The sequence below is a fragment of the Oratosquilla oratoria genome, chromosome 4 (assembly GCF_046742065.1).
Source record: "Oratosquilla oratoria isolate Oo_2021 chromosome 4, ASM4674206v1, whole genome shotgun sequence".
Classification (NCBI taxonomy): domain Eukaryota; kingdom Metazoa; phylum Arthropoda; class Malacostraca; order Stomatopoda; family Squillidae; genus Oratosquilla; species Oratosquilla oratoria.
This window is the reverse complement of record NC_134780.1, coordinates 12,694,019-12,749,018: the sequence shown is the minus strand read 5'-3', so window position 1 is coordinate 12,749,018 and position 55,000 is coordinate 12,694,019. Positions and strand designations below refer to the sequence as shown.

The window sequence follows — 55,000 nt, the reverse complement described above, 5'->3', positions numbered from 1 at the left end:
ATGTTAGGTTAGGTTGAGGTTAGGTCAGGTTAGGCTAGGATGAGGTTAGGTTAGGTTAGGTTTTGGGTAGGTTCAGGTTAGGTTCAGGTTAGGTTAGGTTTGGTTAGGTTTGGTTAGGTTAGGTTACGATAGGTTAGGTTTGGTTCGGTTTGGTTAGGTTAGGTTTGGTTTCATTAGGTTAGGTTGAGCTTAGGTTAGGTTATGCTAGGTTTGGTTAGGTTAGGTTGAGATTTGGTTAGGTTAAGATTAGGTTAGGTTGAGGTTAGGTTAGGTTGGGTTGAGGTTAGGTTAAGGGTAGGTTAGGTTGAAGTTAGATTAGGTAGATGTTAGGTTAGGTTATGTTGAGGTTAGGTTAGGTTTGGTTAGGTTGAGGTTAGGTTTGATTAGGCAAAGCCCACAGGTACGTTAGGTTAGGTTAGGTTGAGGTTTGGCTAGATTGAGGTTAGGTTAGGTTGAGGTTAGGTTAGGTTGAGGTTAGGTTAGGTTCAGGTTAGGTTATGTTACGCTAGGTTACGTTAGGTTTGGTTATGTTGAGGTTAGGTTAGGGCAGGTTTGGTTAGGTTAGGTTTGGTTAGGTTCGGATAGGTTAGGTTGATGTTAGGTTACGTTAGATTAAGTTAGTTGTACACAAAATTGCAACCCTCGGTCCTCTCGAAGCTTCATGAATTTATTTCCAAATTTACGGTTAGCAACTCCGGCGCGGGCTAAGTTGCCTTCGCTAAATGTAACGGAGTAATGCGCGTTGCAAAGCAGGTCTGCAATCAACAAGAACACATAAAAATACATGAAAATACATAAAGGTTAGGTTGAGGTAAGGTTACGTAAGGTTAGGTTTAGGTTAGGTTTGGTTAGGTTAGGCAAAGCCCCCAGCTACGTTAGGTTAGGTTAGATTAGGTTAGGTTGAGGTTAGGTTAGGCTAGGTTGAGGATAGGTTAGGTTAGGTTGAAGTTAGGTAAGGTTTGATTAAGTTTGGTTAGGTTAGGATAGGTTGAGGTTAAGTTAGTTTGGGTTGAGGTTAGGTTAGGTTGAGGGTAGGTTAGTTTGAGGTTAGGTTAGGTTAGGATGAGGTTAGGTTAAGTTAGGTTTGGTTAGGTTTAGATCAGGTTTGGTTAGGCAAATCCCCCAGCTACATTTGGATAGGTTAGGTTGAGGTTAGGTTAGGTTGAGGTTAGGTTGAGGTTAGGTTAGGTTGAGGTTAGGTTAGGTTAAGTTACGTTAGGTTTGGTTATGTTGAAGTTGGGTTAGGTTAGGTTAGGTTAGGTTTGGTTAGATTAGGTTGATGTTAGGTTAGTTGTACACAAAATCGCAACCCTCGGTCCTCTCGAAGCTTCATGAATATATTCCCTAATTTACGGTTAGGAACTCTTGCGCGGGCAAAAGGGCCTTCGGTAAATGTAGCCATTGGATCAAGGATTTATAAGCTCCAAGACCTTCTCTTTCCTATGACTGCATCGAGGACCTACAGACTCCTGTCCATCTTTTGTACTCACACCTTTCTAGGTGTTATAAAAAAGATATTCATCTTCCTGTAAGGACAGGAATTTTGAAGGGATATTATTTTTGGAATTTCGTTTTATTTATCTATTTATTTATTTGAGAGACTGGGTATTATGGACGTCGTGACGGTTTTACTCAACCAAGAAGCAAAGTAGAAAATAGAGCCTTAATAGACCATGAATTTATTCTATTCTATGTCTGCCTATCAAGATGTGTTGGCAAAGAGCCTTACTATAATCATTGAGAAAAACATACAATAGGAGATAGCTACAAATATATTTCAGCTGATTTGGGTTCAACTAAAGCTTCGAGACGACATTAGAATGTTCTCGAACATAGCGGGCGCACCGTAGCTCCGCCCACCCGTGACGTCACTAAACACGTTCGGACAGAGGCGTAAACTAAGGCCATTAATTTTAAGAGTAATAGGAAAAATTCCCAACTTTCAGTTCAGGATTCCACTAGAGAAATAGTTTAGGGAGAGATTGTAGCAGCTAGGGGCTCTGTTGAGAAGCGAAATGAAGTTTTACGAAATAATACAACAGGGAGGTTAGTAGTCTACCCATAGATACGAACACATAGCCGTCTCGTTCTTTTTGTGCGCAGCTAAAATTTTAATCTGATGCCAAAAATGATTCCGATAACAGGTATGAACACGTTCTGTAAGATTAATGAAAACAAATGTCAATATGTGAGTTAAATGATATAGTGCAGATATAGTAGGTAGATAGTTATTATTATCATTAAGTTTTGAATCTGATGCCAAAAATGATTCCGATAACAGATATGGAAAAAGGGGTTTAAGGGAGTGTACTTCACAAACACTTTGCGTATATACATTAGCTATGAGGGTGTAATCCTTAGAGTACAATTCTGTCTGTGATCGTTCTCTAATAAGAATACGGGGTTGAAGGTAGACACAGTGCTTGAAGGTAGACACAATATTGTAAGTAGACTTATACAGTGACCGGAAGGTTGGAGCGTAAATAACTACGTTTTTCCACGTGCCTGTGACCTTACTTATGATGCCCATAAGCAAAAAAAAAACTGTTATTAAATATCTCGCATACCTATATATTTTTCATATTGTAAGGATCAATAGATTGTCTAGTTGGAGAAAACCACAATATACTTTTGTATTTCCTTACTATATTTTTGCTTCAGTGTAATAATTAACACATAGCAGACCTTCGCTTATTTTCTTTTACTACCCCCACTTGGGCATAGGCCTTTTCGCTACCCAGAACCAACCCCGAACGACCTGAGGAAAGGGGACGGAGTCAGACGTGAATAACAAGGAGCAGTTTCCATTTATGGTCAGATATATCCATATAGACGATTGGGTGGTGGCAGCGTATACCTTGATTTTTTTTATTTCCCAAATCGTTCTTATGTGGGTATCTCTGATCACTCCCATTGGAGGTGCTCTTGGTTAAACACTAAATCAATCGACGGCACCACATTCCCGAGCAAGGTTGCTCATCCTAGAACACAATACGACCTCCAAATCTATCTAAACAAAGATGGCATCTCAAGCAGTCATCGTGGCTTGTTAGTTAGTGCATCGTTTTTAGCAACTTATTTCTGTTATTGATTTCCTCCAAGAAAAAGGTACATCATGATGTATATATACAAAATTCATTGGTGTGCACTTCTAAAAACTTAACGTCCTATGTTCCAGTAGTTGGGGCGCTTGGGTACTTCAAACCACGTAATAAGCGGCCTTCGCATAGCTAGAGTTTACTTTTAGTCCCCCCCCCTCCCATTTGTTCTTTTATTACCTCAGTACAGAGGTTGAGAAACCTATTAACCCATTCAACTCCGATGACAAGATGTCTTGTCATTTGGTCAAATAAAACAAAAATTCATAAAACACCAAAATGTTTGATCAAGCACCAGAAAAATATGACGTCAGTCCTCGCTTCGCTCACAGAGAAGCGAGGACTGACGTCATACTTTTCTGGTGTTTGATCAAACATTTTGGTGTTTTATGATTTTTTTTTTTTTTATTTGACCAAATGACAAGACATCTTGTCATAGGAGTTGAATGGGTTAAGTGTACGCTGGTACATGGCAGAATTTTTCCCCAGCATTTAATCAAATACGCCTGTGAGAATAACTGGAAGAATATTCAGCACATTATTGAGGGTAAATCTTTAAAAATGTAAGATAAAGTATTACTTTTGCCCCAACATTTTGAAAGAAACTAAATCAAATAAGAACATATACTTCAAATTATATTCAAAATCATCATATTCGTGGTGCAGAGTACATCGGTTTAAGAGTCATCTATATATATATATATACAGTATACAAAATTCAGGATTGCAACTTCACCCCACCAAGCGTTATCTAAGTGAAAAATGTGGGAATAAAAGCCCAATTTGGAGGGGTGCTATTGCCACACCCTTGGGCCCAGGCTCCTCACGTCTAACTCACTGTGCACTGGAACCAAGTTTTTCCCTGTGGGGTAAGTCTGGGCCAAATCAGTGACCTTACGATTTTTGGCAAAATCCAATGTTGGGGCATTCTAGTCCCTTGCTCCGATTTACCCACCACCTCACCCACAGGTCAAGGGCGGTCAGGGCTGCTGTGGAGTCCACTTGGACAGCGCTTAGGCCAACAGTACAGCCGCCAGAGGCGGAAAAGTGAAAAGTGGGGAGAAAAGGCCCAACTTTAGAGGGACGCCACCTCCACATCCTTGGGCCCATGCTCCTTGTGTCTACCTTGCCATGCACTGAGACAGACTCTCTCCCTGTTTGGGCTAAATCAGTGACACTGGTGCCCAAGGCATAAATCAGAAAAAGAAAACTAAATTTTGGCTGGTTATCATGCACACGCCCTTGGGCCTAGGTTCCTTATGTCTACCTCACTGTGCTCTGTGCCTGGCTCTCTCCCTCTGGGGTGAGTTTGGGCCATATTGGTGACCTGACGATTTTGGGCGAAAGCTGTGCCCCCCTCTTTTTTTTCATGGTCATTTGCCCCAGTTGAGTCACCACCTCTCCCACAGGTGGGTCACCAGTCCTCCTGTGGATTTTAGTTAGACACCATTCTGGCCAAAGGCATGGGCACCAGAGGTGGAAACAAGGAAAAGAAAACTCAACTTTGGCTGGTTGTCATGCACACGCCATTGTGTCCAGGTTCCTCCTGTCTACCTCGCCTTGTTCCATACATGGGTCTTTCCACCTGGGGTAAGTTTGGACCAAATAGGTGGCCTGACAATATTGGGCCAAAAACCTTAAGTCCCTTTGAGTGTTTTGGGGGTCATTTTGGTCACTTGCCCCAATTGGGTCACCACCTTACCCACAGGTCAAGTGTGACCAGGCCTCCATGAGGTAGGATTTAGGGGGAGGAAAATGCTCAAACTAGAGAAGGTAGGAGTAAAAAAACATTTTTTTTTTTTCAGAAAATATATTTCTATATCAATACAAAGCACAAGAAAATATGAAAATCTACTGTATACCTCTTGTTTCAGCCCGCTTGTAAAGGATTTGCTTGTCACCCTAATGTGTTAAGGACCTAAGTACAGAAAAATAACTGAGTGAAAACAAATGCCTGTATGAATAAATAGAAGTCATTTAATTCATCTAATCAAGTTATTTGGCCAACTGTAATACATCTAGTCATGTCAAAACTGGAGCCGCTTTGGCAGAGTTCCTGAAAAAGAAAGAGTTAAATTAGCAACTCTCTATTAATAGTATTTAAACTGGAACACAATCTCTTCATGAACCTTGACATAAAAAATAGTAATAACTACTACAGTGTAATATTCAGTTTGGGAGTGTAGTTGGGAGGGTGTCAGGAGTGAAGAGAGGATGAGGGAGAGAAGGGATGGTTATACTAGTAAGTGAAGAGATAGGTAAACATGTGGTAGAGTGGAAGGTTTATTCAAGGTTAATGTGTTTGAAGGTGAAACTGGGAAGGGAGACGTGGGTTTTTGTAAGTGCATATGGGCATGGTAGTGAGAAGAGTGTAAAGGAAACGGAGACTTTCTGGACAGATTTAAACAAGTGCATGGAGCATTTAGGGAGAAATGTCAATGTAGTGGTATTGGGAACCTTAATCATTGTGGAGAGTTGATGGTGGAGATGTGTCTAGAAAGAAAGCTGATGATAGCAAATACAATGTTTAGGAAGAAAATCAAACATAAGTACACATGGGAGAGGGTGGTAGACAGGGCATTAATGGAATAAGATAGGGAGGTGCTGAAAATGAACTGCTTAAATGAGAAAGAAAAGGAGTAATACAAGAAGCTGGGAGAGGATTGGGATGGAGTGAAGGATAGATAAGAACTAGGAGTTGGAGGAGGAATGGGAATGGTTCAAGAAGGGAGTCACAAGGTGTGCAAAAATGGTGTGTGGAACAAGAAGGACTGGAGGAAATTGAAGGAAGGGTAGTGAGTGGTGAGATGAGGAAGCAAAGAAGATTGTAGAAGAGAAGCAAACATTCATAAATTGGTTACAAAATAGGACAATAGAATCATATGAGAGGTACATACATACATATGCTAAAGGCTTTTTCCTCCTTACAAGGTAGTTGGAAAACAAAGGCACCACTCCCACCCATTCCATCCCTCATATCTTGGCACCTCCTGGATGACGGGTCATCCCTGCATCTTGTCCACCGCCCTGGGTCAGAAGCAGTGTTGCAAGACAGCACATCGACAGCAAGGCCGCTTCATTAAATCTGCGACTCCCACTCTCCATTCCCTCATGCAGAAAAGGAGAAAGCCCTTTGGGCTGCATCACATTTTTCTCACACATACTCCCTCACCCATTCCACCTCATAGATCACATCACCCATATATAACCATTCTCCATTCACCCCTGTCTTCTGTCCTCTCCTGTCCTACTCAACATACATTCCTCTCTTCCCCAAAGCCCCTTTCACCCCATCCATCCATCTCATCCTAGGTTGCCCCCTCATGTTCACTCCTTCCACACCTCTTTTACTAGTCTTTCTTCACTCATTCTTTCCACCCCATCCATGTATAAATTGAACAGCCAGGGTGACATAACACATCCCTGACAAAGTCCCACCTTTACCTCAGACCACTAACTCTCTCCATTTCTAATCCTGGCACACGCTCTACTACTCTTGTAAAAACTCTTGACAGCTCCTAAAAGCTTTCCTCCTATCCCATATATCTGTAATACCTCCCACAATGCCTTCTTGTCTACCCAGTCACAAGCCTTTTCCAAATCCATAAAAGCCCAAAAAAACATCCTTACCTTTTCCTACAGCTTTCTGATCTACACAACCTCTACTTGTCCTAAACCCACACTGTTCTTCACCAATTATTCCCTCTGTTCCTCTCCTGATCCTCTCAATCAAGACCCTACCATAAGCCTTCCCAACTACATTTAACAAGCTAATCCCTCTGAAACTACTACACTCACACTTGTCCCCTTTTCCCTTGTAAAGTGGAACTATACAGGCACTCCTCCAGTCCTCCGGCACTCTACCCTCTCTTAAACAAACATTAAATAACCTCACCAGCCAGTCCACCATCACTGTACTTCATTTTTCTAGACATTCTGCATGACACCCATCCAACCCAGGGAATAATTTATGTAGCATTCCTCTTGCTTCACTCCCCTAGGAATAACTTACCTCCTGATATTCCTGATTCCTCAAGTATCTTTCGCTTGAGGTTGGGCTTTTCTGGCTCGCTATTTTTCTTCTTCCTGATGGATGGTGGCAAGGGTAGCTGTGGTCCTGGAGTAGGTGGTGGTGCTTTGCTGCATGAAAAGGATAATTAAAAGTGACAAATAATTGTTCTTAACACAAATGTTAATACCTATGTATTTTAACCCTACAAGGAAGACCAGGGACAACTGTATAAAAGAGACAATGTAAAGATATAAATAGGAGGGAGGTGTCAGATAGTACAGAGGTAGTTTAGGCATATTTAAGAGAAAGAGTTTGGACTAGAAAAAGTGTGCAAAGTACAAGAGAATGAAGTGAATTTGAGAGGAGACCAAGAATGAGCTCAATGGATGGGGCATATGGGACTTTGGATGCATGTGGAATATAACGTCGGTACAAAGGGAAGATGGTACAAAAAATACAATTGAATGGATGAGGGGATGACAAGGCCTGAAAGAATTGTCTTCACATTATTTTGAGTAGGTGAAGGGTGGGTGCTATATGATAAAGGAGTAGAGGTAAACCAGGTCAAGTTGTTGAGCCTTGCAGTGGAAATCATGTGCCTACACAGCCTTTGACCCAAGCACTGTGACTGGAGACAGAGTAAACCTTTCATCACTGAGGTGCTGTGATAGGAGAGTTTTAACTATTGATGATGTGAGTGTACACTTTTACTTGGCCATCCTCTTAAATAAGGGTGTACTTACTAATTTGTCAAATACCTAATAATTTACCTAATACAGGAACGGAGCAACACTTTTACTCTTCAATTCATCATACCTACCTTCAAATTCATGTATGGTTTCAACTTGGGCTATATCTTTATTTTCTAATAATCATACTTAGATTTTAATTCATGTATTGCTTCAGCTTGGGCTACGTCATCTAAGTTATACCAAGTATTTATGCATATGTATAGAAAACTGTACTCCTTCACATCCTTTAGATATTCAGTCTTTCTCAATTTATTCTCATAACCTCTTAAAGCCTTCCCATCCATAATCAAAAGATTTCTTCTGTCAATGTAGTCTATCCCTTTAGTCACCTGAATACTGTCATGAAGTCACCTCTTTCTCTTTCAATGTTGGTAGATCCAGAGCTTTTAGTCTTTCCTCAATAATTATCTACCATGCTGGTAACCAGTTTGGTTGTTGAACTTTGTATTCTCTCAATCTTGCTCCTTCACTATGTGTGGGACCATACCACTTACACCTGGGATGGATCAGGGTTTCAAGTTTTTTCATCATCTCTTCATCTACATAATGAAAACTCACTTTAATGTTCTGCAGCAGTCCATATGTTTATCCAACAATTTTGCTAATATATGTCAGGTGGCTGTCTTTTATACTTTTAAACTTTCTCTTTTTCCTTTTGTAATGGATTCACTTCACAAGGAATAGTTCAAAGATGGTCTTTTGGAAATATTGCCCATTTCCAATATTTTGCATTTTTTTTACATCGAAATTAATTTTTCATTCTCGTTCCGTCTTACATCTAGATCTTTTTGTAACAGTCTATAGTCCTCATTTTTCATTCTTCTCACATTTTCTGCAGCAGGTGTTGTTCCTTCCATCATGTCACTAACATAGATGAGAAACATTGAACCTTGTGGAACTCTGCTAGTCATTGCTCTCCATCTTGGCTTTTTCACCCTTATAAGGGAGTTACCCAAGTCAAAAGGCTTGCACCCACTCCGACCCATTCTGCTCCCATCCACCACTCTTTCCTCCCTCCCGTCTCCTGCCCACTGCCCTGGATCAGAAACAATGCAGCAAGACACAGTACATCCACAGGAAGGCTGCTTCACTTAATCCACAACCCCCCTCCCCCCCAGCCACTCATACAGAAAATAGAGAGAATGGGGAGAAATCCCTTTGGGTTGGGTAAAAGTATTATTCACACACAACCATTCCCTAATCCCCCCATCCTCCACCCCCTGCCTTCCTTGCATCAAAGCATCATCTACATACAGTGAGTCCTCCTTATATGGTAATTCTTTATACAGTAAATTCACAGTTATGGTATTTGGTAATTACTACCCTCAATTCTATTTACGGTAAGAAAAATTTACAGATACGGTATCCGCTAGATATTCTGAAGAGGAAAGAGCAGGGAGAAGGTACATCTGCCATATCCTATTATTACATGTTATAATGGGTTCGCTATACGGTAATTTCAATTTGCGGTAAGGTTTTCAGGAACACATAAGTGCCGTATAACGAGGACTTACTGTATAGCCATTTTTCACTCACCCCTATCTCCTGCCTTCTCCCTTTCTTGCTCAATAAACATTACCCTCTTGCTCAAATTCAATTCTAATACAAAATCTAAATAAAACTAAAATCTAAAAATGATAATTGGAAATCAAGGATATAGACAAGTTGGAACCCCATGAATTTGAGGCTACGTATGATAAAATGGGAGAGTAGGTGACAGGATCCAATGAGTGTTGCTCATTTCCTATATAATGCAATCACACTGGGACGTCACCCTGCCTTCAGGCCCAGTAGGGATCCCACAAATGGGGCTGAGTGGTCATTGACTCTAAGAGTTCATCTGCCCTTTTAATGCTTTTTGTTTTCCTTTATTTGGATGTCGAAGGTCCTTACTGGTGGGTGTCCAGTGGGAGATCCAATATAGTTGCCAACAATCTGACTAATGAAGTAAAGGTTCAAGTACAGTAGATCAGTTGATTTGCTAACCACAAGGGGGCACCTCAATGTAACCACACAGAGCGATAACTACATGGAACAAATTAGACAACAAAACAGTATGTGCTAACACTATACAAGATTTTAAGAAAAAAATTGATGCGGAGAGATACAAAGACGGGTCACCACGAGCATAGCTCCCCTCCTGTATATTACAACTAGGTAAATACAGTATTGGGGCATTGCTCAGTCTCTAGGATTTCCATCTCTGGGCCCTGGAGTGATGTCATGCATTGCAAAAACCTGTGTTGGTGACCCATAACAGGGTTGAAGAGCCATTGACTTATAAGGAGTTTGCCTATGCTTTGTGTCAGGCAAGGCACACTTGTTCTACAGATACATGTAACCCAGTACTACCTGTCACATGGTTGGGTTGTCAGAAATTGCATGGATGCCTACCACTGAGGAAGGTGTATTGGGGGAATAGGAAAAAGAGAAAGTGAGAGAGATTAAAAGGGTAGATAAACCTCAAGTAGAACATTATTTCAGTATTTCAACATCCCTCTCCAAGCATTATTTGTTCTCATCTTATTTATAGAAACTAATATCATTACATAGTGAAAATCCAATGAATTAACAAGGAATGACATCTTACATAATAATACAAAGATCCTACCTAAAGTATGGCATTTGCAAGGCTTGTGTGCAGTTATTTCTCTTCAATGGATTGATGGCAAGCAGGGTACCAAGAAGTTGTAACATGCTTTCATTGGCAGCTGGAAAGAGGTCTCGTAGAGGAGAGCCTTCTAAATGCTTGAATGATACATAATCTGGCAGTTTGCATCTCTCCTATTCAAATATACATTAAAACTAAATCAGGTGAAAGTTTCATAGCACACAAAAATATATGCACATATTCTAATAAAATGTTAAAGTTTTTTTTTCTTAATCTTATTTCAGTTCCTATCTAGAATGGTACAAATTACATGAATCCATATAGAGATATCTGAAGTTTATGGATATGATGAGAATACCTCTGCAGTATTTATGACTAGTAATGTTCACTATTACTAAACATCCTTGACACCACTTTATACACATAAACTGAAAAATATGTACCGGCCATGTTTCATCTGTGGGAGTGCCTAAGGCTGTGAAGATTTTGGTGAGCTGGTCCAGATCTGAATCTCCCGGAAAGTATGGGCAACGTACCAACATTTCAGCTAAGATACATCCCACAGCCCACATGTCCACACCTACACCGTAAGAACGACTCCCAAACAATAATTCAGGAGCTCTGTCAAATAAAAGAGAAAATAAATAAACAAATTAATCAATCTATTCCCTAAGCCTCTATTGCAGAAGACGCACAGCTCCCAGATAACCAGCAAGAGCCATCAGGCAGGCTCACTGGTCACTTTGGGATGAAATATTGTGTTGTTACCTTGGGATTGTTAGAGTAGGGCAGTGTAGGATGAAAGAAGGAAGAATTCTGGACATTCACATTTTTAGGGGAGAAAATGGGGATATGTTGGATAATTTTTAGGTAGTGGGGAAATTGACAGTGGAGGAAAAGTGGAAAAAGATAAAAAGGGTAGAAGGTAGACAGGTGCCAAGATTAAACAAATTGAACAAGAATGAAAAGGAGAATGAATACCAGAAGGTGAGAGAAGAGTAGGGATGGTGAGGGATAAAGGGTAAGTAGGAGTAGAAAAGGAATAGTATGTTTCAAGGGGGAAGTGACAAAGTGTGCAAAGATGATATATGGGATAAGGAGTATGGGAAGGAATAGAAGGAAAGTGAGTAAATGATGGGATGAAGAGATAAAGCCTGCAGAAATAGAGAAGAAGTGAGCATATGTGGATTGGTTGCAAGATAGGACTAGGAGAGCATATGAGAGGTACAAGAAGAAAGAAGTAAAATATTGGTTGAGGAAGGCAAAGAGGAGAACACGTATAAAATGGAGAAGTATGACAAGATTTTCTATCCATCTCTATACCAAGGGTCTTTTCCTCCCTATATGAGAGGTAGCCAAGTCAAAGGCACACACCCACTTCCACCCATTCCACTCTCATCCAACACCCTTGTTTCCCTATCTTAGCTCTTCATGGGTGAACGGTCATTCCTGTCTTCTGCTCACTGCCTGGGTCAGAAGCAATGCAGCAAGACACAGTACATCCACAGCAAGGCCACTTCATTTACAGTGACCCCTCTCTCAATCCCTTATTGCAGAAATTAGAGAAGATGGGGAAATATCCCTTTGGCCCATGTCAAATTATCCATACACAACCATCCTCCACTTACCTCTACCCCTTGCCTTCTCCCTTCCTTGCTCATCAGACATTCCCCTCTTGCTCAAAACCCCTTTCAACCTGTCTATCCCTCTCATACTCAGTCATGCCCTCAAGTTCAATTCATCCACCTTTGTTTTCCACACCTCTTTTACTAATTTTTCTTCGCTCATTCTTTCCTGTGTCCAAACTATCCCAATAATCTTTTATCAGCCCTATTTGTCAGCTTCATTTCCACCCCTCATCTCCTCTTCCCTTCCTTATTTTCTTACTCTATAATCTCCTCTTTGTATCCATTCCCAGATGCCTATTTCTCATGACTTTTCATTCAATCCCCAAGACATTTATTTGCTTCTCTCAATCTATAGATTACCTCCATCCCAATTCCTATTGTGCCACATGGGACCTCAAATACTTAAAACTGTCATCTTCCTCCACCCTCTCTCATTAAAAACTTACTTCCAACTCACTGCCATCTTCTCCTCTTGTAAATCTCATTACCTTACTTTTACCCATATTCACCTTCAACTTTCTTCTATCACATACCTTCCCAACTGCCATCATTAACTGCTTTAATCCTTCCAGTTCTCTCACTGCCTCCTCTTCCATTATCATCTCTCCATCTGCAACTTTTACCTTTTCTTCTCTACTTGATTCGCCTCCTCTTCCTCTTTTAATTTCTTTCCAAAACATATTTTTATTACTTTCAAAATTTTCTGTCATACTCTTACCCCATTTCACATCTGCTCTCCTCTTTGCTTCCTTTATCTTATGCTTAACTTCCCTTCTCTTTACTTTGTACCTCTCATATGATTCCCTCATCCTAATTTGTAGCCAATCTATGAAAGCCTGCTTCTTCTCTTCTACACCCTTCTTTGCTTCCTCATCCCACCACTCACTACCCTTCCTTCTATTTCCTCCTGCCCTCCTTGTTCCACACACCATCTTTGCACACCTTATGACTCCCTTCTTGAACCATCCCCATTCCTCCTCCACTCCTAGTTCTACTCTATCCTTCACTCCCTCCCACTCCTCTCTCAGCTTCTTTTTATACTCCTTCTCCTTTTCTTTCTCATTTAAGCAGTTCACTCTAAGTACCTCCCTACCTTCTGCCCTTTTCCTCTTTCTCCACCTATTCTCCACTCTCAATTTACCTTCCACCAGAAAATTATCTGATATTCCCCCACTCTCTCCCCTTAGAACATTTACATCCTTAACTCTTCCTACCATACTCCTGGTCACCACTATATAGTCCATTAATGCTCTTTCAGCCACCCTTCCATCCACCACCCTCTCTCATGTGTACTTATGCTTGACTTTCTTCCTAAACACTGTATTTGCTATCATCAACTCTCTTGGAACAATACATGAATTTAAATCTGATAATTGAAAACCAAGGATATAGACTACATTGGAACTGCACATGAATTTGAGGATAGGAGTATGAGTTGGGACCCAATGAGCATTGCTTCTTTACTGTATACTACAGTTAGGTAAATACATGGGAAATATGATGACAGAATATCCCCCTCCACCACCATAAGGAGATCCAGAGGAGGTAGTCACAGAAATAGTGAAGGACAAATTCAAGGGAACAGTGTCAAGGAGAGGCAACTATAGTACAAAACTATTATGATTCCTTTTATGTGTGGAGATTTTTAAACACAGACAAATTATGTGTGGCTTAGGTCTGTAGAGGAACCTCAAAACTGTTCCTAAAATACTGGCTGTATGTTACCATGCAGCCAATACCCTAGTGTATATATATACCATAAGGCCCATTCTGCCTTATGAAGAGGGATAGATCAAAGAATGTACCCATTCTTCTTCCATATTATACCCATCTAAAACCCATCTGTTGTGCCTTTTATCTTGGCTCCTTGTGGATAAAGGGTCATTCATGTCTCCTGACTACTGTTTAGGTCAAGAGGCAATTCAGCAAGGCACTGCACTTCCACAGCTGACTCAAAAACCAAAGCTGGCTTATCCCCACCCCTTCTTTCATGGTCACACTTCCCTACCATTGGATCAAGAATATACAGAACAAACAAGATTGATTCTTATGGGAAAAACATGACAGAAATGTAAAATTTTGTCACACATAATCTCTTCAGGCATTTAACCCTCATGTAACTCAAAAATAAACTAGGCTTTCTGGTTGGAGTCCTCCTCCCAGACCCTCTTATGCTTTAACTTTTCTGAGATAAAACTGCAGTCTCCTCACTCCACCCACTTTAATCACCTTCTATAATATGTATGGTAACATGGCAACATTCTTTTCCCCCACCACAGAGGTAGTATGTCTATATATATAAAAAACTTACTAACATTTCTAAAAGGGCATTACTTGAGCATGTATTTTTGAATGACTAACTCATGCATATAGATGTCCAACTATATGTTAAAAGGTAAAAGAATTATGCAATAACTAACCAGAACAGTAATTAATAGAGGGAAGAACTTACCGATACCACCTGGTAACTACTTGGTGTGAATATGCTCTATTAGGGGAACCAAAGAATCTAGCCAATCCAAAGTCTCCGATCTTCAAAATCCCATCACTGTTCACCAAGAGGTTGTTGGGTTTCAAGTCCTGTTACGAGAAAAGAAATTACGAGCTAAGTAACTCTACAACATCCAAAGTTTACCATGGAGTCGTAGTAAACCACTTCAGTACATCTCAAATTCTCACTTGCAGCATTGACTACATGTAATTTGCATCTCATTACTTGCATTATGAAATATAAAGTCACAATTGTATTACTCGTTCTCTTTTACTCTGAGTAATAATAAATGGTTGGGAATGGTTTTATGCCTTTTTCTTTTTGGCTACCTCCCTTGTAAGGGGAAAAAAGCCTTGGTGTATATATATATATATATATATACATATATATATATATATATATATATATATATACATATGTAATAATAAACACAGAAAACATTATCAAACCAGGTCACAGAATCTGGGGGTAACTCACATACAACTACAAAATATATATATATATATATATAAAATCAAGATGCCGATTCTGGCATCCTTGTGTACCCACTTGCACCTCATGATGCCTACATAGGTGTTATCGTACTCAAGTGGTTAACACTAGACATTTCCTACAAAACAGCATTGGAAGAAGTAAGAACCAAATGTGAAAAACCAAATACCACTAAATTTGAATATGAACTAATAACCGTCTGGGGAGGGTCTGAAGAAAGTTGCCTTTGGGCAGAGAACCTGCACCATCAAAAAGATATTCCAGGAAAGCAAAGCAATGTAGAAGAGACACTCATCTACAACCTAACACCAACCTTACTCCCACCTGGAAATGTAGCCTCATAAGACTGCTACCTGGTGCCTGGATCAAACCCAAGCTCCAAAGATGGATTAACAGATACAATACACTGACATTATCAATGAAGGTTAGGAACACAAGATACCATTTAATACCTGAAATTATAAATTCAAAATTTTCTGGGCAAATACCCTCATCTTTTTATTTTGTATACTTTTTCTTTATCCATTTATCCACATTATATATAATTTATTTAAATTGTTGCTATGAAATAACTTAGTTTGGCTCACCTCCTATTTCCCTACACTATCTCTATCTCCAGTCCCCTGTCCATTATCCTCTCATTTACCTCCTGCACCACTCCATGTACACATTAAACAACAATGATAACATAACACATCCCTGACACAGCCCTACCTTCACCTCAAATCACTCTCTCCATTCCCAATCCTAACACAGGCTATAATACTCTCATAAAAACTCCTGTTATTAACAGCTTTCCCCCAATTCCATATCTATGCAATTCCTCCCACAGTGCCTTCCTGTCTACCTTGTCAGCTTTCTCCAAATCCATAAAAGTCTAAAAAAACATCCTTACATCTTGACAAAAAATCTCACAAATCTGCTTTACCACAAAAACTTATCCATGCACGCTCTACTATTCTTAAACCCACACTACTCCTCTCCAGTTATTCCTTCAGTTCCTCTCTTAATCCTCTCAAATAACACTCCCATAAGCCTTTCTAACTATGCTAAAAAAAAAAAAAAAAAAAAATCCTTCTAAAACTACTACATTCACATGTCCCCTTTCCCTTTGTTAACTGGAACTATACATGCACTCCTCAAGCACCTTTACCTTCCTTAGAGACACATTAAACGACTCCACTAGCTAATCCACTATAACCATATCTACTTTTTTCAGACAATCCACATGATATCCACGACACCCTAACCCCTATATATCAAGGGATTTTCTCCCCCTTACAAGGGAGGTAGCCAATTCAAAATGCACATACCCACATACCAAAGAATAATACATCAAAATAATTATGAGTAAACAGAGGAAGAATAAGGAACACAAGTGAAACCATTATACAGTATAGGTACATATCAGAGAAAATGGGGTGCCATTGGGAAAGCATTACCTCAGCAATGTTAACACATGCAAATGAAGGTGCAAGCAAATTGGAGAAAGGAAAAAAGTCATCAAGTCTTCATTTATATAAAGTTTGTGTAGATTGTAAGTGGTATACATGGCGAATGAAGTCCTGATATTCATGTAGCAACAGAAAGGAAGAATGAAGGCTACAGGAAGCAGATTAAAGGATCTTACTGGTACTGTTAAGGTAGCTGAATGTTCAAAAACACTATTTGTGAATATTATGACCCCCTGTTCTTTGAGTAAAATTTTTTCCATAAAAACTCACACTAAACACAAGTATATATGGTATATACCAAAGGATTCTTCCAACACACTACTGCATGCCAGACCCCGACATACATTCATCTGAATCTTCTCTCCTTCGAGAGGACAGAGTCCACCTGGCCAGGCTGTGGTGTGGTTACCATCCAGCCATTACTTGAAGTGGATGAATGAACACATTGCTGATATCCATCCATTATGTAATACTTCACTCCATACTATTCAACACATTATGAAAGTCTGCATTGTACCCAATCACACACACCAACAGCACAACATTTACTCTATTAGGGATTTATAGGAAAATCCCATTCCAGCCATGGCAGTCTAAGGAATGTCATCATCATCATCACCCCTATAAGGAAAGTAGCCAAGTCAAAGGCACACATCCACTCCCACCCATTCCACTCCCTTCCATCACCTCTACTTCATAATTCTGGAAACAAAATTAGGACAATATATTCAAATACATGTTAGGATTTCACCCATGCATCTATAGTTTTGAATCACCCTGAATACTTGAGTTCAGTTCTGCCATCAGCATTTTCACCACAAAGTTCTAATCAACATTTTGTTTACTGGTAGATGATCTTACTTCACTGAAAGGCTCACTATACTTTTTTTTTTCTTTTTTCTTTTTTTTTTTAGCAATTTTATCAAATTCCTTTGAGAAATAGCCCATGGGCTGAAGAAATCAAGATATCAAGCCATGAATTTCACTAATTCAACAGCACTTGAGTGGTCCTTACCCTGTGTAATATCCAATGGAGATGCAAATATTCAAGGCCTCTGAGTGTCTGGATCATGTAAGCTTTGATATTGGCTGGCGTTAAAATTATGTTGTCCGTGTCTCGAATGATTACCTGAAACAGTGGGAAAACTGAAATAAGGGTATGAAAATCATAGGGGCACATTTTTATTTTTACAAGAAAAATAAAATACTCACCATAATTTAATTTCAAAGGGTAGTGATGGCATTTTTCATCTGTAAAAGTAATGCTTACATTAACTTTTAATTTTTTCATTATAACCTCTATTCCATTTCCTAAAAAGTGAGAGTTCCATCTGACACACCATAATTTGCAGGTTTCACATTTGTAGTTTAATTTTTTTTATATGTTATTTGGTGTTGAATATATATATTTCTTTTTACCATTATGGCTGTTCATCATCATGTGATTTGTTTTCCACATACACACTCACGCACTCTCAAGTGCATCACCATGGTCAAGCTGGTCAGCCATCTTGTCTATTACATAATTACCAGTGAATCCAAACCACATTTGTAAATTACAACTCACACCAGTCAGATGAAAGAAAGAGTTGAGTAAGCAAAACTATATATCTTGATTGTTAACTGCAATCCTCTTCAGTAGTACTACTGAAGAGAATTGCAGTTAGCAATTGAAATATATAGTTTCGTTTACTCAACTTTTTCGTCTGACTGTGGTGTTAGTTGTGATATATATACATATATATATATATAATAAATATATATATATATACAGTATACATATGGGTCCCAGTGATCAGATTTACATTTATCAACCACAATTCACTTTAAGGGGGGGCCACCCCTGAAAACTCCTTGGGCTCATATCTCACTTCTGGTTCATTCAATTGCTTTGAAATTTAAATATCTTGTTCACTGGTATGAAGGAATGCTATTCTATAAATTTCATCAAATTTGGGTGAAGGGTAGTGGCTACAAAAACAATTTTTTTTTTTTTTTTTTTACCTCAAAATTAATTTTTCACTTAGTTGCTTTGAAAATTTTATCATAGAAACTGTTCATATATTTACATTTTGAAGGAATTAGGTTTTCAATATTTTTGTTTTATCTTCGAAGGAAAAAAAAATAAATAAATAGTCTTCTTTAGGGCTCCTGAATCTTTTTTTTTTTTTTTTTTTTTTACAAATTAAAAAATTTAATTCCTACAAAAGATTCTATTTTGTTGAAGTATATAATGATACCTAACTTAAGTTAATCAGAGTTTTTACCAATTTTGTGAGATTATTTGAAGTCCAAAAAACAACATTTCGAGATATCGTCTTCTTTTTCAATTTTTTCCTTGTCTTGCCATGTGTATGCATCTGATTGGCATGGAATTTTCACATATGATTGTGTATACATTGTTGACCTAGTGGACAATGATGAGGCATTTGGTCCCCCTTTCTAAATAAAGTATTAATCATTCATAGGTGATAAGCCAGGCAGCGGTAACACACACTCCCCTTCATCTCTGCTAGTTTCTCCTTGGTTAGAAGCATCTTGATGCCTTTTCTTTCTCTCTTTACCCTTCTTGAGGTTGGATATCTTCACTATTGCAAGCTTACATTTGCAGGTCATCTTGTAAGACAAATATAAGAGAAATATTGTAGGAACACAGCGTAACAACCTCTCTGATGTCTACGTAGTTACTGAAGAGGCCTAGCTAGGAAGACCACACTCTGCGGGGAAGGGATGCCTTTTGTCGAAATTTATATAAAGAAAAAATTATTTTAATGATAGTCCTATGTAGTTATAAGCATTGAATGATACCTCATTTTCTAGTGCACACATCATGCTATGATGTCCGGGTCATTTAAATTGGCATCTGGGGGCGAATTATTTATATATTTATATATATTTATATATATCTATATATCACTATATCTATATATATAAATATTCAAGTGATACTTTCAGGTAGCAATGACGGGGGGAGCGAATAAAACTGAAAAATTATATCTAAAAAATATTTGTGGAAAATTCACTGGGGTAGGCCCCCCCCCCAATTCTAAGCCATCAACATCGAGGAACTCAAAGGAAGCATACATACAGAAATTGATATGTGGTCAAACGAAGGACTCGAAACCCCACTCACACGTAACAAGTGACCACTGACTTCGAGTTCCTTGACTTTGATGGCTTAGAATTGAAGTGAATTGTGGTTAATAAATATATATATACAGTGATCCCTCACTACTTCGTGGTTCAACTATCGCGGATTCACAACTTCGCGAATTTTCAAAATATATATGTGGAAAATATATCACAGTTTCTGGAAAATTCTAGAAAACTCACGATATATGAACACCTAAAATTTGTCATTAAATCCATGAAAATATTAATAATATTTCCTAGTCTAGGAACAACAAAACAAGCATAAGCAAAAAAACATATACAGGGGTATTTGAACTTGTAACTCGCATGACAAAAAAAATGAACCATCTAGAATGCAATGTGCATACAGTACCCACGTATCCTGTTGTTGAGAAAACTCAAAGCGTACCATCTCGGTGACAAAGTGCGTTGTAAAACAGGCTGTGACTGGTGCAATGGAGAGAGACGATGAATCACAGCTTTCTATTTCCTAATCTGGCCTGTGATCAGTGCTTTGACTGATGCTCAGATCCGGAGCATCTTCCCTTGTCTCTCTCTCGTGACCATTTCGCTTCAAGCTTTCTCGCCGAGCGGTTTACTGTACTACTTTATGCTGTGCTGTGATATATATATATTTTTTTTATTTTTTTGCATTGAACTTTACGTCTTCATCCCCTGCAATTGCTCCCAAGCATGCTGCTTCTTCCAAGGCTGGTACTGAGCCTAAACGCAAATGAAGAATGATGACAATCGCTGAGAAGGTGAAACTTCTGGATATGTTGAAGGAAGGGAGAACTTTCACTGCCGTAGCCCACCATTTTAGTGTGAATGAATCCACCATTCGCCACATCAAGAAGGACGAGGCTACCATTAGGAAGATGGCTCCCATCACCTTTAATAAGTCGGCGGAGAGAGTGGTTATAGCCCGTAATAAAACTATCATCCGTATGGAAGCTGCTTTGGCCGTATGGATAGCCGACTGCTGAAAGAAGAACATAGCCTTGGATATGAACATCATCCAAACAAAGGCTAGGAGCCTGTACGAGACTTTCGCCGCTAAGGAACCTGAGGATGAAAGTGGCGACCACGAACAGGAAGAAGACGAAGACGACGTAGAAGATTCGCAACCAGGGATGTCCAGTGATTCACAACCTAAAAAATGTCATTTTTCTGCTAGCAAAGGGTGTTTTGCTAAGTTTCAGAAATGCTTCAGCCTAAAAAGCATTTCCCTACATGGCGAGGCTGCTTCTGCTGACACAAGCGCTGCTGAAACATACACGAATGAAACTTTCAAGAAGATTATCTCCAGAGGTGGATATAAGCCCTAACAAGTTTTTAATAAGGACAAGACAAGCTTTTTTGGAAAAGAATGCCGTTGCGAACTTTCCTGTCCAAAGAGGAAGCAAAAGCCTCTGGCTTTAAAGCATACAAGGATTGTGTGACCCTCGTGATGTATGGCCATGCTGCGGGATTTTTGTTAAAGCCAGGACTTATTTACAAGTCTAAAATCTAAAAACCCAAGGGCTTTCAAAAACAAAAACAAGAATCTGCTACCCATACATTGGATGCACAATCCAAAGATGTGGATAACAAAGATGCTGACCTTCAACTGGTTCCACCAGTGTTTTATCCCAAAAGTCAAGGTGTATCTATTAGAGAAGGGCTTGTAAGTCCTTTGTAAGGGCACCATCCTACCCACACAATAGGTGGGAGTTTGAGATGTTAAACCATACTGTATCATCATCATAAGTATATAAATATATATACATATATATATATACAAATACATACATATATACATATACAGACGCTCCTCTACTTATGTTCATTCGTTTTACGTTTTTTCTATTTTATGTTTGAACTAAAAAAAAATTGTAATTTTTTTTTTTAGTTTAGCGCGCTCTCCGTAGTTCAAACGATACTTACGCATGACGCTGCGTCCATTGTTTACATGGCACAAACGACAGACTGAACGTGCCTTGCCTCCTCCTCCTCCTCCACCATCTCAATTTATGTTGCTTGAATTTATTTGAAATTAATGTTATTATTTTACAATGTTATGTTTATAATTAATGATTTAGGGGTGTTTTATAAGATACGGTAATAGAATTTATGGATGTATAGTACAGTAACAACTTACGTTCATTTTCACGTTACGTTCGGCCGTTCGGAACCTAACTAAAACGTAAGTTGAGGAGCATCTGTATATATATATATATATACACAGTACTACCTCTCATTAATGGACTAAAAGGGGGGGTAACGGTTTCCGTTGATGTGAATAATCCGTTGATTTGGAGTAGTTTTTGGGCGGCATAGTGATTGCACAGCACTAAACAACAGCACCAAAAACACCGAAAACACAGTAAAAACACCGCAAACAGCTAATCAATGTCCATTAATGAGAGGTAGTACTGTATATATATACAGTAGAAGCCTGATTTAATGAACTAATTCAGCTAAGGTCAAGTCCGCTAAATTGAATTTTCTGTTAAATTGAGCGAGTGCCCATTGGTGTAACAGTGTTACCAGAGCGGATTGTAAAAATGATACGTACCTAAATATTCCCTAGTGTACACACACACACACACACAGTATATGTATTATTGTAAGTGAATTATAGGCAGCACAATCGTGAATTGCAAACGAACAACAATGTGCAGTAATTTGTTGCAACCTGTGTGTGTGTGTGTGTGTGTTGTGTAACAATGATATGGGCTGTCTGTGACTTTCGGGGAATATTAGTCATAGCTTCGTGTTTGGTTCAATGTACATAATTCTAGCGATTAATAGGACTGGGCAGTTGGTTTTTGGATATTGAGCGTTATTGTTGTGTTGTTGCAGAAAACGTAGTTTGTTGTTATAGAAGTGTTTTTCGTGGTGATTACTCTCGTGTACTGATTTTGAATTTTCCCATCAACTTACTGTTTCATTATTTTGTTTTCCTATTATACCATCTATTTCTACTTGAATATATTTCTGCTACAATTATACTTTATACATATACTGAATTATATATTATTGTATATTATAGTACGTATATATATATTTATATACCTCCAAAATACTAAATTATAAATTTTTCCTTGACTCCACCACCACAATCTGTAACATTGGACTCTGAGACACACATGTGGCCAGTTGACGGAAAATGCTCAACTTAGCGGACCGTTCCCGCTAAGTTGAGCTATTTCTGTAGACACACGTCTGGCCTAGGCTAGTGGAAAATGGTCAACTTAGCGGACCATTTCCGCTAAGTTGAGCATTTTCGTTATTGCTATTTGCAGTTCGCTAATTTGAGCTTCCGCTAAATTGATATCCGTTAAATCAGGCTTCTACTGTATATATATACATATTTTAGGGGTGTGCCAATTAATCGGCATCGGGATTAGCAAGAACCGGGACTTTTTTGGTGAATCAGCATCAGCGAGAATTGGCATTTTTTAATAGGATTCGGCATCGGAAATATTTTGCCAATACCAATGCTAATAACGGCACAAGCAGGAGTAAATGTTTGAGCAAATTATATTTATAATTTTTTGTATTTCTTATAAAGTCAACTCTCAATCAACATGAGGGTTATGTTCCTGGAAACATCATGTTAATCAAAATTGCGTTAGTTAAACATATTTTTCCCATAGGAAAAAATGGTAATGGGGTGTTAGGTTCCTGGACACTGGGAAAGTCTTGTCTATTTTGGGATTTTATTACTCTGAACTTGAGCACATTATTAATACATTTGTAGGTTACAGAAACACCAAAAACACACATTCTTTGTATTCATTTGTAATACACAGTTATTTTTTCTGTGTGTGCACTTGTCACCAGCCACTCTCGTCACCAGCAACTCTCTGCCTCTCTCCTCTTCCTCCGACTCCCGGGCACTCTTCGTTAAAAATCAGTTTATCATTAATTGTGGGTTGGTGACAGTTTTCTTTTTTGTTTTGGTGTAGAACAGAAAACGAGTTTACAATCTCTAACTAAATTATTCATTTCTCTGTAACAATTTTTCAAGCTTTAATGACTTATAATCACAGTCCATACATTTAAAAATTAGTTTACCATAAATTGTGGGTTGGTAGCACCATTTTCTTTTTTGTTTTGGTGTAGAACAGAAAACGAGTTTACAATCTCTGACTAAATTATTCATTTCTCTGTAAAAAAATTTCAAGCTTTTATGACTTATAATCACGGTCCATACATTTAAAAATTAGTTTACCATTAATTGTGGGTTGGTGACACCGTTTTCTTTTTTGTTTTGGTGTAGAACAGAAAACGAGAGTTTACAATCTCTAACTAAATTATTCATTTCTCTGTAACAATTTTTCAAGCTTTTATGACTTATTATCACGGTCCTTATCTTTAACACAGACACTTCCACTCACAGTGCGGGCTAGCTTCAGACTGAGATCAAAACAGAGCGCGGGAGACTGACCATGTGGAGGCCCTCTCTCTCAGTGCTCTTACCGCCAAATTCAAATTGTGTTAAATCAAAATTGTCATGTTATTTAAAAAAATTTCCTTAAAAATTAACTCGTGTTAAATCGAAAACACATTAGTTAAACTCGTGTTAATTGCGAGTTGACTGTGCAGTATAAAATTAAACTAAAAATAATATACATATCTTTGAAACAGCAAAGTTTCTACAACAGAAATTAAGCAAGAGTAATATGGGAGTAAATCATCTGGGCACCCATGGACTCAATTGATTTTACCCGCTTATAAGTGCAAAAAATGAGTGGACGGATTTACTCCCACTTACTCTGCAGCAATTTATAGCCAAATGAATCATTTATAACGAATTTTTTATGTATTTTGATAAGTAAATATATAACAGTACATCTTTATGCATTTTGGCTTAATAGTTCGCTGTAACTCAAAAATAAAATTTTTGTAAGTAGAACTTGGAGGCTTAAAAATCGCTGAATTAAAAACATCTGGCATCTATAAGTAATATCTCATGTATTTTATTAGTGTTTCTAAAGTTTATACTAAGATTTGTTTTGTCTAATAAGACGTTATTATAGTTCAACAACGTAATAAAAAGTATTACCTAAATTTTTTGTTTTATGCATTTATGCATTGTTTTAGTGATTATGTACTACTGGCTTATAGAATAAAATCACTAATTAAATATGCTTAGTGATGCTGGTTTAAAAATATTTGTAAACAAGAATTTTTGATGGAAAGTACATAATATCCCCGTCTGGGGTATTGGCTGCTTGTTATTGTGGCAAAGTAGCATGCAGTCGATACTTTAGGGACTATATGGAGCGCTCCTACGATCAGAGCCTCACATCATTTTGTCTATGATAGAAGAAATTCTGTTCATAGAGAAATGATGACACTTTTATACTACGACTGTCCCTCCGTTATGCTGTCCCCCAACCCCTTGTTGCTGTCCTGTACCATTTCTCTGAGTATTCTCTTTCTGATTGGGGGATTTCCCTGTGGTGGGGGAAAAGAATACTGCCACCAAGTTTTCCCACTTGGATCGTAAGAGGCGAGAAGAAAGGGACGGGGAGAGGGACTAGGCATCCTTCTCCCTGTAGCCCCAAGGGGCAATTACCTAAAATGAAAAGAAAAGGCATAAGGGGTGCTGGCGGGCCTCGGGCCAGCACCCTAAGGTTTGGGTATTTTAATGTGCATGGATGTGGTACAGATGAGAGTAAAAGGGAAGAGATAGGTAGTATGTTTGTGAGAAGAAAGTTGGATGTGTTGGCTTTGAGTGAAACTAAGTTGAAAGGGAAGGGTGAGTGTATGTTTGGGAGTGTAAGTGGGAGGTTATCAGGAGTGAAGAGAGGGCGAGGGAGGGAAGGGGTGGCTATTCTAGTAAGTGAGGAGATAGGTAAAGGGGTAGTGGAGTGGAAGGAGGTTTCCTCAAGGATAATGTGGATGAAGGTGAAACTGGGAAAGGAGATGTGGGTCTTTGTAAGTGCATATGGGCCGGGCAGTGAGAAGAGCATGGAAGAAAGGGAGGCCTTTTGGATAGATTTAAATGAGTGCATAGAGGGTTTAGGAAGAAATGTCAATGTAATAGTACTGGGAGACCTTAATGCTAGAGTGGGAAACGGTCCAATCGATGGAGTGGTTGGGAAGTGTGGAGTTCCAGGAAAGAATCGTAGTGGAGAGTTGATGGTGGACATGTGTCTAGAAAGAGAGTTGATGATAGCAAATACAGTGTTTCGGAAGAAAGTCAAGCATAAGTACACATGGGAGAGGGTGGTGGAGGGAAGGGTGGTAGATAGAGCGCTAATGGATTATGTAGTGGTAAATAGGATTATGATAGGAAGAGTTAAGGATGTACATGTGCTAAGGGGAGAGGGTGGGGGAATATCAGATCATTTTTTGGTGGAAGGTAAGTTGAGAGTGGAGGGTAGATGGAGAAGGAGGAAAGGGACAAAAGGTAGGGAGTTTCTTAGAGTGAACTCCTTGAATGAAAAGGAAAAGGAGAAGGAGTACGAAAAGAAGCTGAAGGAGGAGTGGGAGGGAGTTAAGGATAGAGCAGAGATGGGTGTGGAGGAGGAATGGGGATGGTTCAAGGAGGGAGTCTTAAAGTGTGCAAGGATGGTGTGTGGAACAAGAAGGACAGGGGGAAATAGAAGAAAGGGTAGTGAATGGTGGGATGAGGAAACAAAGAAGGTTGTAGAAGAGAAGAAGCGAGCATTCACAGATTGGTTACAAAAGAGGACAGGGGAGTCATATGAGACGTACAAAGAAAAGAAAAGAGAAGTAAAGCAAAAGGTAAAGGAGGCAAAGAGGAGAGCAGATGTGAAATGGGGTAGGAGTATGACAGAAAATTTTGAAAGTAATAAAAAGATGTTTTGGAAAGAAATTAAGAGAGGAAGAGGAGGCGAATCAAGTAGGGAAGAAAAGGTAAAAGGTACAGATGGAGAGTTGATAATGGAAGAGATGACAGTGAGGGGAAGATGGGCAGAATATTTTAGGGAGTTGCTGAATGTGAAGGAGGATAGGGAGGGAAAGATAGCTGCAGTGGGAAATACGAAGAAAATGAGAGTGATGAGTGAGGAGAATGGAGGAGAAATAAGGAAGGATGAGGTGAAGGCAGTTGTAAAGATGATGAAAGCAGGTAAGGCACCTGATCTGGATGGATGTCATGCAGAATGTCTGAAAAAGGGAGGTTCAGTGATGGTGGACTGGTTGGTGAGATTATTTAATGTTTGCTGGAGAGAGGGTAGAGTACCGGAGGACTGGAGTAGTGCCTGTATAGTTCCTCTGTACAAGGGAAAAGGGGACAAGTGTGAATGTAGTAATTTCAGAGGGATTAGCCTGTTGAGTGTAGTAGGGAAGGCTTATGGGAGAATCTTAATTGAGAGGATTAGGAGAGGAACAGAAGGAGTAATTGGTGAGGAACAGTGTGGATTTAGGAAGGGTAGAGGTTGTGTAGATCAGATCTTTGTGGTAAGACAGATATGTGAGAAAGCTATAGGAAAGGGGAAGGATGTTTTTTGGGCTTTTATGGATCTGGAAAAGGCTTATGATAGGGTAGACAGAAAGGCACTGTGGGAGGTTATGCAGATTTATGGGATAGGAGGAAAGCTTTTGGGAGCTGTCAAGAGTTTTTATGTGAGTAGTAGAGCATGTGTTAGGATTGGAAATGGAGAGAGTGAGTGGTTTGAAGTAAAGGTGGGACTTCGTCAGGGATGCGTTATGTCGCCCTGGCTGTTCAACTTATACATGGATGGGGTGGTGCGAGAGGTGAATGCTAGGGTAGTGAGTCAGGGATTGGAGATGGTTAAAGAAAATGGAGAAAAGTGGGAGGTGAGCCAGCTGTTGTTTGCAGACGACACTGCGCTTGTGGCAGGGTCAGAGGAGGGATTGAGGAAGCTGGTGGCAGAGTTTGGGAGAGTATGTGATAGAAGAAAGCTAAAGATAAATGTGGGTAAAAGTAAGGTGATGAGATGTACAAGGGGTGAAAGTGGCAGTAGACTGGAAGTGAACATTAAGGGAGAGCGACTGGAGGAAGTGGATAGTTTTAGATACTTGGGTGCAAGTGTAGCAGGAAAAGGTGGAGTGAAGGTGGAGGTAGAATGTAGATTGAGAGAAGCGAGTAAATGCCTTGGTGGTTTGAAGAGTGTAATGAGGAATAGACATTTGGGAATGGATGCGAAGAGGAGACTGTATGAAGGAGTGATTGTGCCAACAGCACTGTATGGGGCAGAAACGTGGAACATAAGAGAAGAAGAGAGAAGGAGTTTGAATGTGTTTGAGATGAGGTGTCTGAGAAGTATGGTGGGGGTTACTAGGCTAGATAGAGTGAGAAATGAGGAAGTGAGGAGGAGAACAGGGGTGAAAAAGGATTTGGGAGATAGGGTTGATGAAAGAATATTAGGATGGTTTGGACACATGGAAAGAATGAGTGAAGAAAGACTAGTAAAAGAGGTATGGAAGGCAGATGTGGAGGGAGTGAACATGAGGGGACGTCCTAGGATGAGGTGGATGGATGGGGTGAAGGGGGCTTTGGGGAAGAGGGGAATGTCTGTTGAGGAAGGAAGGGAGAGGACGGAAGACAGAGGTGAGTGGAGAATGGTTGTATATGGATGATGTTGTGACTGCATGAGGAGGAATGGGCGGGGGGGGGGGGGGGGTGAGGTAGTATGTGTGAGTAAATTTTGACGCAGCCCGAAGGGATTTCTCCCCGTCCTCTCCTTATATGCAAAGGTCGCCGATTAAATGAAGCGGCCTTGCTGTGGATGTACTGTGTCTTGCGACACTGCTTCTGACCCAGGGCGGTGGGCAGGGTACAGGGATGACCCGTCATCCAGGAGGTGCTCAGATGAGAGGAAGGGTGGGAGGGGTGTGGAGTGTATTTAGGGATGAAATGGGTGGGAGTGTTTTTATGCCTTTCCCTTTTTGGCTACCTCCCTTGTAAGGGGGAAAAAGCCTTGGTATATGTATGTATGTACATAATAAAAAGTAGATACACAATTAAATAGTCAAAAAGTAGCCCAATCTGGCATGTATAAACCTACATAGATTATTATAAAGCAAGTAAAAATCATACTTCAATTACTTTACATTAAAACTGATATACCGCAATTATATAAAGTAGAGTCAGCATTAGCAACTAAGAGTGAATAGGAATTGGCATCAGTATTAGCAATTAAGGGTAAATAGGAATTGGCATTGGCATAAAAAATAAAAGCACACCCCTAATATATATATACATATACACAAACACATATACATACAGTGGTTGCAGAAAGTTTGAGTGCAAAATTACAAGCACCCAAACTTTTTGCTAAACTCATAACACAAAAAACACCCCATTTCCAATCAAATTTCCCCCCTATTTTTCAATGCTGCTGTCTGTACCGTTATTTAGACAAGATAACATGCACCACTTGGCAACTCTGTTTAGTCGCTCCTGGGACCATGCGGTGTTAGTTCATACACATCTCTCATGTAGACTAGTCGATTTCTTGTGGTGGTCTCTGTTTTTGTGCCTTGATATATCCATAATGGGAAGTGGTAAAGAGCTGGGAGGACACAACTGTTGCTATCATAACCCTCTATAAGGAGGGTTGTAAGTGTAAAGATATAGCCACTCATGTGAGAATTGGAGTGTGGCAAGTGCAAAAGTGGACCAAGAAATTTTAAGACAGAGGAGGCGACACCATTTCTACCCCCAAGCCTCGCTCTGGTTGGCCAAAGATATCTAATCGTACTTCTAAGGTTATTAGGAGGCAGTTGGATAAAGATCCAACAGTCACAGCTCAAAAACTGAAGGAAAATAACCCTGCACTGCTGCAGGGCATGTCTGTCAGATATATTTCTGATCATTTAGCCTCCATCTTGAAATTTCTTGGTCCACTTTTGCATTTGCCATTTATGAACTTATACAACAGTTTTGGTTCATCTTTGCATTTATCACCTCTTTCAAAATTGCTTTCTTCCTGTAATTTCTTGTATAGTCATTCCTAGCTTGTAAGCTTCTTTTGTTTTATTGCTTCTCTTTCTCCATTTTCCCTAAGCCACATCCCTGGCCTTCTTTGCAACCTCAAACTTTTTGTTAAACCAGTCTTGTTTCTGTTTCTTCCTTCAACTAGTCTTTGGCACATGTTTGTTCACTCCCAAGTTGTAAATGCCCAGAAAGATTTCCCATTTCCTCCTTATTCATGTGGTATTCAACAATTCCTCCGAGTTTGCTTCTTCAAAGACTTTTTTCTACCCTAAGTAATCTGCTTTCCTAAAACTGAGTCTCCCTTACCTATGTGATTCATTCCTTGGTTTTATTTATTCATCCCCCAGCTGAAATTCAATTGTTACATGGTCACTTTTCCCCATGAGCTGATAATGTCTGTCTCCTTGGTTAGTTACAGATCTAATCTTGTGAGAATGTCATCTCCTCTTACTCAGGTTACTTCCTCTACCCATTGGGTCATTGTGTTCTCCATTACTATAACAGGGTATTTCCCCTGGAATCTGCTTTGCCACTTGCTTTCCATTCCTCCCAGCTGACCTCACTGCAATTAAAATTTCCAATATGAACTATATTACTTTGTTCACTATTTTTCTTTAGGAAAAGAGCTTTATCCAATAACATTTCTTGATATTCAGCTTTATTTCAAGCCCTTGCCTTTAGGGGGACACATGCCACCATGAAGTCTTTTATTGTACCCTTTAGTACTAATCTTTAGGAGAATTGCTTCATCCTTGCTTTCACTTAGATTTCCTTCTTCCACTTTTATGTCACTTCTCCCCACAAACATTATCCCTCCACCCAATTTATCTCGGTCTCTTCTGCAGGTGAACCTATTATTCCTTAACTGTAGGGCAACATTTTTTGTGAGTTTTGACTCTACTAGACATAATATGTCAGGCTTGTTTATCCTAGTCATTTATCTCCAAACTAGCAAACAGTAAACCATCTACATTAACATATGCTACTCTTAAGTTTCCTTGTAATGTTGCCTTTGCAGTACTGCCTTCCTGCATTTTAGAAACCATCTCCTCACCTTCTGATTGACACCTTGCAAAAAAAACCTCCTTCCTCCTATCATTTTTGGCTTTGGTTTTCTCCAACAGCTTTCTTATCTTTATTCATTCCTCTTCGTTAGCATCTTTCCTAATCCAAATATTTTCCAACTTTTCTTCTCGTGCTAACTTCCAAGACTTGCTGGTTACTTCTTTTGCCATGGCTTGTGACTTGAACTTTATTTTCATTGGACATGTGCTATTTTTCTTATACTTACCTAACCTCCATGTGCTATCAATCTGGTCTATCCAAGTCCTTCCCTAGAGCTGCCAAGGTAACTTCCCTATTCATTTCCATTTCTTGTTCATGGCATAATTTCCATGAGGTGATGTGTTCTGGGCAACCAAAGAATAATATGCATCTAGACTTGTCAACTACATCTCTGACAAGAGATTTTTTTTTTTTTTTTTTATAAACTTGACTGTTCCTTCTTCCAAGCTATCTCTTCCCTGCTGCTCCATGATCTTTTTAAAGGTTACTCTATCTCTCCTATCCTTTTTTACCTCCATTGTTTTCGAGGAGATTTTTTCCTCTCATTTGTCATTCATTCTCCCTTCTCAACTTATCAATCTCTGCTTTCTGAGTCAGGTTTGTTCCCTTTTCTTGCTCAAGTTTTTGCTCCAGATCATGCAATCTAGCCTCACGGGATTTAATTAAATATCTAAGTCTTTTCAACTTACCTCTATGGTAGAGTACCTAACTTGTAACTTATCTTTTTTTCTCTAATTCATTTCATGCACTACATTGATCAAGTTTTTCAATTGACTTATTTTTTTGGAAAAAAAAAAAAAAAAAACATCAGTGATGTAAAGAAACTAGAATTAATTTTTATCTTTTATTTCCTATCATGCATGGCTTCTGAATCTCTCCAAAGTTGGAATCAGCAATGTTTTGGCTCTACTATGACCCTGAAAAGCTTTGCTTCCTTCCTAATCCATTCAATTTATAAGTAATTTCATCTGGCTTTGCCTGTTAAAGGCAAATCTAGGATCGTTACTTCACGTCACTGTCATCTACACTGTTGCGACACAGTGAAAATCACCATTTTTCCTTCTAGACTCTCTCACAAAGTTAAAACCAGCAATATTTGCATCTACTGTGACCTTGAAATAGCGTTGCTTCCTCTCATCTACTCAACAGGCAATCATTTCCATATAGCTTTGCCTACTAATGACAAATCTAGAAGCATCACTTCAAGTCGCCACTGCCGCTAAGTGTGTACTTATGCATGTAGATTCGAGTACCCTTAAAATCATGTTGAATAATTACTTAAGAACATTTCGAGTTACAAATGGCCATTCGGAACATAACTTGCTCCTAACTCAAGGAGTACATGTATATCTATGTATATACACTTTATCATCTTTCACCCTCTGGACATTGGAACTACATGTCATGTCAGCAAGTAATCATGAACCTTTGACAGTGTTTTCTTTAACTTTCTTTGATTTTCCTCAACAAGAGCTACCACAAGAGTCGGTAAAGGGGGTCTGTTTCTGTCACTAAGAGGAGAGCTGGTTCCAGTTGTCAGTTCTCTTTAAGTGAAAAAGTATGTGTATGTGTGTGTGAGGGGGGGATAGTGTTAAGATGACAGTTTTTGGTCCCAGTTGACTGGGGATTCCGTGCCAGCCCTTCAAGGATGAACTTCCATACAGAGGAGAGGGTATCAGTAGGTTTGAAATGGGTAACAGAAAACTTATTTTTTCCAACATCCATCTTACTTGACCATTATCAGCAGGTACCTATCATTGGTCCTGGCTTAAAAATACTGTATAAAAAAGAATGGTAGTGATGGCAGTGTTAAAGTAAATAAAAATATTCTAGAACTGGGCAGAGAAAAGCACATAAGCAGCATGTATTGCTGAATATAGAAGGATCTAACTTTCAAACTACAGCCTGTTTTGGGGAATAAATGCTATATTACATGCCACAGAATATAATAGTTTAAGCAATTATAAATCACTCAAATAATAAAATATGATTCCTGTACCTACCTCTAAATCAGTGTCCATGAAGTCAAAAACAAGTGACACATTAGATTTGTACCCAAACACATCCAACAACCCAATGAGATTCTCATGGTGAACCTCCTGCAACAACTTGATCTCTCTCAGAGCTGTTCGATTGATGCCATCTCGTGCCTCCTCTCTACTTCCTAATTTTATCTGTTGAAACAATTTTAATAAATGAGCCACACACAAAATCCTGCACTAATTGTATTTTTTCTAACACTAATAAAGTAACTTGAATATTCAATAAATTACAAAGATTAAATGTGTTATCTTCACCTGAATAAAGTTAAATGACAGCAGCAAGAAACTCATTCTGGAGTACTGGCATGCAGCCAATCCTTTAGGGACTATTTTGGGGTGTCCCTAGAGCCTGGAGCCATACACAATTTGTCTATGTTAGAGTAAAATCTCTACTCATAGAGGAATGTTGTTACTATAGTACAACAACTGTCTCTCCTTTATGTTGCTCCCTTAACTGCCCTTTACCACTTCTATGATCATTTCTTCCTATCCATGGTAGGGGGAATGGGGTGGAAAAATTGTCACCTATGATTCTCAAGCGAGTCATTAAATGGAGGGAAGAAGTGGCTCTACTGGTAAGTAAAAGTGCATGGTGGGGTGGAGGCAAGTGTCTTTAAGGTTAATGTGGGTGAAGATGAAACAGGGATGGGGGATGGGGGTTTTGTGAGTGCATGTAGACCTGATAGTGAAAAAAAGTAGAGAAAAGGGATTTTTTTAAAGATACATTTCAATGAGCATTTTGACTATTTTGGACAAAATGTGAATGCAGTGGAGTTGGGGTATCTCAACACTAGAGTAGAGGATGAACCAATAGACTGTATGAAGGAGTGATTGTGCCAACAGCACTGTATGAGGCAGAAACATAGAACATAAGAGAGAAAGAGAGAGGGAGTTTGAATGTGTTTGAGATGAGGTATCTGAGAAGTATGATAGGGGTACCTAGGCTGGATAGAGTGAGAAATGAGGAGGTGAGAAGGAGACTGGGGGTGGAAAAGGAGCTGGGAGATAGGGTGGATGAAAACATATTGGGATGATTTGGACACATGGAAAGAATGAGTGAAGAAAGACTAGTAAAAGAGGTGTGGAAGGCAGATGTGGAAGGAGTGAACATGAGGGGGCAACCTAGGATGAGATGGATGGATGGGGTAAAAGGGGCTTTGGGGAAGAAGGGAATGTCTGTTGAGGAAGGACAAGTAAGGACAAAAGATAGGGGTGCATGGAGAATGGTTGTATATGATGATGATGTGATCCATGAGGTGGAATGGGTGGGGGATGGGAGGTGAGGGAGTATGTGTAAGAAAAATTTGGCGCAGCCCGAGGGGATTTCTCCCTGTCTTCTCCTTTTCTGCATGAGGGGACGGAGAGGGGGGGGTCGCCAATTTAAGAAAGTGGCCTTGCTGTGGATGTGCTGTGTCTTGCAACACTGCTTCTGACCCAGGGCAGTGGACAAGATGCAGGGATGACCCATCATCCAGGAGGTGCCAAGATAAGAGGGAGGGAAGAGGGTGGAGGGGAGTGGAGTGTGATAGGGATGGAATGGGTGGGAGTGGTTTTTAAGCCTTTGTTTTTTGGCTACCTCCCTTATAAGGGGGAAAGAGCCCTTGGTATATGTATGTATGTATTAAGTGTTAAAGATATCGATCAATCATAGAAATAAAAGTGCACATTCTGTGACATCAGTTTTTGTTTTGTTTACAAATGCATCAGTCAATTAGTCATGGATAGACATGAATTCAAAGACAAAAGAAAATAGAAAAGAAAGTAGTTTAGGCAAAGAGAAAAGATATGAGGTAGACAAGATAGAAAGTGCAGGAATTAGCAAGGAAGAATAGATTAAGCTAAGAATCTGTAGACAACCAAATGGGAAACATTAACAATTTATCAAAAAATCAATTGTACTTAATGGCTTAATTAAACTACCAGAGCAAAAGACTTCAACAACATGACCTCCGATTAGCTCAAATGAATAGGGAAGTAAATATAGTCAAAACCCAAAAACTTGTCCCAAGATTCGAAGAAAAAGAGCCCAAGACCTTCTCAACATTCGAAGGAACAGTAGGGCAAATGGCTTGGGAAACTGATCTGTGGTCAGCTATAGCCTAACCTACCCCCTATCGCATTAAGTGTATACTCTGCATTGGACAAAAAGGCTAGGCAGGATTATGGAAAATTTTAGAAAATGGAGTTCTTCAGGGTTCCATTCTTGGTCCACTTCTATTCATAGTATTTATAAATTTATAAATGGTGTAGACCACAGACTAAAATCTATTGTCTCTAAATTTGCTTATGATACAAAACTGGGCAGAATAAAACCAAAGCTAAGGAGTGCACAGAGGAGAATGGAGAGATCAATGATGGAAATAACGCTTAAAGACAGAAAGAGGGCAAATAGGGTGAGAGCAGACTGGAATCAAATATATCATGGAGGTGGTAAAATAGAGGAAGTGGAATTGGGCAAGTAAATTAGCATGAACAAATGATGAGCAATGGAGCAAATGTGTTAATGAGTAGATGCTGTGAGATGGGAAATGTGAAAGAGGGAGGTCAGACAGATGAAGAGACAAGATAGAAAAGTTTACTGGAGTGACTTGGCAGAGTTTGGCATGGTTGAGTTTTGGAATGGTATGGAAGAGGCCTTTGTTCAGCAGTGGATTCAGAAGGGCTAATTGACTGACTGAGTTATGCAACTAGACACAGCTGCAGATGTACCCATCATACCACAAGACATAAGAAAAGTTTACCTAACCTAGTCATAAAACCAAGCAGTGTGGTACTTAAGGATTTTGGCAATAATAATCTTGATGTAATTGGCTCAGCCAATGTGAATCTAATTATGATTCTCAGATTGTGAAGGACTTACCACTAAACATTGTGAGGGGCCCATATCAGACATTACTGGGTGTGACTATCTGGGAAAAATCAAATTTGACTGGTCATATATTTTTCAGGTAGACGGACAGTAAAATGACCATACATCACTGACAAAAATGTTAGCACATTTTAAGTAAGTTTGTCTGAGATAGAGGAAATCTCTATTCATAGAGAAATGATGATACTTTATTATACTGCGACTGTCCCTCCATTATGCTGTCCCCCCACTCTTAATACTGTCCTGTACCACTTCTCTGAATGTTCATTTCCTTTTTTTGCCAAACCCTGTGGTGAGGGAGAAGAATACTGCCACCAATTGCTCCTACTCGAGTCATAAAAGGCAACAAAAATGGGATGGGAATAGGACTAGGCATCCTACTCTGTTATCTCAAAGGGGACATTCCTTAAAAAAGCAAAGGTTTGGGTCTTTTAATGTGCGTGGATGTGGTACAGATGAGGGTAAAAGGGAAGAGATAAGCAGTATGTCTGTGAGAAGAAAGAGTGATGTGTTGGCATTGAGTGAAACTAAGTTGAAAGGGAGGGGTGAATTTAAGTTTGGAAATGTAGTTGGGAGGGTATCAGGAGTGAAGAGAGAATGAGGGAAAGGGGGTGCTTATATGAGTAAGTGAAGAGACAGGTAAATGTGGTGGAGTGGAAGGAGATTTTTTCAAGGTTAATATGGATGAAGGTGAAACTGAGAAGGGAGGTGTGAGTTTTGGTCAGTGCATATGGACCTGGTAGTGAGAAGAGTGTAGCCAAAAGAGAGCCTTTTTGGATAGATTTCAATGAGTGCATAAAGGGTTTAGGGAGATATGTCAATGTAGTTACTTTGGGAGATCTTAATGCTAGGGTAGGAAATGAACCAATACACAGAATGGTTGTAAAGTGTAGAGTTCCAGGAAAAAATCATAGTGGAGAGTTGATGGTGGAGATGTGTCTAGAGTTGATGATAGCAAATACAGTGTTTAGGAAAAAAGTCAAATACACATGGGAGAGAGTGGTGGATGGAAGGGTGGTAGATTGGGCTTTAATGGACTACATTGTGGTAGCCAGGAGAAGAGAAGGCAGAGTTTTGGATGTACATGTTCTAAGGGGAGAGAGTGGGGGAATATCAGACCATTTTTTGGTAGAAGGTAAGTTCTGAGTGGAGGACAGATGGAGGAAGAGGAAAAGGACAGAAGATAGGGAGGTGCTTAGAGTAAACTGCTTAAATGAGAAAGAAAAGGAGTACAAGAAGCTCAGGAGTGGGAAGGAGTGAAGGTTAGAGTAGAACTAGGTCTGGAGGAATGAGGATGGTTTAAGGAGGGACTCACAAGGTGTGTAAATTTGGTGTGTGGAACAAGGAGGACAGGAGGAAATAGAAGGGTAGTGAGTGGTGGGATGATGAAGCAAAGGAGGTTGTGGAAGAGAGGAAATGAGCATTCACAGATTGGTTACAAAATTGATGGGGGTAAAAGGTGCAGATTGGAGAGATGATAATGGAAGACAGCAGTAAGAGGAAGATGGACAGGGTATTTTAGAGAGTTCATAAATGTGAAGGAGGATAGGGAGGGAAAGGTAGTTGCAGTGGAAAGAGCTAAGAAAATGATAGTGATAAGGAAATATGAGGCAAAGGCAGTTGTTAAGATGATGAGAGCAGGTAAGGCACCTGGGTTGGATGGGTGTCATGTGAAGTGTCTAAAAAAGGGAGGTACAGTGATGGTGGACTGGCTGGTGAGGTTGTTTAATGTTTGTCTAAAAGAGGGTAGAGTGCTGGAGGACTGGAGGAGTGCCTGTATAGTTCCACTTTACATGGGAAAAGGGGACAAGTGTGAGTGTAGTAGTTTCAGAGGGATCAGTTTGTTGAGTGTAGTTGGGAAGGCTTATGGGAGGGTTTTGATTGAGAGGATTATGAGAGGAACAGAGGGAGTAATTGGTGAAGAACAGTGTGAGTTTAGGAAAGGTAGGGGTTGCATGGATCAGATTTTTGTGGTATGACAGATATGTGAACTTTAGGAAAAGGTAAAGATTTTTTTGTGTGCATTTATGCATTTGGAAAAGGCTTATGACAGGGTAGACAGGAAGGCACTGTGGGAGGTATTGCAGATATATGGGATCCCTTTAGGTGGTGTAAATTTTCATCCATTCACAACCATTCTCCACTCACACCTATCTCTTGCCCTCTCCTTTCCCTGCTCAACAGACATTCCTCTTTTACCCTAGGCCCTCTTCACCATGTCCATCCACCTTATTTTCATTCTTCCCTTCAAATTCACTCCATTCACCTCTGCTTTTCTTCACTTGTTCTTTTCATATGACCATATCATCACAGAGACTTACCGATCTATAAATCTCTTAAATGTACAATTCTTAGTATCTAATATATGTTAAAAGTAACAGCAAGGACAATACCTTCTTTACAGCAACTATTTGTTGAGTCTCCACATCAAGAGCCTTGTGCACTGTGGCAAACTGAAATAGTTATAACACATTAGTGTATTTTAACAAAACTTAATCTTGTGAACAAACAATATCTTAAAAAAATGCATTACTTTACATTATAGTGGCATCAAAACTGAAAAAAATTTGTTTGTGTATTTAATCAAATTATTAGATTATTAATGGGGGAGCTATGACAAAATGGTATACGCAATTTTTTTTTCTGCCAACAAATGTTCCCAATTGCTTAAGAGATAACGGAGTTAGTAAATGGAGAACCTTTATATATTTCCACTCTTGTTCATAATGACAAATATTCCCAATCTTTTATTGACATCATAGATGAAAACCTGCACATTGAATTTATTTCCTATGTTAAGTGCAAAATTCATTACAAATTTCTGGATAACGATTTTCTTTTAGTTACATGAGACCAGATTCAGCTCTAATATACCTCTAAGTTCCTTACATGGAGATGCCATGTTCAACATGTCTGTGGCTTTTCCATTGGAGAAACAAGAAAACCCCAGATAAAAAATCTCATCAAATTTGAAGCCACTCCTTTGCAAGTAGGCACAAGAACCCAGCCTTCACAAGGTCCCTGAGGAGCCATTAACTGGATCAGGTCCTGAAATTCAATTTAATTCACCTTACCACTTACCTCCTGTTATCTCTCCCTCTCTTATTTCTGTTTTTTTTTCATATAAGGAGGTCAGTAACCTGGCACCCTGATATGATTGACTGATTTGTTATTTTTTGGCACTGCAACATCATGGTCATATGATGCCACTACAATATGTTAAAGGCAGCAATTCATACTAAAAATAAAATTTTGGTATGGTAGAACTTACTGTAAAAGCACTTGAAATGTGAATGTATGAAAAGGAAACGGGTTGAGAAGAAAAGGTAAAAGATGCAGATGGACAAATGTGGATGTGAAGACTGTACGGGAAACAGATATTTTATTTCAGAGAATTGCTGAATAAGGAGGTTAGGGAGGAGATAAGAAAATGACTGATTGAGGAGAAAAATGACAGGTAAATAGGAAAGGATGAGTTACAAAAAGCATTGTGGGAGGTACTGCAGATATATAGGGTGTTCGGGATAAATTTGATGATTTTTTTTTATCTTGTCATTTCAGAACCATTTGAAGGATTTAATAGTCAAGAAGCACAACGGATAGCTGATTCTGTGTATTATTGGGGGGGGGGGGTGAAAGCTAGAGAGCATGGACGACTGGAAAGCACTAGAATATTTGAAGAGAGTGACCTGCATCATGATGATTTGCACTGGGTTAAAGAATTAGGAAATCTGAACTGCAGCTCAGTGCTCCTTGAATACCATGATGGCCATGAAATGTGAACTGGAGAATTGTGACAGAGACGTGGAAGCAGTGGCTAGCAGGAAGGATCATAACAGGTGTTCTCACTTTGTCTACACAACGAAATTCATCGAGAAGCAGCAAAAAAAAGTGCAATTCCTTTTCCACCCCTACTCTCCTCCTCACTTCCTCGTTTCTCACTCTATCCAGCCTAGTAATCCCTACCATACTTCTTAGACATTTCATCTGAAACACATTTAAATTCTTCCTCTTTTATGTTCCATGTTTCTGCCCCATACATTGCTGTCAGCACAATCACCCCTTCATACAATCTCCTCTTAGCATCCATTCCCAAATGTCTATTTCTCATTACACTTTTTAATCATCCAAGGGATTTCCTTGCTTCTCTCAATCTATACTCCAACACTGCTCCTCCCTTTCCTGCCACATTCACCCCCAAATATCTAAAGCTATCCACTTCCTCCAACCTCTCTTCCTTATTTACTCACATCCAATTTGCTGCCATCCTCTCCCCCTGTACATCTCATCACCTTACTTTTACCCACATTCATCTTCAACTTCCTTCTTTTGCACACCTTCCCAAACTTTGTCACTAACTTCCTTAATTCCTCCTACGATCCGGCTACAAGTGCAGTGTCATCAGCAAGCAATAACTGGCCTATCTCCCATTTATCTCCATTTTCTTTAACCATCTCCAATCCCCAGCCCATTACCCTTGCATTTACCTCTCACACCACCCCATCCATGTATAAATTGAACAATCAAGGTGAAATAACACATTGATGGCAAAGTCCCACCTTTACCTCAAACCACTCACTCTCTCCATTTCTAATTCTAACACAGGCTCTACTACTCTTGTATAAACTCTTGACTGCTATTAAAAGCTTTCCTTCTATTCCATATATCTGCAATACCTCCCACAGTGCCTTTCTGTCTACCCTGTCATAAGCCTTTTCCAAATCCATAAAGGCCCCAAAAACACCCTTACCTTTTCCTAAAGCTTTCTCACATATCTGCCCTTCTACAAAAATCTGATCCATGCAACCCCTACCCATCCTAAACCCACACTGTTCCTCTCCTAATCCTCTCAATCAAAACCCTCCCATAAGCCTTCCCAACTACACTCAACAAACTGATCCCTCTGAAACTACTACACTCACACTTGCCCCCTTTTTCCCTTGTAAAATGGAACTATACAGGCATTCCACCAGTCCTCCAGCATTCTACCCACTTTTAAATAACCATTAAACAACCTCACTTGTAGCCAATTTTTTTTTATGAGGATCACAATGGAAATAGGGGTATATTTTTAGAAGTGCACACCTAAATGATATAGCAACAGAAAATTAAATATTGACGATGATGACATGGTTTGACGTCACAAACTCCCCCTTATTGGAAGGCTAGGACAGTGCCCCTCACAGAGGGCTTTGTAGTATGGAATTTAATGAACCATGCCCTTGGTTCAAATTCGCCAGTGGCAGGATTTGAACCGCCATCCCCTTGACCTTCGCCGCAAGTAACAACACCTTAACCCATTCAGCCAGTAAGCTTCCCCTAAATATTAATTCTGTAAATTATAATACATCAATATAATGTACATTTTTCTTTACAGAAATCAATAACAAAAAACTACTAAAAGCAATACACAAATGAACGGAGCTGCAACGATGTCAACACAAGTAACTTAAGGGGTCATTCACTTAAGTTGTCTAACGTGCACACTGGAGAATGAACTTGAGAGGTAACTGGTTTGCCACAAAAGTGGTAAACTTTTGGAATGCACTCCCAGAGAGTGTAGTGACTGCACCCTCATTAGCCTCTTTTAAACTCGCTATGACAGACAAATAAGACTGATCCAATAACTGGCTAACAAGTCCTAGTGGTGGGGATCATGACAAGAAGTTTTGCTTCTTATTTTCTCACTGTTCCTCAATTAAGCTCGAATAGGTAAGCTAATGAGGGCTTAAGACACCATCTTTGTTTTGATAGATGCAGAAGTCTAAGAAATGAAAGTATAATAAATTGGTCTAACCTAACCTGCATTTAGTAATGCAGTAACTGTAATGCTAAAGGCTATCAGGGTTGTTGTTGTTGTCGTCGTCAGGGATACTGACAGCTGGTTTTGGCATCCAATCAAATGGTGGGATGTGCAGGAATTCATAGCCTCAAGAAAAACATGAAGCTTAGCTCCATAGCAGTACAAGAAGAATGGCTATGTTTCAAGGAGGTTGTGATCAAGTATGTAAAGACTACAAGTGGAATCAGGAGGATGGAAAAGAATAAGAAAGGTGGTGAATAATAGCATGAAGTGGTGAAAGTGGTAGAGCATGTCCCAAAGGATACTTCTGGGATGGCAAAAAATAAACATTAAGACTGATATAAACACTAATGTGAAACATACCCCGGAGTGAATCTAATTCTGGAGAGGTACAATAATAAATTGAATTAAATTCTACATGACATAAATCATAAAAATGGTGAAACCAAAGGTATATTTTAATTTCTAGAAGTGCACACCTACACAATATATTAGGTACCCCCACAAAATTAAAAAAAAAAAATTAACCTTTATATTATTGTTGCATATGAAAGACAACTTTATTAGAAACAAAATGCTTTTTAAATTTTTGAAATAGCTTGAAAAATAAGGGAGATACGATTTTTTGAATTATTTTCTTAGCCCGCATTTTTGGCTCGACTTTACCATAACAAAGTGTTAGAATTAAGGGTGGTAATTTGTAAAGATTTCGGTAAAGAAATACACATTAACTCTAAACCACTGGTCCAATTTTATTAAAATTCGGAATACTTTGGTTTTATGGATCAACAAATCACATGAGCATGTCAAAAACAAAGTGAGACATCTCCATCATACCATATTTGCCTTTTCATGGCAACCATGAAGCTGTCGCTAAACGCCGACCGAAGTCGACCGACGCCGACCAAAACCACACAATCACGGTTTTTGCTCAAATGCATAATTTATATATAAAAAATAGCACATGGTTGCATTATTTGACCTATTTTCTTTAAAATGGATAATTTCCACGTAAAATGATCGAAGAGAAGTTACGTTTTTATCCTCTGAAAAATTATCAGCCGGCAACCAACACCGACGAAACCCAAACAATGACGTTGGTTGCCGGTTGATAATTTTGTAGAGGATAAAAACGTAACTTCTCTTCGATCATTCTACATGGAAATCACACATTTTAAAGAAAATAGGTCAAATAATGCAACCATATGCTATTTTTTATATATAAATTATGCATTTGAGCAAAAACCGTGATTGTGTGATTTTGGTTGTCAATGGTAATAGTAAACAAAATCGAACGCGAACTGGACGCATCAGATTCATGGGTGATATAGCTAAATTCCGGGGACTTTAGCTCAAACACGAATAAGTCAATGATATTAAGCTTCTCAATTCCGGGAGAAAATAGGTTGAAAAACTTGTTTATGTAACTTAAAATTATGTTTAGACATTCCTTACCTTAATATTTTTACTCGGAAAACTATGTTGCCGAGTTTGATAACCAAATTTCCGTTTAAGTCGCTGAAAAATTGTTTCTATTTCAAGAATTAGCCTTACACTTGCAAAACAACAAGGTAATTTGAATATCTTGTGCATGCGCAAAGCGCGGGAAGCATTCAAATTGAACTAAACAAAAACTAGTGGGCCGCAACATTTGTCCATGAAAACAACACATGATCGACAGTGGCGCCGCGCGCGGATTCCGGGGTACCTATATATAGTAATATAAAATTAAATATTCATTTTGTAAATTATGATACATGAATATAATATATATTTTTTCTTGGCTGGATTCAATAACAGAAAAAGTTGCTAAAGTGATACACTGATGGAGCCATGACGACTGCTTGAAACGCCATTTTTGTTTTGCTGGATGTGGAAATTAAAGAAATTAGAGTATGATAAATTCATCTAACCTAACCTGCATTTAGTAATGTTGTCTCTGTAATTCTAGTGCTCATTAGGGCCGTCATCAGTGATCTTGATGGCCAGTATTGGCATCTGATCAGACTGTGGGGTGTAGAGGAGTTTCAGCTCTGTAGCACTGTTTTGAAAATGCATAGCATGGTGACATCACTTGGTGTGGGAGAATGCCCGTTACATAATATCTATGCAATTGTAAAACTAACATTAATGGGACTGGATAGACAACACGGCATCACAAACCTATTGTCACAGCTCTGTTCTGTAGTATATTTGCTTTCAGCAAGATTTTTTGGTATTGATTTCCGCCAAGAAAAAAATATATTAAATTGATTTCTATGACTATGTATCATTATTTACAAAATGAATATCTAATTTCCTATTGCTATATCATAAAGGTGTGCACTTCTAAAAAAAAGATACCAAATTAAGATAGTTTTTTTTTTTTTTTATAAGTTTACAAAATATTCTATGCCCTCCAGGAAGTAGAGTTAGGTTCCTGCACGTGGAAGGAAAATAGAATTTAATATTCTTTATTATAATCAAAAACTGTAAATATATTTTCCCCCCATCACTGCAACCCAACATTCATACGCATTGCTCTCTGAAATGTCAATACTAATGGAATTTCAATATGCAACCTGATGGCATTTGCTCTTTCCTCAAACTTTAAGATATATATTATATATAAGATTGTCCTACACTTACCTGTCCTTCTCCGAGAAACTCTATTTTCTCGTACCGTTTTAATTTTTCCTCTATTCGTATCCTCCCTGGTTTTTTAGCCTCTTCAACTTCCATTATCTTGTTAGTTTAATACTTTAACTTATGGCTATTTTGTCAAATGTTGTTGTTGAACGGGTGTTAAATGATACAATACTTCAATACAAAAGCGCTAGATTAAAGTGACGAAAACCTGTTAATATATATAAAAATATGTAAAGTTGTCCACTTATTTGTCCTTCTCCGAGAAACTCTATTTTCTCGTACCGTTTTAATTTTCTTCTATTAGTATCCTCCCTGGTTTTTTAGCCTCTTCAACTTCCATTATATTGTTAGTTTAAAACTTTAATAGGCTGCTTTGTTAAATGTTGTTGTTGAGCGGGTGTTAAATGATAAAATACTTCAATACAAAAGCGCTAGATTAAATTGACTAAAAGTTGCTAACACACACAAGCGCACGCACACACACACACACACACACACACACACATGAGGGAGTGAATAAATATGTACCACAACAAAAAATGGAAAGAACATACATAAAAAGCTGGTGCAACAAAAGTTGTAGTGAAGTTAAGGATAATAGAGACAAAGCTTGGAAGAAATGAAAAAGAGAAAAGAAAACATGCAAATGGCACATGTACATCAAATTAAGTATGTAAAAATACGCAGATATGAAACGAGTATGTAAAAATACGCAGAGATGAAAAATGAAACTATATAAAAAAAAAAAAAATAGATAAATGTATGAAAGAACCCAAACTATTTTACAGATATATACATGGAAAACTGAAGAACAATCAAGAATTAGAAAAACTGCGCTAAGGTAAAAATGAATATACAGAAGAACTGGAAATGGCTGAAATTATGAACAACCATTTCAAATCAGTATTCACGATAGAAAACTCACCTAGCTGTGAGGAAATAGTGAGAGAGTTATCGCCCTCAATGAAAGAATTAATCGTAACACAAAATGAAATGAGCGACCAAATTAAAACCCTTGATGTTAGAAAATCACATGGTCCGGACGGAATTGTAAATTGGATACTGAAAGAATATATGGAAGAATTAACAGACAAAATATACAATATAATTAAATTCTCACTTAAAGAAGGAAAAGTACCACAGGATTGGAAGAAGGCAAACATCGTACCAATATATAAGGGAGGAAACAAAGAAGACCCCTCTAACTACAGACCTGTCTCACTAGCAAGCACAGTAGCATAAAATTGTGAAAAAATTGTCAAAAATAGATGGGTTAAGCATTTGGAAGAAAAAACTATACTGAATCCAAACCAATTTGGATTCGGACAAGGAGAAGTGATAAGTGGTGTCCCGCAGGGATCAGTAATGGCCCCGGTCATGTTTGCCATATACATTGATGACATTGATGAAGGTGTAGAGTGTTATGTGAATTTCTTTGCAGAAGATGCAAAGATACTAAAGAAGGTAAAAACGGAGGAAGACTGCAACCCATTGCAACAAGATTTGGACAAGATCTGGAATTGGACTATAAAAAAGGGAAGTGAAATTCAATATAAAGAAATGTAGTATAATGGAATTTGAAAAGCGTAAAAACAGAATATCAAAAGATGACAAAATTGGTGAAGAAGAGGTGAAAAAGTAAACTCGGAGAAAGAGCTTGGAGTGATGATCAGCAAGGACATGACACCGGATAAGCATATTCATAAAATATTCGGAGAAACCTACAATTTATTGAGGTCAATTAAAGTGGCGTTTACTTACATGGACGAGGAAATGATAAAAAAAATCTAACTACACTAATAAGACCAAAACTTGAGTACGTAGCAACACTATGGACACCCAGTACCTTAAAAAAAAAAAAGAAAAAAAAAAAAAAGAGCAACAACAAAACTAGCACAAGCTCTTTCCGAACTGACATATAAGCAAAGACTGTCCAAACTAGAATTACCAACTTTGGAACAAAGAAGGGAAAGAGGAGACTTGCTGACTATCTATAGAATAATGAAAGGAATGAAAGTCTTAGATAAGAATGACTTGTTAATGTGGGATAATGGTAAAACAAGAGGACACGAAAAGAAACAAAAAAGGGAGAGTTACAGAAAAGATCTGAAAAGGAACAGCTTCCCACACACAGTGATAGATACTTGGAACAAATTAGACAACGAAACAGTGTGTGCAAACACTATTCAAGATTTTAAGAAAAAACTTGATGCTGAGAGATACAAAGACGAGTCACCACGAGCATAGCTCTCTTCCCGTATAATACAACTAGGTAAATACAACTAGGTAAATACACAAACACACACACACACACACACACACACACACACACACACACACACACACACACACACACACACACACACACACACACACACACACACACACACACACGTGCCCGTGGATAGTACCATAGATTACATCCAACAGGTAGTCTACCCTGAGAATGGCCCTGCAAAGCTGAAGATCCCCAAAAATCTCCTACGCCAACTGCTGGAGATTTGTACCAAGGAAGCCCCTTTCAATGGTCCCAATAAACAACTCTACAGACAAGTTGATGGTGTGGCTATGGGCTCGCCCCTTGGAGTCCTCTTCGCCAATATTTTCATGGGGATGGTGGAGAGAGAGGTCTTCAGTACTACCAGAAAGCCTTCCATATACGTTCGTTACGTAGACGATATTTTCGTCCTCGTGAGGGATCGTAGGGAGCTTGAAGACCTGAGGAGCAACCTACAGCGCGTCTCCGGCCTAAACTTCACTTCAGAGAACAGCATCAGTAAGCAGCTCCCTTTCCTAGATGTAAAGGTTGAAGCCAGTTCTCAAGGTTTTAGGGTCGGAGTATATACCAAGCCCACCAACCCAGGACTCTGCCTCAACGGTAACAGTGAATGCCCTCAACGCTACCGGAGGTCCACAATCGACGCCTACGTCAGAAGGGCCCTGACGCACTGTAGCGACTGGGCCCGAACCCACGCAGAGCTCGACAGAGCGACGCAGGTCCTGGTAAACAATGGCTTCTCTAATAGAGAGGTGCAAATCGCCATCAACAGGGACCTTGGCAGATGGTATTCAACCCCAGCAGAAAAGCCAGTAGGAGAAGCCAGGATAAAAAAATTCTACAAAAACACCATGTCCACCCATTATAGAGCCGACGAGGAAGCCCTTAGAAAAATCATCTACAAAGACGTGAAACCTACCAACGACAATGACAAAATAGATCTGGTTATTTTCTATAAAAACATGAAGACATCCCAACTCCTTATTAAGAACAACCCCTGCCAGAGGACACCGGAACTTCAACGTAGCCATCTCGTGTATGAATACTCCTGCAGAAAAGGGAACTGTGAAGCCCTCAATGAAACATACATAGGGATGACTACGACGAAGCTCACGAGGCGTCTCACCCTTCACCTCTCCAATGGCGCTATCAAGCGACACCACGAAGACGTACATCAGACCCCACTGACAAGAAAGAATTTGGAGGAGGGCATCACTATTTTACAGACAGAAACAAACCACACACGCCTTCATATCCTAGAAGCCTTATACATAAAAGATAAAAACCCTACCATGAACAGACAGACTCCGGACCCATTCACTATCCCCACATCAAAAGACATCGAGCTCCGCTTTAGGTTCACGACCGCTTGGCCCGAGGGCGTCGCTACACGTCCTGCTTCCTGATTGGTCAACCGGATCAGCACTGAAATGTTTGTGATCTGTGTATTGTGTATATATAATCATCTCCCACACACTGTACTCATTAGCACTGAAGATGCCTAGCTGTTAGGCGAAAGCTCTGCATCAAAATTAAGAAGATAATTCCCATGCCTTTACCTATTGCACCAGTGTTATTTGGCCAGGTAATTAGAAAACTTAGCAGGACACGGCGCGCCAGCATAAAAAAGTCGAGAATGTCAGCAAAAAACTCGTGAACCCAGAAGCTGCTGCAAATTTTAATGACATTTGCCTAAAAGAGGATCTTCTGCCCAACTATAGCAATATATATATATATACATGCACACACACACATGCACACACACACATGCACACACACACACACACACACACACACACACACACACACACACACACACACACACACACACACACACACACACACACACACACACACATATATATATATATATATATATATATATATATATATATATATACATATGTATATACATATATATTGTCTCCATGCAAAAATAAAGTCTAGATATTTTTGCAATAGTCTACTTTCCTCGTTTTTCACTCTTTTCGTGATTTTTGCGTCATCTGCAAACATGCTGTCATAACTTGTCCCTTCCATCATACCATAGATACAGACAAAAAATGCTGCAAGCACTGAACCTTGTGAAACTCCACTCGTTACTGCTCTCCAGTATGACATTTTACCCTTTACTATCGTTCTCATGTATCTTTCCTTCAAAATATCTTTCATCCATTGTAGTAGTTTGCCATTCAGTCCTCCAATGTGGTCCAATTTCTACATAAGTCGACTGAGGCACTTTATCAAATGCCTTCTCTAGCTCCAGGTGCACACAGCCCCCCCACCCCCACTCCAGCCTCTCTCTTGCAGCACGACTCGGTGGCGCAGTTGGTAAAGTCTCCGACTGTCACTACGGCGGTCCGGGTTCGAATCCCGCTCAGGGCTGAAATAATTTCAGTATCGCTGCACTTCGAGTCGTTACTCCAACTCTCGTGGGCGGGGAGTTGAATGTGTTTGTGCATGTAAGGTCACAGCATTACCCATAGATCGGTCATATGAGCCCTCAGGTCTCTTCCGGGAGGGAAATAGCTGTCGATCACGAGTCCAACCCGTGATCCAAAGACAAAGGTGAATCACATCAATCACTCTCAAGTAAAAACTTAAAAGGTCTGTAAGAATGGTCCTCTTTTCAAGATATTTCACAATCCTTTCATATAATTTCACTATCGTGGTTAGTGATACTGGTCTATAATTTTGTGGTGTCTCCTTATTCCCACCTTTATGAATTGGCACTACGTGTGCCCTTTTCCAACCAAGCAGCATAATGCCTTCATTCAATAAATATGTAATAAGACTGTGGGTCTTGTCCGCTAGTTGTTCCCTACGTTCTTTGAAAGAGAAAGAGGTTTTGGTGAGTTCGTCTCCTTTATTGTAAGGTACGAGTGAACTGATTTTACATGCGGCGGAAGCCGCTATATATACCGCGTGGGTAAGTTACCCGTGGTGCGTAATTACATAATTGCACTGGGTTAGGTTAGGTCGGGTCAAGCAGGGTCGCACTGGCAGAGAAGCGTCAGATCGTGGGCGACATCATGCACGTTCCATGCCACGTGATGATCGTGGTGTGTACAAGTTTGAGGTCCCGCCATGTCCCGAAGCTTTAGTCACTTGCAATGATCCCAAGAGATTGAGCACTTCCCTCACTTCTACATTTATATCTGTCAAGCCTGGTTTTTTGCTCCCCTCACTTTTCTATAAAAAAAAAAAAAAAAAATCCGACTGGAAATTTTAATTCATTATTTCTGCCTGAGCTGAGACTTCTTCAAAGGCCTCATCATCCATTATTAACTTGGTGCTTTCTTCCTTGTATTTCAATTTACCACTTATAAACCTACAAAAATTTTGGTTCATCTTTGCATTTATCAACTACACCTCTTTCAAAGATGCTTTCTTCTTCCCTTTGAATTCCTGTATAGTCATTCCTAGCTTGTAAGCTTCTTTTGTTTTACTGCTTCTTTCCTTCCTCCATTTTCTCCAAGCCACTTACCTTGCCTCTTTTGCATTCTCACACTTTTTGTTAAACCGGTTATGTTTCTGCTTCTTCCTTTCTCTAGTGTTTGGCACATGTTTCTTTACTCCCCCATTGTAAATGTCAAGAAAGATTGCCCATTTTCTCCTTGTTCCTGTGGTATTTGTGTATCGTTACCTTAGCGCTGTCCATCGTTCTTCCTGCTTCGTCGTCGCAGGACCTGATGATGAAGTTACTTCTAGCTCCTCTCTCACTCTCGCTAATAACGCCTCTCTAATCCTACAATCTTATCTAAGCTAATTACTCTCTATATTTCTTCTACTGCACTTTTCTCACTCACTCCTTTATATCCCCCTCGTTCACTCGACACTGCCTCGCCCCTTCGGCCGACGCCCATCTGCCCTTCTACAGGGTGACCTTTGACCTTGTGCCGGGAGTGCCAACTGCACATCCATTACCCCCCCTTGATCTCGAGATCAACCTATTCTTCGTCTTCTCCGTCTCCTCCTCTCCCTACGTCGTAGTCCTGCAGCCATCCCAGAGGACGTCTATTACACTGCGGTCGTTGAGGCGCTGCTCCCCCATCCACTGCCACGTCGTAACTCTCTTCGTCGTTTTCTCCGCCATCCACTATACGACGAAGATCCAGTATATGTCGTGGCACTCCCACGATAGAAATGATGTTCCACGAATTTACCTCCGTTACGACACCCATCGTCCACTGTGAGGTGCAGTTGCTCTCCCTTGGCTTCACCCATACCTCCTCCCCCAGCTGTACTGAGGCAGCATCTTCTTCAGCATTGGCCGGTAGCACTGGGGATGTCGCCATTCATATTTGAATACGGCTCTCTGTGGAACCAAGTCTTTGTCTTGGTCTGACCTAGAGGACATGTTATACCAGCAAACTGCCTCCATAAGCGGTATTACTGCCCTTTCAGCGATGGACTTGATAGTGCGATGGTGTCGTTCTACTATTCCATTCCTGTTCGGCCGGTAAACAGCCCTAAAGAAACTTCTCGTGTTCTACTTGTCCAGCGTTTCTTTCGGTGCTCGCGACCGAAAAGCTGTGCTATTATCCATTAGGACTTCATCCACTGGACCCCTTTCCAGAAGCATCTCACTTATCACCCGTGCAATTTCCTCTCCCGTCTCTGTCTTCAGTTCCCGCCAGACTTCACGCTGAACTCGTCTATTAACTCCCTCAGAATCCCGAGGCGCTGTTTCACAGTGACCTCTGCTGCCCCTTCCATGCATATTCTCTTCTCATCAGTTAGCAATGAGTTCATCCATCCCGCCACCGTGGCTGAGTCTTTCTTGATTTCGATCTCACGCAGTCCCCATTTCAGCGCCAAATTGAATCCTTTTACGACTGCCTCCAACTCCGATACGTTAATGTGATGTAGTCATCCTTTTTGCGCTGCCACACCCGATCTTAGACTACCACACGTCCTATTTCCAGGACTACACCGGTTGCTCTGCTGGTAGCACTGTACCATTCTACAAATCTGTTTTGTTGTGGTGTACTCCACTACCCTTTCACTGGATCATCGCGTCTCACCCGTCGCACGACGTCACGTATCATCGCGAGCGTGCCCTCATCAACCTTTAATCCCCAACCTTTCAATCCCGACTGCCTTTTAATATAACTGCACGCCACCCGGAGCCAACCCGCAATCGGGTGGGGACCAACCAATTTGCCACAGAGCGAGAAGACCTCTCGTCTGCTCATCTCGTCTGTCGCATCCGGGACGTTGTTGCCTCTCCTGAACATCAGGTTTCCGCTCCAAACCCTCTCTGGTCGCAGTCCTAAAACCGTTCCTCCTTCCATCGGTTCCGGTTCCTTTAAGACTAATCCAAACCGAGTCAAGTATTCCACTACGCCCGACGCCGGTACAACAGTATCATCCACTACTATATCATCGATGTAGGAATCCGTGCACTTCTTCATTACTTCAGTCTTCTTCAGCACTGACTTCAGGATCTTCGTCATTATCCTCGGAGCTGAGCACAGCCCGAATCAGTCTGGTCAAGCAATATGTTTTACCTTTATATTTTACTAGTTGGTATTTCCACAGCTTCTTCATCACGTAAATTTGCAGGTGAGCCGCCCACAGATCTACAATCGTGGACGTACTATTCATTTGGCGCCATTTGCGTAGAGTCTCGTTACATATGTCTACAAAATTATCGCCAGTGTGGCACCTTACAAACTGGTTCAGCTCTCAGAAGTCCAACAATGGTCGTACTTTGATCTTGGTCGGCTGCACCACTGCCATCAGAGGCAAGATTCCATCCTTCACCGGCTTCTCCCAAGGACTCAAAATTCCCTCATCAATTCACCACAATGCTTCGGTATCAAGCATCTGTTCGTAGCAGCCAACTTTGTTCCTCAATATAGGCAAGCCTCCTTTGACGCACCACTCTACCTTCCACTTCTGGCCATCAAATTTTGCCAGGAAGTCTTCATCCTTAATTGTACAAGGTGTAACCTTCTCGTCAAGGTCGCGCTTCGTGGCAACACTGCCCTCCTTGGCCCTCACTTCCATCCCTACGTCTATCACCGGCATCTGACGACTCCTTTCTCTCCATTCCGTACTCGAGTCACGTACCGCTCCCAACCTTACTCGTCTGGCAACTAACTTGACCTCTCCCAACACCACTTCAATTCCCTCTATGACGGTTCTGATAACAAGCACTCTTAGTCGTATCGGAATGCCCTTCACCTTCATTTCAACTTCCTGGTTGTCCTCGCACTTTGTCTCCCTTCCACCAACCGTCGTCAGGACCATATCTCCCCGTCTGAATCCTTTAATCAGGTCATCCGTTACAATCGTGGTTGAACAGTTGGAATCACAATTTCACAATTTCACTCACCTCCATGGAAGAGCATCCAATTTAATTTTTTTTTTCATTTAATTTTCAGAATTACATTAACCAAAATTTTAAATGGAATTACTCACCATTGTAGATTGGGAACCTTCAATTTTTACCATTATAAGTGTAAAAAAACACTTTTGTAATGTAAACAAACAAAGCTTAATTCTATTTTTTTCTTATCATGAGGGACTTTGGGAACCAGTAGCGTTTTGCCTCTACTATAACCCTGAATAGTTTTGCTCCCCACCCCCCGGTCCAATCAATTGGTATATTTGCTACTGAAATTTTGTAACTGTTGAAAATTATATGATAAAGAATTAATGGCTCTGTCGAGTATTACATTGAACACATGATCTTTATTTTGGGTCATCTGCATTTGAAACCTCGTCAATGTACTCCTTTTTCTGCTTATTAACTTATTTCTAAAATGTGATCTACATCTGATACTGTAGCTAATCCTTTTGCTGATCCTAGTGGTTTTTCATATTCATTTGCACGAGATCACTGACACTATTGATGAAACTGCGGTAGACAGCTCTACAGAGGTATTCTGCTTAATTTTGTTGGCAACATTTACTCTACAAGATATTATACCAGACTGCCATAACGTGAGAATGATTATATTGTAATTGTAATTTTTGTTTGTATATGTATAGTGGTATATGTATATCATGCATTAGTATTATCTTAATTCTTTATAATGTTATTATCATTGTATTGTGTCATGGCAAAATTAATCTATGTACTGTATATGTGCTGCGACGTAGATACGTGGAGGTGTGAGAGCGGATGGAGGTGAAACGTTCTGACCGTCATCCCAGATGGACACCCTGGCGTCCTCCAAATTTGCATAAATATTGCGGCGTAGATACGTGGAAGTATGAGAGCGGATGGAGGTAGAACGTTCTGAACGATATTTCGGATGGACGCTCCGCCCCTCTCCAAACTTACATAAGTTGCCGGCATTTTATCTATAACTTCTTCCATTATCTGGTGACCCATAGGACGTGGCCGGCAAAACCAGCAGCGTTGCCACATCTAAACCATCTCCAAAGAAAACGGGGGAGACACCGTTTTCTTTATATTTGCATGTATGACCGTAATTAAAGAGACTGTAAGCGGCCCGAAGACCTACACTCAGCTTTTCTATGTAATTACTACACCTCCCCCAGCCCCCCAACCCCACGGTCGGGAGCCGGGGCAACGTCGCCTGACCTGAAATTCCACATCGTTTAACAAGTCTCTTCTTTTCTTTACATGTATAACAATTACTCATACCACCTACCATTATATGAAAAAATCAATATACATTTAGAATATTCCATATTAACATACTCGGGGTAGTGGATAGCTTCCGGTATATGCTGAATGTTATGATTCAGTACGTGATAACACGGCAGACAACACCTTGTAGGTCACGATGTAATGGAAGTAGTATAACTGTGTGGTCGTGACGTCACGAGCGAAGATGATAAAAGAGGAGGTAAAGAACGCACTTATAAAATACGTAATCGTCCTCTGTTTTCAGAGTCGTGTTCTCGAAGAAAAGAGATAAGCCACATGCACATAACTGTACCTGTTTCTAGGTCACAGTTAATACACAAGACACTAATAACAAACATCTGACTTTCTCAGGTCAGTACACTTTTGCATTGTCCACTATCAGTACTTTTTTTTAGGCACCACACAGAAGTTCGTGTCTATACCGTCTTTCCAATTTTCTCTCTCTCTCTCTCAGTTTTGGCGTGTCTGCTTCTCTGTTTCGTGTTTACCGTCAAGCGCCCTCGACATGAAAACCAATTTCCAAGTTGCTTTCGTGAGAGGCAGTTCGCGCCCGGATGGCGTCTCACTCACTGAAGATGCCAACCTTTTAAGCGGTGCGATAGGTAGTGCACTTGTGCCCCTCGTCCAGACGCTTCGGGATAATATCCTTTTCCATATGATGGATCAGGAGAGTTTCGACGCCTGCTTCGAGAGGTGCCTTCATGTGCCCTCAAGGAGCCACGGACCCATAGGTCCGTGCCCAAACGATCTCGAAAGGATGACTGCATCCCTCTACCTGTACCGGGAACCCTGACCTGATCTCGTCTGTTATCGGCAAGACCCTGGAATCAGAGGAGAATTACCAAAATGATACATGGGCTCAGAAATTTACCTTACGAGAACTAGCTTAGGCGCCTTAACATACACTCTCTGGAAAGACGGAGAGTGCGGGGTGATCTAATAGAGGTGTTCAAGTAGATAAAAGTCGTTAACAAAGGTGACGCAAACAAGGTATCATATTAAGATAACAGGGCAGGACTTGTAGTAATTTATTCAAATTGGACAAATTTAGATTTAAGAATGAAATAGGCGAGAGCTGGTTTACTAATAG

General features: G+C 39.8%; 1 protein-coding gene across 1 annotated transcript; it reads right to left on the bottom strand.

Annotated features, from left to right (window-relative positions):
- Window positions 1–4,935: 4,935 nt before the first annotated feature.
- On the bottom strand, window positions 4,936–44,166 carry LOC143024618 (cyclin-dependent kinase 7-like). Its single transcript, XM_076183487.1, has 9 exons — window positions 44,003–44,166; window positions 37,965–38,024; window positions 32,664–32,834; window positions 17,554–17,667; window positions 14,554–14,681; window positions 10,917–11,094; window positions 10,474–10,646; window positions 7,111–7,238; window positions 4,936–5,154 (listed from the first exon to the last, which is right to left on the bottom strand). Exons 1-9 carry the CDS (start codon window positions 44,093–44,095, stop codon window positions 5,126–5,128), a joined length of 1,074 nt encoding a protein of 357 aa, XP_076039602.1. The 5' UTR covers window positions 44,096–44,166; the 3' UTR covers window positions 4,936–5,125.
- Window positions 44,167–55,000: the final 10,834 nt, after the last annotated feature.

Bases quoted from the DNA above. Each gene is read 5' to 3' on its own strand.
- LOC143024618 (XM_076183487.1), bottom strand. From the start codon at position 44,095: ATGGAAGTTGAAGAGGCTAAAAAACCAGGGAGGATACGAATAGAGGAA. The intron at 17,668-32,663 runs GTAGGTACAGGA...CCACTGTTTCAG, and splicing joins TCATGGACACTGATTTAGAG to GTAATCATTCGAGACACGGA. The intron at 14,682-17,553 runs GTAAGGACCACT...TTCTCGTAACAG, and splicing joins TCCATTGGATATTACACAGG to GACTTGAAACCCAACAACCT.